At 43.1% G+C, this 72,089-nt stretch overlaps 4 non-coding genes across 4 annotated transcripts; 2 read left to right on the top strand and 2 right to left on the bottom strand.

Annotated features, from left to right (window-relative positions):
- Positions 1–4,659: 4,659 nt before the first annotated feature.
- Positions 4,660–4,749, top strand: trnap-ugg (transfer RNA proline (anticodon UGG)). The gene is given in 2 exon segments: positions 4,660–4,695; positions 4,714–4,749. It is a non-coding gene; the product is annotated as a tRNA-Pro (tRNA).
- A 19,749-nt stretch (positions 4,750–24,498) lies between these two features.
- On the bottom strand, positions 24,499–24,588 carry trnap-ugg (transfer RNA proline (anticodon UGG)). Its single transcript is given in 2 exon segments — positions 24,499–24,534; positions 24,553–24,588. It is a non-coding gene; the product is annotated as a tRNA-Pro (tRNA).
- Positions 24,589–33,062: 8,474 nt separating this feature from the next.
- On the bottom strand, positions 33,063–33,134 carry trnac-gca (transfer RNA cysteine (anticodon GCA)). Its single transcript has one exon. It is a non-coding gene; the product is annotated as a tRNA-Cys (tRNA).
- Positions 33,135–38,996: 5,862 nt separating this feature from the next.
- Positions 38,997–39,069, top strand: trnat-ugu (transfer RNA threonine (anticodon UGU)). The gene has a single exon. It is a non-coding gene; the product is annotated as a tRNA-Thr (tRNA).
- The last annotated feature ends 33,020 nt before the right edge of the window (positions 39,070–72,089 follow it).

The following is a 72,089-nucleotide window of genomic DNA, read 5'->3' as shown; positions in this document are numbered from 1 at the left end:
ACAAAGCTTCATTACTGAGACGAGCTTTCACTTCCGTTTCAGTTCTAGACTGCGGTGGGATCGTGACCTCTGAGCCTGGGCCACAGGATTCATACTCCACTCATTTTACCACTACGTCACAATCTTCCCGGAAGAGTGTAAGTTTAAATCCTTCACATGGAATCAAACTACTTAATTTCACATTGAAAACAAACATTTAAAGCAGTGTACTGTTGAAATCAGTGTCGTACACTCAGGATACCGGGGAACTGACGAGATATCTATTGCTTTCATTCAAAGACAGAAAAATGTGGTGAATCCTCAGCGTGAGTGATGAAGGAGCTGCGCTCCGAAAGCTCGTGATTTCAAACAAACCTGTTGCACTTTAACCTGGTGTTGTGAGAATTCTTACCGGGTACTGAAGGGCATTTCATTTACAATTCGCAAAAAGATTATTTTTATAAAATTAACAGCTTTCAGCAAATCGCACTGCAATCACATTGCAGACGGTGCAGTGAGTTACTCTCCTGGCCTCATTGTATCAGCCCCAGAGGACGATTTCTCAAGAACACAAAACGCTCAGCGATAAAGAGATCGGAGGCTTCATTCATCAGGGATTACCCGAGAGCACGTGACCTTTCTCCCAAATCACACACGCACACACACGCCCACAATTGCTCAATAATGCTCAGGTCACCTCAATTTCCGTGTTGGTTTCGTCGATAGAATTCGCTGCTTTAACTGCCATGGTTTGGGTTCGATTCACGGTTAGGGAATGATGATTCATTGCTCTCGTGCAACACATGAATTAAGGAGAGTGGATATTGCTCCCTGGTCGAAAACGGGAGAGATACTTGTGGCAGGTTGAACAGGAAGAAGGAAAAATCTGCCCCATTCCACAATCCTGTCAATTACCCACAACAATTCATATTTACATTCGGAAGTCTTACAACACCAGGTCTATTTGGAGTCAGGAGCTTTCGGGGCGCTGATCAAACAAAGCAAATTGATTTTATTATCGGAGCAAATGAACCTGTTGGATTTTAACATGATGCTGTGAGACTTCTTATTGTGCCCACCCCAGTCCAACGCCGGTATCTCGACATCATATTTACATTGCAATTGCTGGTACCTACTGTCAGAATGAGTGAGTTACCTTCGACTGCATAAAATTTCACTGTAGCTCACCACATTCAAAGAGTAGTGTTTGTTATAAACCTTATTGTGGTAAATCTGTTGAAATCCTTCAGCTTATCACTGCTCTGCTTTCATCACACTGGAAGCTAATGTGAAAAGATGAATAATTTCAAAGCTGAACAACGTGCACAAGACAGGAAGGAGAATGCGACTGTGAATAATTGGCACTGTGGAATCCCTGTATTCAGTCGATGGGAGAACCAGGAGAATGAAATCCTCATGGTCCAGTGCTGAGGATTTGGCGCTTTCAGGGTCATTGATCGGCTTCAATATGCTAAGATTTAAAGTTTTTGATAATCCATTTAACAAACCTGAGTTGTTTCCTGATCGAAAACAGCTCTGTCAGAAGCAGTGGAGTTAGATCTATATTTGTGTCCGAATTGGAAATGTCACATGGGCAACAGTTCAAGAACAAACACAGATAGTGAAGGACAGTGATAGGCTGCAAAGCGCTGCCAATAGATCAGGAATTTGTCTGTCCCAACCTGAAATGTGTTCAATGAGGGAAATACACAGCAAGTCGGCAAAGATCAGTGGAGTGAGGACTGAGTTAAACTTTCACCAGAATGCTGTTTTTATAATTGCAAAGTCCTGAGATTGAGAGCAGAGAGTTGACATTTGAGGCGTTTCAGTTCTTTGAGAGATGAATGCCTGCCGTGTTTTACAAGGTAAGTTTCACAGGATCAGTAATGATGAGATTGGTGGGTTTCGGAAATTAAAATTTACACGTGAACAGCTTGTGGGACTATTTCATTTATCGTTGCCGTCTGGCAGTGTGTTTTATATTCTGATAAAACCTGTATTTATAATACAAGCATAAGATGGTGGAAATTCTCAGCAGGTTTGGCAGAATCTGTGGACACGCATCAAATTCGAAACACTTCCATTTGTCACCTGTCTTCCTGAAGTATACTGATTATTGTTTTCAAAAAAACTGATAATACCTTTTCAAAGCAGCTGTCCCATCTCTAAGTGTTATTAAATATTAAGGAATCACATTATCTCACAGTCATGTGGCATTTATAATTCCCCAATGCTTGAATAATATTCTGCAACTGCAGTCATGGAGAAAGGGATAAAATTCGGGACAAATGCTATTTTCTAAATCTTATGTTAGATCAATGACTCTGCCACATGGCTAAGGTTTACAACAGAATTATAATTCTCCAAAGCAAGGATTTAAATTGCAATCAGACTGCACTGTTTGATATTCTAGGCCGGTCACATTGGTCATGAGCAGAGCTTCTGGATTGTAGGAGTTAACATGTTCATTTCATATACGAAAGGCTCCCCGATTCAAAATAAGGTCGAAACACAATTGAAATTAACATTTTTTTAAATTTTCCCCGATTCTAGATCGTTGTTGCATATGAGCTGAATTGGAGCAAACAAAATGTTAGTTTGTACTTCATCATTGATTGCAAAAATGCCCTGAGGGGGTATAGCTCATTGATATTAAGGGAATATAGCTTAGGGGTCGGGCATTTGACTGCAAGTCAAGACGTTTCTGCATTCAAATCGGATGCCTCTTTCCGCGCTTAATAGATTTTGTTTTCAATCTAAACTGTCTTTCATTGGCTGGAAAGCAGGAAAATGGAAACTCAAGGTCAAACATGGGTTGAAGTTTCGAGTTCAGTTATTGAGTTTAATAACATTTGAAAGATATAAATTGTTACAAATAATATGTGAGAGATAAATGTTCAATAAACTAACGTCGGCTAACACACGATAAGTATTTTTAGTGTTGCCCAAGGACTCAGTGACACTCAAAAACCGAGAGACAATGAAAGTAGATGGAGAGAAAAAAAATTGGAAGCGCCATCCTTGGATGTTTTCGAACCACCAACTTTTCAATTAACAGCTGAACGCGCTGGTCAATTGCGCCACAGAGACTGACACATCTGTAGCCCACGTGGCATCTTAAATCATAGTGTTAAAGTGTTGGCTGCAAATTCGATGCCAATTTAATTTTCACCAAACCTGACACAGAAAGACCAAATGTTGGCATCGTTTACAAATCTAAACATGTATCTTTTACTATTTTACCCCACAGTGTTGTTGTGGTGTAATAGTCAATCCCTTCTCCAAACATGGGAAAAGGGCCGTTTGATAGTGCAGGGAGGGACAGATTGTTCCCACTGATTGGGCTCAGTAACAGAGGACTGGGATTGAAGGTCATGAAATGTTTGCATTGATATAGAACCTCTCCCGACCAGTGGACGTCACAAAGCGCTTTCCAGCCAATGAAGGGCAGTTTAGATTGAAAACAAAATCTATTAAGCGCGGAAGGAGGCATCCGATTTGAATGCAGAAGCGTCTTGACTTGCAGTCAAATGCCCGACCCCTAAGCTATATTCCCTTAATGTCTAACCTCCGTTTTGTCGCTCTTTAGTCCTCTGTCTCGCGTGGTCTATGGTTATGTTTGTTCCTCTGTGTCCGTCACTATGCTTACGTACCTCATGGGCGTGGACATTTTTTTTACCATCACAAACTCTATTCACTTACTTTATAAATCTTCATGGTAAATGTACGGAACATAGCAAGAAGTTTAAAGTTGTGAGGTGAAATTGATCCTTTCTGTTATTTGTGAGTGGAGGGTGCTTATTGACTGAGTTACCGTACGTTCCATTGTGCAAGGTGATTAAAATTTTTCTTTGATCAACATTTAAACAGACAGCGGATTCACTCGGTGTGATGGTGGGTTCCAGTTCTATATCTGCGATCACAGCATCAATTCATGCCACTTACTGTCAACCTAATATTTCTAATAGTTTGGATGACCCAATATTTCTAATACGTTGGATGTTTAATCTAATTTACTTCGTTTTATATTTCATTATTTTCATCTCAGATCTATCTCCACCAGAGGCAAGTCTCGCTTTCAAAATGTTCTGTTCAGGTGGAACATAAGATAGTCCTTCATCCAATGGCAACAAGGATTACTTTTCGCTGCAGCATGAAAGCGGCAATGAGATGAAATAGTCAGACAAGCTGCTCATGTGTTCCTCTCAATTTCCCAAATCCACCAACCTCATCACTGCAGCTCCTGTGAAATCGCTGGACAGTACACCCACCGGCTCCATATTATCCACAGGACACGCGACTTCTTCAAAGATTTTGTGCATGGTCTCATTCTGCGGTGCAAACATTCTATGATACTCTGCTTTCCTCACGCTCAGACCATGGACTGTCAACAAGTTGTTCATTTATCTCTCTTGAATTGTACCCGGTCAGGGCCCTTTCCTGTTGTTATGTTTCCTAGCTCCTGGATTTCACTTGTTTAAAACTTCCTACATTTCCAAACTTTCCCAGCTTAAAGGGTAAAATGAAAGGTGATGAAGGTGTGAGAAGAGAGTCCTTTCCCTGTGCGCACTTGCTGCCTGACTTGCTGAGTTTTTCCAGCGCTTCCAGCTTTCAGTACAGCTGTCTGATCAGATTTGTATGACAATATAATATCCGTATTTGAGCAGCTCCCACAGCGGCGGCTCGTTGGTCTAGGGGTATGATTCTCACTTTGGGTGTTATGATATGCAAGACTGCGAGAGGTCCCGGGTTCAAATCCCGGACGAGCCCCATTGTTGTTGTTTGCAATGACAAAGCCTTGTTCAATGGCAAAGTCTTGTTCATTTCTTTGTCGTGCACACGGCAGGATGTGTTTTCCCGTGGTTTGGTTTGGGAAACTGACAACACAAGGAATCTAACAACACAATGCACTCACAGGCAATTCAAGATGTTTTCAAAAGTTGTCTATTCTTTTGGACATTCTCTTTACCCCTAGTCAACAATTCAGAGGACCCAATGCTTGTGGGTTCCGGCCGCTGGCTTTGTGTACATTGTTATTCATTCAGACGATGTGGCTGACTCCCCCACGCACTGTCTATATCTGTCTCTCTTTGTTTCTGTTTAACGACCTCATTATTTTTCACTCTTTCAGTCTCTCACTGTTCTCTATCCACTTTCCATAGTGTGTTCTTCTTTCCCTCTATTCTCGCACTGTCTGTGTAACGAAGGTTCAATGGATTGATTGCTGTGATGAGACAGTTGCCCTTGGAGGAGAGATTCATTGTGGTTATCCCTTTCTCTCTAATAAAAAGTGATCCCATTGACAAGTCTGCAACGGCGAGACTGTTTGATAGTGTACATGCTGAGGGATTGTTTCCATCGCTCCCCCCAGTTCTCCTCCTCCCCACCCCCACCACCGCCCGCTGGGGTAAGCACAGTACGAAGTCTCACAACACCAGGTTAAAGTCCAACAGGTTTATTTGGTAGCACAAGCCACAAGCTTTCGGAGCACTGCCCCTTGATCAGGTGAGTGGGAGTTGTGTTCACAAACAAGGCATATATAGACACAAACTCAATTTACAAAACAATGGTTGGAATGCGAGTCTTTACAGGTAATCAGGTCTTAAAGGTACAGACAATGTGAGTGGAGAGAGGGTTAAGCACAGGTTAAAGAGATGTGTATTGTCTCCAGCCAGGACAGTTAGTGAGATTTTGCAAGCCCAGGCAAGTCGTTGACTATCTCCAATAAGTCATTCCGTCTCAAAATGCCTGTAGATCCTGTCTCTTAAAATACCTTCCAACAACTTACCCATCACAGATGTGAGGCTCACTAGCCTGTAGTTCCCAGGCTTTTCCCTGCAGCCCTTTTTAAACAAGCACAACATTTACCACCCTCCAATCTTCAGGCACCTCACCTGCGACTATCAACGATTCGAATATCTCTGCTAGGGGACCCTCAATTTCCTCCTCAGCCTCCCACAATGTCCTGGAATATACTTCATCAGGTCCCGGGATTTATCCGCCTCGATGCGAGTTAAGACTTCCAGCACCTCCTTATCTGTAATATGTACACTCCTCAAGACATCACAATTTATTTCCTGAAGTTCCCGAACATCCATGCTTTTCTCTACAGCAAATACTGATGAGAAATATTCATTTAGGATCCCACCCATCTCTTGTGGATCCGCACATAGATGATCTTGTTGATCCTTAAGAGGCCCTACTCTCTCCCTTCCTACCCTTTTGCCCTTTCTGTCTTTGTCGATGCTCTTTGGATTCTCCTTTGCCTTATCTGCCTCATTGATGTGGTTGGTGGGTTCTGAAGATTGAAAGTTACACTTAGGAACATAGGAATTAAGATCAGCAGAAGGCAAATTCAGCGCTTCGAGCCTGCTCCAGCATTCAATCAGTTCATGGCTGATCTTTCCCTGGTCTCAAATCCACTGCCCCTTATCTGTTAATTCATTTTGTGTTGGAAATATATCTGTCTCCTTCTTTCAACCTTTTTAATGATTCAGACTCCACCCTTCTATGGAGCAGCGAGTTCCACAAATCGACGACCATTAGCAATAAGTAGTTCCCCAACAGCTCCGTTTTAGATCTACCGCCTCTCAACCTATTCATGTGACAGTAGGTTGGTTCTATTCTTTCCCCACAGATGCTGTCAGATCAGTTGAGATTTCCAAGCATTTTCTGTTTTTTGCACAGATTCCAGCATTCATCGTATTTTGTTTTTTTGTGTAATTGTGACCTCTTGATCTCGACTGCCCAATAAGAAGAAACATTTTGTCTACGTTTACTCTATCAATCCCTCTTAAAATTTTATATAATTCGATCACTTCAGCATATTGTGGGACGATTTCGCCTCAGTGTCAATTTCATGCCCCAGCGAACTCCCAGCGACTGTATACCACTGTGCCGCCACCTAGCAGAGATGGCAGCGCAGTGGGATACAATCGGGAGTGAGTTGCCCTGGGAATTCTTAACATCGACTCTGTAGTCTCATGGCTTCAGGTTAAACATGTGGAAGGAAACCTCTTACTGGAGACCAGGTACCGTCCTCCTTCGGCTCATGAATCAGTGATCCTCCATGTTGAAATACACTTGAAGGAAGCACTGAGGGTGGCAAGGGCGCAGAATGTACTCTGGATGGGGGATTTCAATGTCCACCACCGAGAATGGCTCAGTAGCTGCAATACTGATCGAGCTGGTCGGGTCCTAAAATATGTCACTGTTAGACTTGATCTACAGCAGCTGGTGAAGGAACCAACAAGAGGAAATAACATACTTGACCTCATCCTTACCAATCTGCCGGCTGCAGATGCAACCGTCCACGACGGTATCAGCAAGAGTGATCACTGCATAATCCGTGTGGAGATGAAGTCCCGCCTTTGCATTGAGAATAGCCTCCATTCTGTTATGTGGCACTATCACCGTGTTTAATGGGACAGACTTCGAACCGATCTCGCAACTCAAGACTAGGCATGCATGGAGCGTTGTGGGCCACCAACAGCAGGGGAACTGTACTCCAGCACTATCTGCAATCTCATGGCCCAGAATATACCCCACTTAACCATTACCATCAAGTCAGGGAACCAACTCTGGTTCAATGGAGAGTGCAAGGGTGTTGGGGCGGGGGGGGGGGGGATGTGTGTGTGTGTGTGTGGGGGGGGGGGGGGGGGACGCGCAGGAGTAGCACCAGGCATACCAAAATGTGAGGTGTCAACCTGGAGAAACTACCAAACAGGACTCTGTACATGCCAAATGGCAAAAACAACAAGTGATAGACAGAGGTAAGCGATCCCACAACCAACAGATCAGATCTAACCTCTTCAGTCCTTCCACATCCAGTCGTGAATAGTGGTGGACAATTAAACAACTCACTGGAGGAAGAAAATCCACAAATATCCTCATCCTCACTGATGGTGCAGCCCAGCACCTCATTGCAAAAGATAAACCTGAAGAATTCGAAGCAATCTCCAGCCAGGAGTGTCGACTGGATGATCCATCTCGGCCTCCTCCAGTGGTCCCCAGCATCTCAAATGCTAGTCTCCAGCCAATTCGATTCACTCAATTTGATACCAAAAAACGGTTGGAGGCACTGGACACTGGAAAGGCAATGGGCCCTGATAACATTCCGGCAATAGTACTTGTGCTGTAGAACTTACCGCTCCCCCAGCCAAGTTCTTCTCGGACAATTACAACACTGGCATCTTCGCAACAATGTGGAAAATTGCCCAGGTATTTCCTGCACAAAAAAAGGCACGGGAAATCCAACTAGCCAATTATCGCCAAATTCGACGACTCTCCATCATCTGTCAAGCGATGGCAGGGTCATCAACAGACCTCCTCAGCAAAGCCCAGTTTGAGTTTGGCCAGGGTGACTCAGCTGCTGTCCTCATTTAACCTTTTGTTCAAACATGGACAATGGAGCTGAATTCCCGAGGTGAGCTGAGAGTGATAGGCCTTGACATCAAGGCCGCAGTTGACCAAGTGTTTAAACTACCACGTGTAACTTGCGGCTATAAACTAAAGTTGAACATAAGGCTCCAGCGAGGATTGAACTCGCAACCTCTGGTTTACGAGACCAGTGCTCTATGGAGCCAATCCTTTGCAATTAGCTTGCAATAAATGTATAATAATCAGTGGAACAGACTGCATTTTCAGATGGAAATAGATATGCTTGAGCGGGAGAGCAGGGAGTTAGAATATGTGGCGATAAATGGGCAGAATTTGACATGTGCCAGTTACTTCAAACGATCAATGTTTGCCGTGTGCCTGCCGATAAATTCTTCTTCTGAGCTTATACTTGTTGTTACACCTCTGACTTTTCCACGTCTGATACAATTCATCCAGTTTGAAGATTAACCCTTGTTTCTCCCTTCACAGACAATGTGAGGCCTAATTTGATTTAATGAAGAGTTAAACAAAAAAATGTTCACCCCGTGACTGGGAATCAATCCCGGGCACGGCGCCTAATCCTGACCACTAGAAAAGCTCATAAGAGAGATTTGCAATTAGACCATAAACATCTATTTTCCCATTGTCTCATTTCATGTCATTGTCTAAACTTTGCCAGATATTCACACAGTCAATTTATCATTTATAAGCAATTACAGCAAATACGTGGCCAATCCACCTAACATGCACACCTGGACACTGTGGGAGGAAACTGGAACACCGGCAGGAAACTCAGGCACACACGGGGAGAACGTGCAAACGCCTCACAATTACCAAAGGTTGGAATTGAAGCCGGGTCCCTGGCGCTGCGAAGCCACCGCGGCGCCCACTATGCGACAATCACTTCCACTGCAGCGTTGATTGCAAGACAAAGATGTTTGTGGATACATTGGAAACAACGAGAGCTCCCGGCACTGGCAATCTTCCAGCCATTTTACTAAAGCGTTGTGCTCCTGAACTTGCCGCGCTCCGAGTCAAGCAGTTTCAGTACAACTGCATCACTGTTATCTACCTGGCAAACTGCAAATCAAATCAAGACAATTACCACCAGTCTGCTCTCGGTCATCAGGAATGTGATAGAAGGGGTCAACAAACATGGTATCAAGAAGCACTGACTTCGCAGTAACCAGCTAACAGTTAATCAGAGAAGTCTGAACTAGGCAACAAAGAGGAACCTTCTCCAGTCAGCCTTTGTTCGCACATGGACAAAAGAGCTGTACTCCAGAGGTGTGACGAATGTGGCTGCCTGTGATATCAAGGCATTTAAAGTGCTCTTCTAAATGGTTCTTAAGTGTGCTTAGTGTTGGTGTTCTTGCCTCTAACAACCTTTCAGGCAGTGGGTTCCAGATTGCCATCACCCTCTGATCCTCTCTGAAGCTCTTTCTCCATACCTTAAATCTAAGCCGCCTGGTTGTTCACCCTTCTGCTATGGGGAAACGACTATTCCTATCTGCCAATCCATGTCCCCCAAAATTTTGCACACTCAATCATGCCGGCCCTCAGCATTCAATGCTCAGGCGAAATCAGCCCCAATGTATTTCGTCCCTCTTCACAGCTGAAAATCTCCAGCGTCGTGTCCAGAACTAAAACCACTTGTAGCAGCGTTTGAATTGGAATTCACGCCTCCCCAAAGACTGGAACCTCAACCCAACGTCTTCGACCACTCGGACCCGCTACCACCGAAGTGCAAACGATCACCAGGTATTTTAACGGTATTGCTAGTGAAATAGCTCAGAGGCAAAGCATTTGGTATGAACCATTGGGTACTTCGAGTCCGTTCCGTCAGTTAATCAGAGAAGTGATCCATGCAACAAAGAGAAATCTTCTCCAGTCAGAAACACAATGAGCTTTAGTGAAGGGCCTGTACGATTTAAACTGTCCTTAACCTCGTCTGGTTCCTAATTTCCCGCCAGAAATGACAATAAAACTTCCTGTTGAATTTGGTCAGGGTCTTCACGTCAATGAGGGCAGGACATGAGGCGAGACCAGGATTCCTGCATTCGACAGGGAAATAACTGAAATGTGTTTCATGGTTTGGACACGAGCAATAAATCTTCATATCCTGACCTGTAATCAAAACAGCAGTGAAAGTGTCAAACTCTATCCATCAGACCAGCAGGTTACAGCATGTTTTAAAATTTGCTTTATCCACGCTCCTTTTCTTATTTTTAAGCTCGCTGAAAGCACACTTGAACCAAAGGGATTCACCTGAAAAATGACACAATCTGCTTCAATACCAGTGATATGTTCAGCCATTGACAACATACAACAAACTCGCCACTTCAATTATTACATTCTTTCTGAGGGTTCGAAACCGGACAGCAATATTTCTGCATGCTTTTCAATACAGAGTCAGGGAAACGTTTCATAATTTGTGTTTTTGGTAAATGTCAACTGATATGCTGAGTATTTCCAGCATTTTCTGATTGCAAAGTCAGGTGTCACTCGGTAAAAACAACAAAAGTGAAGGTCTGTGGTAGAGAGCAAGGCAAGGTGGATTAATTGACACAAGGAATGATAGACAAGCCAACATTGAGCAGGTGATGCTGGAGAGCGGGTGGTCTCGTGGTTCAGATTCAAGGCTTTAACCGCCAAGGCCCAGGCTCAATGACAGGTGACAAATTGTGAAAATAGAATTTCGTATGAAACAACTTGTCTCTTTCTTATTCCTGATCAACTAATCACAACTGTTGTTTCAAAGCAATATGCCAAGACTAATAAGCTGTTCCTCGACTGTAACTTTCTATAATTGTTTCATTTTCATCCCCACTGCTGCTGCCTTCACAATATTTCTTTCATCCTACAACCCATTACTGCAAAATCCACCTTCTTCACTTGTGTTCAGCTCCTGTGACCTCATGGGACTGAGTAGATTCAATACGAAGATTATCATTTAGTCCGAGATTTGGAGCGAGATCTAGGCGATATTTGTGTCAGTGTAAAAGGTAAAGTCTGACCCATTACCACCCAAATATACTTTGCAACACCATCTCTATCGTCAGTGCGTTGCAGCCTATCGCTCTCCTTTGCTTAATAAAACAAATTATTGCTTATGCTGGAAACTGAAACAGAAACAGAAAATGCTGGATAATGTCAACAGTTTTAACAGTATCAGTGGATAGAGAACAGAGACGACGTTTCGAGTCCTGATGACCCGCCGTCAGAGCTCTGAACCTCTGACAAGTTGATTTCGAAACGTTGGCTCCAATCTCATAGAGTCAAAGAGTCTTAGAGTCACAGAGGTTTACAGCATGGAAAAAGGCCCTTCTGCCAGGCTTGTCCATGCCACCCTTTTTTAACTACCAAGCCAGTCCCAATTGCCCGCGTTTGGCCCATATCCCTCGATAGCAATCTTGCTCATGTAACTTTCTAAACGCTTGTTAAAAGACACAATTGTACCCGCCTCTACTACTATCTCTGGTAGATTGTTACAGACACTCACCACCCTCAGTGTGAAAAAAGAATGCTCCTCTGGATCCTTTTGTATCTCTCCCCTCTCATCTTAAACCTATGCCTTCCAGTTTTAGACTCCCCTACCACTGGGAAATGATATTGACTATCTAGCTGATCGATGTCTCTCAGTATTTCATAGACCTTTATAAGATCGTCCTGAGCCTCCGACATTCCAGAGAAAAAGTCCCAGTCTATCCAACCACTCCTTGTAACTCAAACCATCAAGTTCTCGGAGCATTCTAGTAAATCGTTTCTGCATTCTTTCTAGTTTAATAATATCCTTTCTATAATAGAATGACCAGAACAGTACACAGTATTCCAAGTGTGGCCTTACCAATGATTGCACAACTTCAACAAGATGTCCCAGTTTCTGTATTCACTGTTCTGACCAATGAAACCAAGCATACCGAATGCCGTATTCACCACTCTATCCACCTGTGACACCACTTTCAATGAGCTATGAACATGTACCCCTAGATCTCTTTGCTATATAACTCTCGCCACGCCCTACCATTAACTGAGCAAGTCCTGCCCTTGTTCGATCTACCAAAATGCATCACCTCGCATTTATCTAAATTAAACTCCATCTGCCATTCGTCAGCCCACTGGCTGAATTGATCAAGTTCCCGTTGAAATCTGAGATAACGTTCTTTCTTCACTGTCCACTATGCCATCATTCTTGGTGTCATGTGCAAACTTACTAACCATGCCTCCTAAATTCTCATCCATATCATTAATATAAATGACAAGTGACAGTAGACCCAACATCGATCCCTATGGCACACCGCTGCTCACAGCCTTCCAGTTTGAAAAACAAGCCTCTACACCACCCTCTGTGTTCTGTCATCAAGTTAATTTTATATCAATTTGTCTACCGAGCTGGATCCCGTGAGTTTTAATCTCATGCAACAACCTACCATGCGGTACCTTGTCAAAGGCCTTGCTAAAGTTCATATAGACAACATCGACGGCACTGCCCTCATCTACCTTCTTGGTTACCCCTTAAAAAAAAACTCAATCAAATTTGTGAGACATGATTTTCCACTCGCAAAGCGATGCTGACTGTCCCTAATCAGTCTTTGACTCTTCAAATGCCTGTCGATCCGATCTCTAAGAATTCCTTCGATAAACTTAGTTGGGCGGGGCGGCGGGGGTGGGGGGGTGGGGTGAGGGGGAGGGGGGCGATAGCCTCGTGGTATTAACGCTAGACTATTAATCCAGAAACTCAACTAAGTTCTGCGGACCGGGGTTCGAACTCGGTCATGACAGCCGGTGGAATTTGAATTCAATAAAAAAATTCTGGAATTAAGAATCTACTGATGACCATGAAACTATTGTTGATTGTTGGAAAGACTTATCTGGTTCACTAATGCTCTTTAGGGGAGGACATTACACGGTCTGGCCTATATGTGACTCCAGAGCCATAGCAATATGATTGCCTCTCAACTGCTTTCGGGCAACTGGGGATGGGCAATAAATGCTGGCCAGCCAGCGACGCCCATGTCCCATGAACACGTAAAAAAACTACAGCTGTGAGGCTCAACGGCCTGTAGTTCCCTGGCTTTTCGCGTTTAAACAAAGACACAACATTTGCCACCCTCCAATCTTCGGGCACCTCACCTATTCCTATCGATGTTTAAAATATCTCTGCTAGTGGATACACAATTTCCTCCCTAGCCTCCTACAACGTCCCTAGGATAAACTTCATCAGGTGCTGAGGATTTATCTATCGGGATGCGCTTTAAGACTCCAGCCTATCCTTCTCTGTAAAACCTAAACTCCTCAAGATATTGCTATTTATTTTCCCAAGTTCCATCACACCCATGTCTTTCTGATGGTCTCTCTGCAAAAATGCCTTCAGACCTGATGAGATATTCTAGTCCACTTCTGGCCTCCCCCTCCATTAGGAACATTCTCTCTGAATCTACCCTGTCTAACTCTGTTAGAATTTTGTCGGTTGCTATGACTCCTCCCTGAATCTTCTAAACTAGAATGAATGTAATGCTAACCGACTTAGTCCCTCCTCATATGACAGGCCTGTCATCCCAGATATAAGCCTGGTAAACGTTCGCTGTACTCCCTGTAGGGCAATGAAATCCTACCCCAGATAAGGACACCAAAACTGCACACAATACTCACGGTGTGGTCTCACTAACACCGTATACAATCGCATTCATGACTGAAGAGGCTCGAAAGGCTGAGCGGCCTGCCCTTGTCCCTATTCCTTATGGCATTGTTGATCCTCATGTTTTGGAACTCTCTTTCTCAATAATCGGTGGCAACAGAGCTTTCATTATTTTTAAGGTAGATGTGGATACGTTTTTGCTGAGTCATACGTGATTGGTGATCAGGTGTAGGTGGACTGCAAATTTGATGTTAGAATTAAGTTATGAAATGGAGGAGCGGGCTTGAGGGGCTTAATGTCCTACGTATCTTTCTATTTTGATTGTTCATACGACGATCTGAGAGAGAACACATTCCACATCATTGTCTTTAATGAGCGACCCCTTATTTGAAACTTTCTCACCCGGTTTTGGATTCTCTCCGAAATGGCAACATTCTGTGCACATCCACAATGTCAACATCCCTCAAGATCTTAAACTCTGCCATTAAGTCGCCTCTTACTATTCGAACTTTCAGTGTGTATATGTCTACTCTCTCCAACCATCTCCATGAGACAACCCGCTCATTACTGGAAATCGTTTAGTAAACCTTCTCAGGAGTGTCTCAAAGACATTTTCATTTCCCTTTATATATCGATAGCCAAAGGTATACACGTTATTTCTAATATGGGCTCACTATCAGAAGGGCTTGAACCTGCAAGGCTACGGAGCAGATGATAGAATGTGGGATTAGACGGAGCCACTAGTTCCATTTGTCTCTGTTGTATCCAGAGTATGCATGATGGGCTGAATGGCCCGTTTCGGCATCATTACTTTTCTATTCTTCTAGTTATCACCAGAGTTTTGTGCAACTGAATGGGTATGTATAAATAATATTGGGTGTAATTCATGTAAGATAATGTCCTTTTTTGTCAGGTTTATAAATAGCTGGACTGACATTTGTTTTAAATTCGAGCAAAAATAATAGAAGGAATTAAATATTACTAAGTAGAGTGAATTGAAGGTGAAAGATATTTCGAGAAGATAAAACGTGCAGATCGATGGAATTGCATCCACACAGTCTGAAAGCAGCATGGCATGCAAAGGAAGATGTAAGGTTGGGTGAAGGGCACAGGACACATCCTCACTTATCATCAAAAGTACAGGAAATTTTACATGTGCTTCGGAACGCAGGTTGGACACCTGATTTACCTCTTGCACGGGTTAATCTCCATAAAATAATGTCTGTGAACAATACAAGGGTAGATGGTTATTTTATCGGATTAAGACCTGTTTCTTGCTGAATACCAGCAGTGTAATATTTCTAATCATCCTGCTTTTGACACCTCTCTTTTATTAGCAGAAGCATCAACATTATTCCCCGAACCTGCACCAATTTCACTATTACAGTTTCATTGAAATTCTGAAATTGTAGATTGACATTATGAGATAGAAATATTCGTTACTGTCTTAATTCACGTCAGTTCAGTAACATAGTCTTAATCAATAATCCTATTTTTCACCAAACTGCTTGGGCCAATTTGTTTGTCTTCAGTCAGATCATTTTCTTTGATTGCAAAGGACTTTCAATAAACATGTATTTTGCAAGAAAAGCTGAATTCATCTTGTTTGTTCGGCGATTGTGAATAATCGTGTAGGCACAAAGTTTAATTGTTTCACCGGTGACTTTACTCACTCCATAAATAGGCAATGCTTTCATTGTGCCCACCGATGTTAAAAATAAGAGTGGTCTCCAGTACAACCAGAGATCATTGAATCTCAGAGTCGATGAACCATGTTCTGGATTATTCCACTTGAGCTTCGTATTATTTGGGTACGTCACGATGTCTGAAGGATTTACTACCCACTCCGTTGGTGTGACTGGTGAGTGTAATTTCACTATATTTATTACCCTTGTCCATGAGATCCAGTTAATAATATTATTATATGCAAACGTCATGTTCCTTATGTGCTAATGCAGTGGGAAAAATTCTCTCTCTTCTCAGCAGCCATTCTCCCTACTGTCGCCTGGTGGTTGCTCTTTATTTCCCTCTCCCTCCCCTCCCCACTACCACGCCCCACCCCCCCCCCCACCCCCATCTCCTCGCTCCACCCACTCCGTCCCCACCTCCACCGGCCACTTTCACTGTTCCTGCCTTAGTATCTAAAGGGTCCTGACCTCAGTAAAAATATATATATAATTTCCAGTGCTGTGATTCACAGCCAATTCCAAATCAACTGATGCAATATCTACAAATGCAGAGTCTACAGCAGAGTCACAGCAGAGTGACCCGGACCAGGGACATTTGGTCCAAACCCATTGGCATCATTGTGTTTCCCAAATACAAATATGGAGAAGGCTTGAAAGTGGAGATCTGATCTGTTGGTGAATCTGCTTTCTTGCTACATCAATGCGGTGCTTTCCTACTGTGAACTCGGTCTCAGCGGAACCAGTGAATCCATATTATTCTGAGGCTGGATTATGTGAAAACAAATACTTCAACTGCTCCCCAGAATCCTGACAGACCGCTGCTCCCGTTCTCAATCTGAAATATGAGTTAATTGTGTCTCTCTTCCTTACAGTGAACTTATCGACGATTCTTATCCTGTCTCGCGGAAGGTGTGGACTTTCAAAATGTGTCACACGTTCCTAATTTCCATGTTAGCAGCGTGTGTACTGGTCGTCATCATCGACCTCATATTGAGGCAAATTCCTATCAGAGTTAATGATCAATTTATCTTCATGCATCATACTCAAGTGTGCAACATCCATACCGTCCTGCTGTACGCAGTCACCGATTGTTCTGTCTTGTTCACTGTCACTTTCACCTTTGATCGATTCGTGGCCATTACTTGTCAGAAACAGAAAATAAAATACTACACTGAGAAAACGGCAGTTGTGGTTATTGGAACAGTGAGTGTGCTGCTCAGTGCAAAGAACACGTTCTGGTACTATATGTCTGAGGATATAGTGTACTTTCCAATAATCTCTACTTCTGTTATGCAGATTCTGATGAATTGTTTTCACCAGCGTGAGTAGAAGTTGAAAGTCTGCATTATATTTTAGCCAAAAGACCAGAAGACCATAAGACATAGGAGCAGCATTAGACCACTTGGCCCATCGAGTCTGCTCCGCCATTCAATCATGGCTGATATTTTTTCTCATCCCCATTCTGCTGCCTTTTCCCCATAACCCCGATCCCCTTATCAATCAAGAACCTATATCTCTCTGTCTTAAAGACACTCAATGAACTGGCCTCCACAGCCTTCTTCTCCAAACCTCATCTGTTCCTTTATTGCTGAATCTGCTGTTCAATATTTCAACCGTTAAACACATTTTATTGTCGAGCAAGGTTCTCCGTAGACCTCAGACGCAAAAGAGTGGGGAAAGTTCAAATGGCCAAGAGATAGAGAAGTGAAGAAAATCTACCATCTTACCCTTTGCGATGTCGGGAAATTTTATCCTGTTATGGTCAGGGTTCCTATTGTTTTGCCTTAATCAGCGATTGTACAAGTTGAATTTATTTCTGTTATTTTGCCATTATTTGTTCAGGAACTGGGATTTATGCTTCAACTCTAGAGTTGCTGCACCAACACATGCATTCATGCCATGACCCAGACGCAATTCAGAGCGGATCTGAAGAATGTGGTGAAATTTCCATTTACTGGAATTGTGAAGCTTATTAAACAGTGATCAGATAGTTTACCATAACAGTGTGTTTATCTGGTGTACTGTACAAAACCCCATCTCAGTCAGACACGCACAGTGAGACCGTTTTTGTTTTGTTATTCTGATCAATTCATGAACAGCAAGCGCAGAAATAGAAAAATAATCGAATTTACTTCCAAAGGGCACTGGGTTTGGATCATTTCAATGCTGACATTCAGCATGGCCTGGGCAAAATGAGCTCCAGAGTAAAGTATCCCCATGGCAAAGCGGGAGGGAGATTGGTGACTGTGACATTTTGCGTCTACTCCAACACACCTCCAACAACAAACGGAGATGCCAGCCCCACCGTCCCTTAAACCTCACCGCACCATAAAACTTTATTATTTAATAAGTCTGGATGAGAAAAGTACACATCACTTTAAATCAATAAAAGAGGTCATAAAATAATTAGCTGTTAATGCGCATATTTATTCGTGGGAAGATGAATGCCAATGTCAGTATTAAATTCATTATCCTTCGGCCTGATTTCCCTGTGAATATTACTGACACAGATACTAATGTCGTTGCTTTACTTGTTGGTTCCTTTCTGGGGAAACAAGGAAATAAATTTAACCTAAAAATCTCCTCAAACCTGTTTTGCTATCTTGTCGTTAAAGTGATACAACACCACCATCTGCTGGCGCCGCACAGCAACTGCAGATTTGTGAGTCTCAAAGTTCAGTGTCTGGATGGCTGCATCCGCGAACCTTTTGCTGAAGTGTGACTATTGAACGATATTGTCCGAGATTTGAGTATACAGAAGGAGCTCGGCTGGCGCATTCGCCCTTTTATATAACCAGACACCGCACAGGAACTGTGTTCTTCATTATCCTTTGGAGACATGGTCTGGACATTGAAGTTGATGTTATTTCAGACTGCAATGCGTGCATTCGATGCAGTTATCAGAGGTTAAATCACATTCAAAATGGGAGTGGGCAAACTTTTCTTCCCTCTGTAATTCACTGTCAGACATTTTCAAGGTTTAATCTTATAGGGGCACGCGCACACAGACATTTACAGCAGCGCGCACATACACAAAGACATTTACAGGGGCCCACACGCGCAAACATACACACATAGAGATACAGGGGCGCGCACTCGTTCACAGAAATACAGAGTCACAAACACACACAGACACAGACATGCGCACACGCATACACTCACACAGACACACAGATCCTTATAAAGAATGTTCACAGTAACTTCATTGCAATGTTAATGTAAGCCTAATTGTGACACTAATAAACGTCAATGTTTCCAATATAATCCACTAAATTACACAATGATTCTTTGAAGATTGAAAACGAAATCATTTTAAGGCGCAGATTTTATTTCTTTGATTGCATTTGATTTATTTTTGTCACGTATATTACATACAGTGAACAGTACAGGGAAAAGACAAAGCATATCGTTCATAGAGAAGGAAACGAGACATTGAAGAATGTAATGTTACAGTCATAGCTTGGGTGGAGTGAAAGATCAGCGTTATGCAAAGTAAGTCCATTCAAAAGCCAGACGGCAGCAGGAAAGAAGCTGTTCTTGAGTCGGTTGGCGCGTGTCCTCAGACTTTGTATATTTTTCCCGCGGAAGAAGGTGGAAGATAGAATGTCCGGGGTGCGTGGGATCCTTAATTATGCTGGCTGCTTTGCCGTGGCAGCGGCAGTCAATGGATGGGAGACTGGTTTGCGTGATGGATTGGGCTCTATTCATGCCTTCTTGTTGTTTCTTGCGGCCTTAGGCAGAGCAGGAGCCATACCAAGCTGTGATACAACCAGAAAGAATGATTTCTATGGTGCATCTGTAAAAGCTGGTGAGAGTCGTTGCTGACATGCCAAATTTCCTTAGTCTTCTGAGAAAGTAGAAGCGTTGGTGGGCTTTCTTAACTTTCGTGTCGGCATGGGGGGACAAGGACAGGTTGTTGGTGATCTGGACACATAAAAACTGGAAGCTTTCGTCTTCGTTGATGTAGACCGGGACATGTTCTCCTTTTCGCTTCCTAAAATCGATGACAATCTCCTTTGTTTTATTGACATTGAAGCAGAGATTATTGTCGCCGGAACAGTTAACCATATTGTTCATCTCATTCCTGTACTCTGTCTCGTCATTGTTTGAGATCCAACCCACTACAGTGATGTCGTCGGCAAACTTGAAATTATTTTGTATCTTCACAGCCTTTATTCACACTGTATCCGTGCTCGATCGAAATAGAAATAGAAATAGAAACTCTACAGTACAGAAGGAGGCCATTCGGCCCATCGAGTCTGCACCGACCACAATCCCACCCAGGCCCTACCCCCATATCCCTACATATTTACCCACTAATCCCTCTAACCTACGCATCTCATAACACTAAGGGGCAATTTTAGCATGGCCAATCAACCTAACGCGCACATCTTTGGACTGTGGGAGGAAACCGGAGCACCCGGAGGAAACCCACGCAGACACAAGGAGAATGTGCAAACTCCATAATAAGCTTTTCCCATTTTGAAGCTCTTGGCCTACATTATAAAAGTTACTGTGATACAGAAAAAAAACCCATCTGTGTTGGAATGAAAATGTTCAACCTCCATTCTTGTTCCGATTTGCCCTGCCAGTTATATACCTCTACAAGTTTCGTACATATTCATCAGGGAAGGTTTCGGTGTTGGCTCTTGTGAAACTGGTGGGCCATTCCCTAACACACAATAAACACAGAGGCTAAATGTTGCTTCAATTGTTTCTGGAACTGATAGCATCCAAAATGGAGAGTTTGGTTAATGTCATTTTCTTTCAAATTTGAAGTATGCTTCTGTTTTACAATGTCTCAATGTCGCACTGACACTCACTCAACACAAACATGTACTTACACACGCACAGTTACGCATTCAGAAACACTCTCATAAACACATGCTGCCATATACACACTCTCTCACCCAAACAAACACACAGACTTATATATATAGACACAAACTTAAAAACCATACTCAAAAGCACACGCTCACACACAGGGGAACAGACAGAGAGAAACTGAAAACCTCACAGACACAGGGGCTCACACACACAGTTACAGGGACACACAGATACTGAGGCACACACAGTTGCAAGGGCACATTCAGATACATGTGCATATTTAGATACACGGACACACAGACACAGATACAGGGGCACAAACAGAGACATGGGGGCATACACACAGATACAGGGTCACACACACAGATAGAGGGAGGGACATACATACAAATAGAGGGACACAGAAAGACAGATACATGGACACACACACACACAAACAGATACACAGACACGCACACACGCGCGTGCACGCACATACACGCATACACACACGGAGAGACACAAAGATACCGTGGCAAACACGCATATACAGTGACACACATGAAGGTAGATACAGGGACGCACACTCACACAGATACCAGGGTTCACACAGATACAGGGAGACGCACAGATTGAGGGGCACTCAGAGATAGAGGGGCACACACACACACACACAAACAGAAATACAGGAGCACACAAACAGAGATACTGGGGCATACAGAGAGCCAGGAGCACACGCAGACTCTGCGGCACACACACACACAGAGTGGTGCACACACAGATACAGGGACAGACACAGAGAGGTAGTGGGGCGTACACAAATTCAGGGGCACACACAGACTCAGCGGCACACACAGAGATATTGGGCATACACAGACCCGGGGCACACACATAGAGATTGGGCATACACATATTTAGGGGCACACACAGAGAGAGAGCGGTGTATACACGATACAGGGGAATGCACAGAGTAAGGGGCACACAGACAGATATAGATGCACACACACAGCGATGCAGGGACTTAAACAGAGATACAGGAGCACAAACCTACTGAGAACTTAGAACTTCTGCTGTTTTTATTATCAATAAAGGTTTTATTATAAGTTAAAACACAGCAAGTTGGCAAAGGTCAGTAGAATGAGGTGCATCTCCTCGTAACAAGGGGATGTGACGCTCGACTGATTGATCGACAGTTCCGCCGCGCCTCAGCGAAAAACCGCACTGACCTCCTCAGAAGGCAAACAGAATACATGGCCGACAGTGTGCCCTTCGTCGTCCAGTATTTCCCCGGAGCGGAGAAATTACGGCATCTTCTTCGGAGCCTTCAACATGTCATCGATGAGGCCATCGCCACACCCCCACCACTTGCCTTCAAAAACCGCGCAAACTCCAACAGACTATTGGTAGCAGCAAACTACCCACCCTTCAGGAAAACAGCGACCACGGCACAAAACAACTCTGCCAAGGCAATCTCTGCAAGACGTGCCGGACCATCGACATGGATGCCATCATCACACATGAAAATTCTCTCCACCCGGTACACGGTACATACCCATGCAACTCGGCCAACGTTGTCTACCTCATACGTAGAAAACGATGTCCAGAGGCGTCGTACATCGGCGAATCCATGCAGATGCTACAACGGCTGAACTGACACTGCACAATAGTCACCAGGCAGGAGTGTTCCCTTCCTTGCGGGGAACGTTTAAGCAGTCAAGGGCATTCAGCCTCGGACGTCCGGCTAAGCACTCTCCAAGGTGGCCTTCAAGACATAGGACAACGCAGAATCGCCGAGCAGAAGCTGATAGCCAAGTTCCGCTTGCATCAGCACGGCCTCAACCGGGATCTTGGATTCATGTCGCACTACATGTAACCAATTGGCGTGGAAGTGCAAAATCCTACTAACTGTCCTGGTTTGAGACAATTCGCACCTCCTTAACTTGTGATTGTCCCTCTCGCCACTTGCATTATCTGTACCTGTAAAGACTTGATTGCCTGAAAAAACTCTCATTCCAACCATTATCTTACAATTGTGTCTTTGTGTATATATGCCGTGTTTGTGAAACCTGCCTCTACACTTACCTGATGAAGGAGCAGCTCTCCGAATGCTCATGATTCCAAATAAGCCTGTTGGACTTTAACCTGGTGTTGTGAGACTTCTTACTGTGGAACGAGGGAAAGGTAAACTTTCACCTGGATGGTATTTTTAGTACGGCAAAATTCTGCGATGGAAAGAATGGAGTTCAAACTAATTGCGTGTCAGTTCCTTATTACAAGGCTGCTATGTTTGCGTTGTTTGTTTCATTGGAGCCACAATGATGAGGTTGGTGGATTTTGGAAACTGAAAGATACACAAGAGCAACCTGTGGGACTATTTCACCTCACTGTCGATTTCATGTTCCAGGTTACAGCAAACAGTGATGTCACTGGCTGAAGGAGTTACGCATGTTCCATCTAAACATGGCATTTTGCCCATCGCAGGTCTAAAACAAAAACTGAAATGAAAATAAAGTCCAAATTTAATATAAATGGGTGAGGTTAAAGTGCAGGCAGACACCTTCCCTGCTGGTCTGGTGGTTAGTACTCGGAGGATTCGGAGTTTTCAGTACCGCGGCCTGGGTTTAATTCCAGGTCAGTGAATGCAACTCTATTGCTGTCGTGCAGCACATGAATGAAGAGGAGCTGAAATTACTTCCTACTCGAAAACAGGAGTGGTACTTGTGCCACTTTGATAAATAAGGATTAAATTTCCATCCCATTCCACAATCCTGCCAATTGTCCCGAACAACTTGTATTTACATCGTCTCTGCTGGCTCCTTTTGTCCAAGTGAATAAGATGTTTCCTGCTGCATTAAATCTGAGCCATGGCATGATCGAACAAAAGTATTTCATGAAATCTAAACTAAATCAATTGAAATATTAAAAAAAAGTGGGACTCGATCCCACGCCTCCACAAAACATCAGTTCAGTGCTGGGACCAAAGGTCAAATTTACCTGTAGAAAAGGAATGCTGTCACGGTTGCTGTTGCCATGGACAGAATCGATGGAGAAGGAGTGGGTCATATTTCCCTTCAACTCTCCTCCACCATGAAATAAGATCACGGTGAATCCCACGTTCAACACCAATTTGCCACCAAATCCCGAATCCCTTAACTCCCTTCGAGTTCAAAACAATTCTCCTTCTCAGTATTCAATATTCTCACTGGTTGAGGACCCGCAGACCGTTGGGCTACAGAATTCCAAGCATTCACAAGTCTCTGAGTGAAGAATTCTCTCCTCACCTCGGTCCTAAATGGTTGACGTACTATCCGGATATTGTGAGCCCAGTGTAAAACACTCCAGACTCGAGCAAGAGGCGGGGGAGGAGGAGGGGTGTAGGGGGCCGGGGGGGGGGGGGGGGGGGGGGGGGATGCGGTGGAGGGGTGTAGGGAGGCGAGTGGGTGAGGGGGGGGGGGTGGAAACAATCTCTCAGCATGTACACTGTCAAACAGTCTCGCCGTTGCAGACTTTTCAGTGGGATCACTTTTCATTATTCCAAACTCGAGAGAGAACAGGGTAGTCACAATAAATCTCTCCTCCAAGGGCAACTGTCTCATCACAGCAATCAATCCAGTGAATCTTGGTTACACAGACACTGCGAGAATAGAGGGAAATAAGAACACAATATGGAAAGTTGATAGAGGTACAGAGAGAGTCTGAGAGAGTGAAAAAGACAGATCGATACACAGAAACAAAGAGAGACAGATATAGACAGTACGTGGGGGAGTCAGCCACATCGTATGAATGAATAACGGTGCACACAAAGCCAGCGGCCGGAACCCACAAGCATTGGGTCCTCTGAATCGTTGACTAGGGATAATGGGAATGTCCAAAAGAAGGGTCAACTTTTTAAATACTTTTGAGTGCGTTGTGTTATTAGATCCCCTGTATTGTCAGTTTCTCAAACGAAACCGCAGGTAAACTCATCAAGTAATGAACAAGACTTTGCCATCGCAAACAACAACAATGGGGCTCGTCCGGGATTTGAACCCGGGACCTCTCGCAGTTTTGCGAATCATAACACCCAAAGCGAGAATCATACCCCTAGACCAACGAGCCGCTGTTGACAGAGCTGCTCAAATACGGATATTATATTGTCACACAAATCTGATCAGACAGCTGCAGTGAAAGTTGGAGGCGCTGGAAACACTCAGGAAGTCAGGCAGCAAGTGCACACAGAGAAAGGACTCTCTTCTTACACCTCCACAACCTTTCATTTAAGCTGGTAAAGTTTGGAAATGTAGGAAGTTTTAAACAAGTGATACCCAGGAGCTAGGAAACACACCAACAGGAAAGGGCCCTGATAGGGTACAATTCAAGAGAGATAAATGAGCAATTACTTTGTGGTCCATGGCCTGAGCGTCAGGAAAGCAGAGTATTACAGAATGTTTGCACCGCACAATGAAATCATGCACAAGACCTTTGAAGCAGTCACGTGTGCTGCGGATAATAGGTAACCGGTGAGTGGACTGCACAACGATTACAGAGAACTGCAGTGATGAAGTTGGTGGATTTTGGGAATTGAGAGGAACACATGAGCAGCTTGTGTGATTATTTCACGTCATTGCCGCTTTCATACTGCAGCGAAAAGTAATCGTTGTTGCCACTGAATGAAGGACTAACTTATGTTCTACCTAAACAGAACATCTTGAGAGAGAGACTTGCCTCTGGTGGAAATAGATCTGAGATGAAATAATGAAATATAAAATGAAGTAAATTAGATTAAACATCCAACGTATTAAAAATATTGGAGCATCCAACCTATTAGAAATATTGGTTCACAGCAAGTGACATGAATTGATGCTGTGATCAGAGATATAGAACTGGAACCCACCGTCACACCGAGTGAATCCGCTGTCTGTTTAAATGTTGATCAAAGAAAATGTTTGAACATCTTTCACAATGGAACATACGGGAACTCAGTCAATAAGCTGTCTCCACTCACAAATAACGGAAAGGGTCAATTTCATCTCGCAACTTTAAGCCTTTGCCATCTTATGTACATTCATCATGAAGATTTATGAAGTAAGTGAATAGAGTGTGTGATGGTAAAAAAAACGTGTTCACGCCCTTGGCGTACGTAAGCACAGTCACGCACACAGAGGAGCAAACATAAGCATACACCACGCGAGACAGAGCACTAAGGAGCGACAAAACGGAGGGCTTGTATTAAGGCAATGTAGCTTCGGGGCAGAGCATTTCACTACAGGTCAAGACGTTTCTGCATTCAAATCGAATGCCTCCATCCGCGCTTAATTAATTTTTTTTCAATTAAAACTGCCCGTATTTGACTGGAAAGCGCTTTGTTACGTGCGGTGGTCGGGAGAGGTTCTATATAAATGCAAACATTTCATGATCTTCAATCCCAGTCCTCTGTTACTGTCAGTGGAAACAGTCTGTCCCTCCCTGCTCTATTAAAACGGCCCTTTTCCCATGTTAGGAGAAGGGATTCACCATGACACACAGCAACACTGTGGGGTAAAATTTAAAAGAAATGCATGTTTAGATTTGTAAACGATGCCATCATTTGGTCTTACTGTGACAGGTTTGGTGAAAATTGAATTGGCGTCGAATTTGCAGCCAACACGCTGTCACCCTGATTTAGGATGCCATGTGGGCTGCAGCTGTCTCAGTCTCTGTGGCGCAATTGGTTAGCACGTTCGATTATTAACCGGAAAGTTAGTGGTTCGAGAGCATCCAGGGACTGCGCTTTCGCTTCTTTTTCTCTCCATCTGCTTTCATTGTCTCTCGGTTTCTGAGTGTCACTGAGTCCTTGGGCAACATTGAAAAAGACTTATCGTGTGTTTCTGCCTCTACTGTTAGCCGACGTTAGTTTATTGAACATTTATCTCTAACATATTATTTGTAACAATTTATGTATTTCAAATATTATTAAACTCAATAACTGAACTCGAAACTTTAACCCATGTTTGATCTTGGGTTGCCATTTTCCTGCACACGCCTCTTCTTTCCCGGAAAGATCAGGAATCTGTCTGTCCCAACCTGAAATGTGTTCAATGAGGGAAATAGACAGCAAGTCGGCAAAGATCAGTGGATTGAGGACAGAGTTAAACTTCCACCAGAATGCTGTTTTTATAATTGCAAAGTCCTGAGATTAAGAGCAGATAGTTCACATTTGAGGCGTTTCAGTTCTTTGAGAGATGAATGCCTGCCGTGTTTTACAAGGTAAGTTTCACAGGATCAGCAATGATGAGATTGGTGGGTTTTGGAAATAGAAAGTTACAGGCGAACAGCTTGTGGGACTATTTCATTTATCATTGCCGTCTTGCCGTTTTATGTTCTGATAAAACCTGTATTTATAATACAAGCATGAGATGGTGGAAATTCTCAGCAGGTTTGGCAGAATCTGTGGACACGCATCAAATTCTAAACACTTCCATTTGTCACCTGTGTTCCTGAAGTATACTGATTATTGTGTTCAAAAAAACTGACAAAACCTTTTCAAAGCAACTGTCCCAACTCTATTTGTTATTAAATATTAATGCATCACACTATCTCACCGCCATGTGGCATTTACAATTTCCCAAAGCTTGAATAATATTCTGCAACTGCAGTCATGGAGAAAGAGAGCAAATTCGTGACAAATGTTATTTTCTGAATCTTATGTGAGATCGATGACTCTGCCACATGGCTAAGGTTGTCAACAGAATTGTAATTCCAGAAAACAAGGATTTAAACTGCAATCAGACTGCACGGTTTGATATTCTGGACCGGGCACAATAGTAGTGAGCAGAGTTTCTGGATTGTAGGAGTTAACATGTTCATTTCATATACGATGAGCTCCCCGATTCAAAATCAGGTCGAAACATCATCGAAATTAATATTTTGTTTTAATTTTCCCGGATTCGAGATCGTTGTTGCATCTGAACTGGATTGGAGCAGACAAAATGTTACTTTGTTCTTCGCCATTTATTGAAAAAATGCCCTCAACAAAGTCGCCACTGGCATATTGTTGCTTTTCTGCGTCCACTGTCACACGCATGGTGCAGCTGTTGTAGGCTATATGGATTAGCCATGGCAAATGAGTGATGTTACAGTTATACGGTGGCAAAACGTGCCTCAGTAAGGTACTCTGGGCTCACATTTTCTGGATAGCGTTTCAGCCATTTATGACTGAGATATGGAGACATTTCTTCCCTCAAAGGCTTGTGAATCTTTGGAATTCTTTGACTTGTTATTGTCACATGTATTAGCATACAGTGGAAAGTATTGTTTCTTGCACGCTGTACAGACAAAGCATTCCGTTCATAGAGAAGCAGACGAGAGAGTGCATAATGTAGTGCTACAGTCATAGCTCGGGTGTAAGAAAATGAATTCAGCATTGTAGGAGAGTTTAAAAGAGTGACAATGAAGTTTTAGAAGCATAGAACAAGAGGAAAAGATAGAGTTAGAAGGTATGCTGCGAATAGCTTGCAAGTGGTCGCCTCGCTCGGGCGCCATCTTGCATCAATTCTGTCGCCGCACAGAGGTCTGTGGATCTTCAGTTGATGAAGACATTGAAGGTTGAGGTGGAGAGTTGTTGGAATCTAAGTAGATGAAGGGCTATCGGGATTAGGTGGGAAATTGCGATTGAGGCTGTGGGTCTGCCTTGATTAAGTCGTGAAGGAGGCTCAATGGGTCATGTGTGCCAATTGTACTCCATTGATGAGTTCAGGGCAGTAATGATGTGGAGTTGCCAGCGTTGGACTGGGATAAGCACAGTAAGTAGTCTCACAACACCAGGTTAAAGTCCAAGCACATCCCCTTCATCACGTGACTCACCTGATGAAGGGGCAGTGCTCCGAAAGCTCGTGCTACCAAATAAACCTGGTGCTGTGAGACTACGTACAGGGCAGTAATATTAGTTGAAGCGTGTGATCGAATCTTATCACCGCTATATGTCCAGTTAATTATCTTGACGAACTATCTTTGTTGTCACAGAATACCATGCAACTCAAATGTAAATTATTGTTGGCAATTGACAGGTTTTGGAACCAGTTTCCTTGAATCATTGCATCGCAATGTTTCTGTGGTGTTGTGATTGTCACATTCGCCTTACACGCGAAAGGTCCCCTGTTTAATCCCGGCAGAAATACTTTCATCATAAAGAGAAAAGGTTGGATATCTAAACAGACCTGACAGCATCAGTGGAGAGAAATAGAGCCAATGTTTCAAGCCTGGATGACCCTTCGTCATAGCTCCGGACTCGAAGCGTTGGCGCTATTCTCTCTCTACAGATGCTGTCGGACCTGCTGAAATTTTCCAGCATTTTTCTATTTTTGTTTCAGGTTCCAGCATCCGCAGTATTTTGCCTTCACAGAAAAAAAATCCAAATGTTTTTTATTTCAGAGGGATTCGATTACTGGAATTATTTGCGCGTTTGTCACTAAACATGAATTGGCCTGCTGAGTATTCCCAGTATTTTCTGATTGTAAAGTCAGGAATCACTCAGCAAAAGGAAGAAAAGGAATTTCTGTGATAGAGCACAAGGTCGGATGGATTACATGACACCAGGAATGGTGGACAAGGCAACATTGAGCCAGTGACAGTGGAGCCTGGGTGGTCTAGTGGTTCAGAGTCAATGTTTCCACCGCAAAAGCCCGGAATTGATGATAAACTGTTAACTAAACGGCACGTTGCTCTGCACGTACTTAGTTTCTGGAGCCGAAAGTCTTTGAACATGAAGGATGAAGACATAATTTGTTTCAGTTGGTTATAAGATGTTAGAATGACTGTGTGACAATGTCAGTAGCGAAAGTGACCTGAAATGAAGCAGTGGAGACAGAGATGGTTATCAACGAATTTCAGATCTCTGATATTAGCTTTCCTGGCGTCCCGTGGTCAGGTTTCGGCGCCACGTTCCGCGTTGGAGTCCCAGGCAAGTACTAGAAAACTTCTTATTCAACTCTTCATTAAACGAAAACACGCCTCACAGTGTATGTTAAGGAAGAAACAAGTTTAATCGTCAGCTGAATGAATTGTATCAGAGCTGGAAAAATCAGAGATGTAACAACAACAGTAAACTCTGAAGAAGAATGACACGGCAGACATTTATCACAAAAGCAACTGACACACATGTCAAATTCTTCCTCTTTCAAATCGCATTGATTAACTCCTTGTTCTCCACCTCGGATATTTCCACATCCATCAAATATCGCCCACCTGAAAATTCAACCTCTTCTTTGCTCCACTGATGATGATACACTAACTCCGAGCTGGGCGCAGGAATTGGCTCCATAACTCAGTGGTTGGAGCACATCGGGTATAAAGTTGGACAATTTAAAGTTTTTTAATTAAGCTTACAGTAATACTGCAATGAAGTTTCTGTGACAATTCCTTCGTCCGCAGAACCGGCACCTTCTCGGGTAAATTGACAGCGAATTTAGCATGGCCAATGCACCGAGCAGCACATCTTTCACACTGTGGGAGTAAGAAGGAGCACCGCAGGAAACCCACGCAACACGAGAAAGACATGCCGACTCTGCACAGACAGTAACCAATGCCGGGAATTGAAACTGGGTCCCTGACGCTGTGAGGCAGCAGTGCCACCATGTTGCCCAGAAAGATATTCTCTTGTTCATAAACGGAGAAAGAGCAGACAATGTTTGAAAAGGTGACCTATTATTTTTTAATTCATTAGAAATGGGTGTCGCTGGCTGGCCAGCATTTATTGCCCATCCTGGTTGCCCTAGGATAGTTGAGAGTCAACCACGTTGCTACAGCTCTGGAGTCAATGTCGGCCAGGTCGGATAAGGGACGGCAGATTTCCTTCCCTCAAGCACATTACCGAACTCCATGTTTCTTTTTCCGACAATCACCAATGGTTTCATGGTCATCAGTGGATTCTTAATTCCAGATAGTTTTTATTGAATACAAATTCCACAACATGCCGTGGCAGGATTCAAAACCGGGGCCACATAAAATTGGGTGCGTTTCTAGATTAATAGTCTCGCGATAATATCACCAGGCCATCGTCTATCCTAGTTATAAGCGTTTATGTTGAAAGAGATTTGGGTGTGTTTGGACAAGGAACGCAGGAAGATAGCATGGTGGCGCAGCAAACAAACAACAAACAACAAAGAACAAAGAACAATACAGCACAGGAACAGGCCCTTCGGCCCTCCAAGCCCGCGCCGCTCCCCGGTCCAGGATTGAATCCTGAATCCAGGATCCCCGCCCAATTTTCCAGCCTATCTACATACCAATATCCTATCCACCGAGCTGTCCCTCACAGCTACGATGCTTTGTCCATTACAACCTATTAACTCACCCCCACCCCCCCATTCCAGACCATGTGATCTCCAGGGAGAGGCGAAAACCCAGAGTGAAAAACCCCAGGGCCAATATGGGGAAAATAAAATCTGGGAAATTCCTCTCCGACCCCCTGAGGCGATCGAAACGAGTCCAGGAGATCACAATGGCCCTGATCGGAAAATGCTTCCCAACCCTAGTCATTTCCACTTCCACGAACACCATATGAATTCCCTGCCCCCGAGACAGGTTCCCAACTATCCGCAGTCTCGCTCTGTACTGGCACCAGCAAGATGATCATAGAATGAAGCCTTGAAACGAGAAACAAGGAACAACTAGCCCGCGCCGCTCCCTGGTCCAAACTAGACCACTCTTTTGTATCCCTCCATTCCCACTCCGTTCATATAGCTGTCTAGATAAGTCTTAAACGTTCCCAGTGTGTCCGCCTCCACCACTTTGCCCGGCAACACATTCCAGGCCCCCACGACCCTCTGTGTGAAATATGTCCTTCTGATATCTGTGTTAAACCTCCCTCCCTTCACCTTGAACCTATGACCCCTCGTGAACGTCACCACCGACCCGGGGAAAAGCTTCCCACCGTTCACCCTATCTATGCCTTTCATAATTTTATACACCTCTATTAAGTCTCCCCTCATCCTCCGTCTTTCCAAGGAGAACAACCCCAGTTTCCCCAATCTCTCCTCATAACCAAGCCCCTCCATACCAGGCAACATCCTGGTAAACCTCCTCTGTACTCTCTCCAAAGCCTCCACGTCCTTCTGGTAGTGTGGCGACCAGAACTGGACGCAGTATTCCAAATGCGGCCGAACCAACGTTCTATACATCTGCAACATCAGACCCCAACTTTTATACTCTATGCCCCGTCCTATAAAGGCAAGCATGCCATATGCCTTCTTCACCACCTTCTCCACCTGTGACGTCACCTTCAAAGATCTGTGGACTTGCACACCCAGGTCCCTCTGCGTCTCTACACCCTTTATGGTTCTTCCATTTATCGTGTAGCTCCTCCCTACATTATTCCCACCAAAATGCATCACTTCGCATTTATCAGGATTGAACTCCATCTGCCATTTCCTTGCCCAAATTTCCAGCCTATCTATATCCTTCTGTAGCCTCTGACAATGTTCCTCACTATCTGCAAGCCCTCCCAGTTTTGTGTCGTCCGCAAACTTACTGATCACCCCAGTTACTCCTTCTTCCAGATCATTTATATAAATCACAATAGGAAGGGAAATGGCATCTTGGTCTTTATTGCCAGCAGATTGCTGTATAAGAATAAAAACGCCAATTTACATTTATACAGGGTTTTGTTAGGAGCAACTGTGAAATATTCGGAGCGTTTTTGATATCCACGAGGCTTTTCTTTGGAAAAAAGGCTATCCTTCCATTGGAGACGGTCCACTTGGTTGGTTCCAGCGATGAGAGAGTTCTCCTGGGATGAGAGGCTGTGCAAATTGGGCTGAAATTCCCTGGAGTTTAGAAGACTGAGAAGCAATCTTATTGAACCGACAGAATACTGAGAGATTGTTTCCCAGTCTCAGATGAGGACTCATCGGAGAACTGACACACAAACACATCCAGCAAAGACTCTAATTCTGAACTTTAATTGCATGTTTGAAATGAATATATATTATACCATGTGATATGTATGATACGAATAGTCATTAAATAAGTAATGTTGACAACACCTGACCACAGTAGAACGGCAACATTTGAGAAATATTTTTATTGTTGCCTAGGTTCACAAGCCGGAACTGCGCGACAATGAATGCTGGTCGGGAAAATAAAAGTACAACCTCCGCCTCTGGATGGTAGTGAGCCACCAAACATTTGCTTACGAGTTGAACGCAGGAAGAAATTCCGCCACTGAAACTAAGACACACCATATCAGGGTATCAGCGAGTGCTGGATGTATCCAACCCTAATTCTCTTTTCGTAAAATATAGTCGAGAACTACAACATGACCACATCGTTTGCAATACTATGCAAGCCCCTTGACTATTTCCCTCCCCACAGTATTGCTGCGATTTCGTGGTTACCCGCTTCTGCTAACAAGGGAAAGGGCCGCTTGATGAAGTAGATAGGGACAAACTGTTTCCACTGATGAGGGTCAGTAGCCAAAGGATTGGGATTAAAGATAATTCAAGAAAGATCGATTTGTATTCATGTCGCGCCTTTCCCGGTTGCTGGACGTCACCACGCGCTTTGCAGCCAATGAAAGACAGTTGTAATTGAAAAGAAAAGTATCAATTAAACAAGAAAGGGGGCACTCGGATTTGAACCGAGGGCCTCTTGATCTGCAGTCAAATGCTCTACCACTGAGCTATACCCCCTCAGCTGTCAGTTGGTCCTCGGGATTCAATGTAGTTTTATTGAGGGGGATCGAGCGGTCAGATTGCATGCCGCTTTGTCTCATCGGAACTGGTTTCTGAGTGAAGTCGGAGAGCTTAGCGTTTAAGTTAGCGAGATGTTTTCTTGTGATTTGGCTGAGATTTGGATCCAGGTCTAGGAGATGTTTGTGTCAATCTAATCGATAAAATGTACCCCATTGTCATACAGATTTGACCTTGTATCCCCATCTCTATTGGCAGCGCTTTGCAGCCTATCACTGTCCTTCACTATCTGTGTTTGTTCTTGAACAGTTGCCCATGTGACATTTCCAATTCGGACAGAAATATAGATCTAACTCCACTGCTTCTGATAGAGCTGTTTTCGATCAGGAAACAATTCAAGTTTGTTCAATGGATTATCAAGAACTTTAAATCTTAGCATATCGAAGCCGATCTATGACCCTGAAAGCGCCGAATCCTAAACAGTGGACCACCAGGATTTCATCTTCCTGATTCTCCCAGATACTGAGTACAGGAATATGCAGTGTCAATTATTCACAGTCGCATTTCCTTCCAGTCTCGTGCATGTTGTTCAGCTTTGAAATTGTTCATCTTTTCACATTAGCTTCCAATGAGATGAAAGCGGAGCTGTGATAAGCTGAAGTTTTTCAACAGATTTACCACAATAAGGTTTATAACAAACATTGCTTTTTGAATGTGGTGAGCGACAGTGAAACTTAATGCAGTAGAAGGTAACTCACTCATTCTGACAGGATTTACCAGCAATTGCAATGTAAGTATGAGGTCGAGATACCGGCGTTGGACTGGGGTGGGCATAATAAGAAGTCTCACAGCATCATGTTTTACCAGCGCCCCGAAAGCTCCTGACTCCAAGTCGACCTGGCATTGTGAGACTTCTTAATGTAAATGGATTGTTGTGGGTAGTTGACAGGATTGTGGAATCGTGCAGATTTTTCCTCTTTGCTATTCAATCTGCCACAAGTATCGCTCCCGTTTTCGATCAGGAAGCAATGCCCCCTCTCCTTAATTCATGTGTTGCACGAGAGCAATAAATCATCATTCCCTGACCGGGAATCGCACCCAGACCGCAACAGTGAAAGCTGTGAATTCTAACGACAGGACCAACATGGAAATTGAGATGGCTAGAGCATTCTTGAGCAAGTGTGTGCGTGCGTGCGTCTGTCTGTGCGTGCATGCGTGCGTGCGTGTCTGTGTGTGCGTGTGTGTCCGTGTGCGTTTGCGTGCGTGTCTGTGTGTGTGTCGTACCCTCGGGTAATCACTGATCAATGAAGCCGTCGACCTCTTTATCGCTCAACTGTTTGTGTTCTTGAGCAATCATCCTCTGGAGCTTGTGCAATGAGGCCAGGAGAGTAACACACTGCATCATCCCCAATGTGATTGCGGTGCGATTTGCTGAAAGTTGTTAATTTTATCAAAATCATCCATTGCGAATTGTAAATGAAATGACCTTCAGTACCCGTTATGAATTCTCACAACATCAGGGTAAAGTGCAACAGGTTTATTTGGAATCACGAGCTTTCGGAGCGCAGCTCCTTCATCACTCACGCTGAGGATTCACCACATTTTTCTGTCTTTGAATGAAAGTAATAGATATCTCATCAATTCCCCGGTATCCTGAGTATCTGACATTGATTTCCACACTACATTGCTTTAAATCTTTGTTTTCAATGTGAAATTAAGCGTTTTGATTCCATGTGAAGGATTTACACTTATACCCTTCTGGGAAGATGGTGGCATAGTGGTAACATCAGTGGAGTATGAATCCCATGGCTCAGGCTCACAGGTCACGATCCCACCACAGTCTAGAACTGAAACGGAAGTGAAAGCTAGTCTCAGTAATGAAGCTTTATTTTCTGATTGTCATGAAAACTCATGTGGATCTTTTGCAGAAGGAAATCTGCCATCCTTCCCCTTTCTGGTATCCATTGGACTGCAAACGCAAGGCAATGTGATTGACTCTTAACTGCCCTCTGAAATGGCCGAACAAAATGCTCAGTTCAGTGGGAAATAGGGATGGACAACAAATGCTGGCATTGACAATGAAATATACATTGCATTAGCAGCATTTTATGAAATGATTAATTCTCATTTTGTTTAATTTCATGTCAAACAGGGTGACATATTCTGGTGTCTTATTATTTAAAACCTCAGCCCTTTAACTATTTAAACAGGTAAGGTTCAGTCAGAGAAAAGTGATCCACTGTGATCCAAAACTAGGAATTGTAATTGCTGCAAATCCCACCTCAAAACAGAAAATGTTGGAAGCACTCATCAGCTTCAGCAGCTTCTGTGGAGAGGGAAAGAGAGTGAATGATTCAGGTTGCTGACCTTTGACCCTAACTGGAACAAATTAGTGATTTAATGGTTTACAAACGAGTACAGAGTCATGGAAAATAGAGAGGGAGAGGAGGAAAGAACAAACGGTCTTTTGATAGGATGGAAGGCTGGAGTGATTGAATTACAATGGAGATGATTATTGTTCCCACTGACACAATCTCGCAGATCTGTGTTTAAATCTCATAATAAATGAGAACAAAACCTCTCGCTCAGTTCAGTGCTGAATACACCGCCTTCCAGTGAACCGGAGGCAGTTTTCAGTCAGAAAGCCGCAACTGTGAGATAAACAAAGTAGAAACGAGAAAGACTCAGTTTGAGCGGTGACACTTCTGGAGAAACAGAATTCACCCAGGAATGGGACAAATTTTAAAACAGCAACGCCCAACGTGGGGCTCGAACCCACGATTAAGAGTCGCATGCTCTACCGACTGAGCTGGCCGGGCACATGGGCGAACTTGCTTTCCATAACCTAAAATGCATAGAGCCAAATATGGCTTTTTCATCTGGTGTCTCAGCTTGTTCTGATTTCAAAGTTTACAATGAATCGACCTACATAATTCCCAAGGTTCCTATCCATCCTTCTCAATCATCAATTGCATCATTCCCATCTTCCAATTCCAAGCTTCACCTCTCCCAAACATTCCAAACTCCTCTTACATCATCCACCCTGTGTTTCTGTTCTTAATAATTTCGCCAGGGTTGGGGGGAACAGCCTCTCAACATTTACACTGTCAAACTGTTTCCCAGTTTCATGCTTTTAAATAAGATCACCTCTGATTAATCTAAACTCCAGAGCAAACATACTCATCCCACTGAATCTCTCCTCCCAGGAGAAACGCAGAAATGAATCCAGTGAACCTTGGTTACACACAGACAGCGAAAGAATGGAGAGAGCAAGGAGCAAAAGAGGTCAACGTCATAAAATCAGTCAGAGAGACTGACAGCGTCTGCGGGAGATATATAGAGACAATGAAAGCAGAAATAGCGAGTGGGGTACACATCCACAATCCACGTATGAATAACAATATACACACAGCCAGCTGTCTGAACCAACTAACATGGGGTCCTCTAAACTGGTGAACAGAAATAAAGTGAATGACCATAAGCATATTAACCTTTTAATGTCATGATTTTCTTGTGTGAGTGTTGTGTTGATAGATTGCCTGCACTGTGTGTTCAGGTTCTCAAACCAAATCCCACGTAAACCAATCCCACCGTTTGCACTAAAAATACATATATAAAACCTATGACTTGTCCAATACGAAACAACAGCAGAATGAGGGCTCTAGCCCGGCATGTGAACCCGAGATCGCTTGCAAGTTTGTGGATGTTGACACCCTGGGCCCGAATCATACCCCTCGTCCAACGAGCCGCTGCTGGTGAAGTTATTCACCATTCAAAGCTGCTCAGACTTCTGCAGTGAAAGGTGAAAATGCTGGAAAAACTCAGAAAGTCAGGAAAACAAATCTCATATTTTAGCTCCATAACCTTTCGTTGGGAATAACTGGGAATTGTTAGAAATGTAGGAGGTTTTAAACAAGTGTTATCCAGCAGCATAACAAGAGGGGAGGCCTCTGGCCGGGTGGAAATCAGAAGAGATTAAATGAGGGAAACAAAGAATTTTAAAGTAATGGGGCCATTCCTAAGTCCCTTACAGGACTCCGTTGTGTTGTGGATGAAGGGGAACCTGTGGATGCAATGTACGTAGATACCATTGGAGCCACAGTGATGAGTTGATGGGTTTTGAAAATTGAAAGTTACACTTAGGAACATAGAATTAGGAGCAGAAGTGGGCAAATTCACCCCTTCGAGCCTGAACCGTCATGCAATCAGTTCATGACTGATCTCTCCCTGTTCTCAAATCCACCTCCCTCTCTGTTCCAATATCCCCTCATCCCTTTTATTATCAGGAATATATCGGTCTCTTTCTTGAAATCATTTAATGATTCAGACTCAACCGCGCTATGGGGCAATGCATTCCACAAATTCACGACCACCTGTAAGAAGCAGTTGCTCCTCATCTCAGTTTGAAATATACCATCTCTCAATCTATACATTTGACATGCTGTTCTCGATTGCGAGTAAGAAGAAAAAATCTCTACGTTTACTCTTTTCAATCCTATTTAGAATTTTGTAAACCGCAATCACTTCAGCATCTTGTGGGACTATTCCTCCTCACTGTCATTTTCAATTCCCAGCAAGCACAATCGGTGTTGTCATTAGCGGAAGTAGTCACGAATGTTCCATCCAAACTGGACATATTAAGGGATATATGTCAAGTGATTTTGAAAAACACAGTTCACTCGTGACCCTGGGTGTCCAATGGGTTATGTTCAGTATTCTCCAGTGTTGTTTGGTCTCAATTCCCGCTCAGGAAACGATTATTTATCGCTCTCAGCAAACTATTAACAAATAACCTGATTCACTATCTGATCGAAAGTAAATCCACTAATATCAGCCGAGTGAGTTTTGCATGTCGACACCACAGCTAGAAATGTCACATGTGCAACAGGGTCAAGAACAAATACAGAAGCAGAAAGGCAGTGATCGGCCGCAAAGCGCTGACAATAGAGATGGTGATGTAAGGTTGTGCCGTGTCGTTTTTGGCATGAACAAAGAGGAGCGACATACCAATGTAAACAGTTGTTGAGGTAAAGGAACGTGTGCGGAAGGAATGGAGAAAATTATTGTGGACTTCGGAATCGGAAACAAAAGACACAATGCTGGAAAATCTCACCAGGTCTGGCAGCATCTGTAAGGAGCGAAGAGAGCTGACATTTCGAGTCCAGATGACTCTCTGTCAAAGCTGGGAGGAGTGGAGTTGCTCCGATAGAGAATACAAACGGTAGCACAGGCCGAATGACGATCTTCCGATTTAAACAACAGGATTGCCAACATTGAGACTGCAGTCCCGGCCCAGGGAAGATATTGGGATTTTCCAGGTGAGGTTCAAATCCTGTCATGAGCGCTTCCCGTCATTCCTCATTGTGACATTTGTTTATTGAAAGTTATTGGAAATGAAGCAATGGGTGCAGAGATGATCAACCCATTGCAAATCTCTCACATCAGCGTCACTGATGGTCCAGTGATCAGCGTCGGCGGCGTGACGCGGTTTCGAATCCCAGTCACGGAGTGAATAAATTTTCGTTCATTTCTTCATTTAATAAAAACACGCCTCATAGCTTCTGTGAAGGGAGCAACAAGCTTAATCTTCCAGTTGGGTGAACTTGTATCAGAGCTGGAAAAGTCAGAGATGTAACATTAACAATAAACTCTGAAGAAGAGACACATGACACACACAACATACATGTCAAGTACATACACAATACACATATCAGATCATTTCACTTTCAAGTTGTGTCTTTTAACTTCCTGCTCTCCACCTCAGACATTTCCACATTCATCAAAAATCTCCGACCTCAAACCCCATCCTGGTCCTCAATCCACTGATAATACTGCGCTTACTAGAAGCTCGTCGCAGTATTTGGCTCCATAGCTCAGTGGTTATAGCACTGGTTTTGTAAACCAGGGGTCGCGAGTTCAATTCTCGCTAGAGCCTATAAGTAAAATTTAGCTGATAGAAATAAGCTGTGGGAAAGGGGCTGGGAAATGAATTAGAGACATTTGATGAGCGTCGGTCCAGATCGGGTGTAACTTTGGAAAACAAATAGGTATTTCCTTCTTCGTAAAAAAATAATAAGAACAAGACATATTTGCAGAGCTGAAAAAGGTAGGTGTCGATATTGAGAATAGAATAGATGCGTTTGTACAAGGAATGCATAAAGCTAGCATGTCGTTGCAGGTAATGATTGGAAGGAAAATTGTATTTTGGTCTTTATTGACGGCAGACTGGAGTCCAAGAATAACGAGGTGTTGCTGCAGTTGCACAGGGTTTTGTTGAGACCATATGTTGAATATTCTGCACAGATATGATATTCACATTTAATAAAGGATATGTTTCCATTGGAAACGGTGCAGATAAGGTTCAGCAGATGATCCCTGGGATGAGGGATTTGTCGGGTGATGGGAGGCTGAGTAAATTGGGCCGAAAGTCTCTGGAGTTTGGAAGAATGAGATGTGATTTCATTAAACCTACACAAGTCTGATTGGGTTTGATAGGGTGGAGGCTAAGAAATTTCTTCTGCTCGTCGGGAAATCTAACCCACGGCAGTACAGTCTCAGGAAAGTGGGCTGATCATTTAGGCCTAAGATAAGGAGAAATTACTTTATTGAAATGGTTGTGAATCTTTGGAATTCTCTGTGCCAGACAGTTATGGAAGCTCCATCATCAAATACATTCAAGTTTGGGATACACAGGTTTCTGGTCTCTCGGGGAATTCAGGGACATGGGGAGCTGGTGGAAAACTGAATTGCACTCCAAGATCAGCCATAACGGTATTGAATGTCGGAACAGGCTCGATGGACCGAGTGGTTTACTCCTGCTCCTATTTATTGTGTTCATCTGTATGATCAAGCTAGTAATTCATGCTAAAATAAAAACAGAAAGTGCTGGAATTTGTCAGCAGGTCTTGCAGCAAATGTGAAGCAGAGAGTTAAGGTTCCGAGTCTCATTATGAATTTTCTTAAAGCAGTAACTGAGTGTGAGTTACAACAATTAGCACAATATCGAGACAGGGAATTTAATTTAAATCCAGGCAGCGAAAGCCCTGAATTTAAACTCCTGTGTTATTTCTGTAGTAAACTTGTTCAGGAAACTTACCTGCCAATTGAAAGTGTGGATGTTTGAGAGCCCCCCGAGCCAAATGGACTCCCGCTATTCCTGTTTCTGCTTGTGTTCCAGACAAAAATTTACTTTGTGCCCTTCTGTAACAGTGAAATATTGTCCAAACTTTGCCAGTCTTGCTGTTATTCAGTAAATTACCAGACTGTCATGACACAGAGGTTAATCCCCTTTATCTCACATCGTAATCTGGAAAAACTGTTTGTGACGCTGCTAACTCCTTTTACTTAACGTTCCGAGTCTTATTAATAAGACAAATGTCTGTCAATCACTTTGAGTGAATAATTAACAAGCTATTTTATTGAAATAACCAAGAACTTTAAGTAAACAATTAACATGTTAATTAAGGTACGGTTCGACTGAAATGCTGTTCAAATAATACGAGGAACATTCATTACCAAAACAGCGATAACGGAATTTTCGTCACTCTCAAATAAATTATACAACCAGGCTTGATGGGATTCTCAGATTTAGGAGTTCTTCAGTAGTTGTGCGCTGTCTGTAAGGTCTTTCTAACCCCGTATCCTTCTGTTAGATAGTTTTCTTAAGCGATTTTTAAACTGGCAGGGATGGAGAACTGCTCCATAGACAAATGGTTTTTTTTTTTAACAGGCTGCTCTGGCCTCTAGATATGTTCACCCAAGATATTATCTGGAGATGGCTGCTCCTCTGGCCCTTTTTACCTGCCATGACCTCGCAATTTTCTTGCACCACGATTGGTTTGATGCTGACAACAACAACAAAATCAAAGCTGATAGGTTCCCTTCAGCTGAGTGTTTACTTTAAACTTATAGGCTGAGCTGAATGTCTTCTTTAACTCAAATCTTAACAAAATGCAAAAACTTGTGGGGCCTGTTACTAAGTCAAACCTGATGTTTGGTCCCTTTCAAACAAATGTTGCAACCTGGAGTCTGTATGTACTCTACATTTTAGCACATAACTCTAAAACAGCAATTCAAGGACTGTTTTCTTTCCCTCTAGCATTTTTTAAAACAATTCTTTTATCTGTTTATAAACATTATTTTATATGTTTACAAACTCAACTTGAAACTGGCAGATACAAGCTGGCTCTCATCTCTCTCTTTGCAGGATGGAATTCGTCTGGTCTACATGCTCACTGAAGCACCAACACGACAAGGAGCCATTTGCTGGTTCAATCCATCCTAGTAGTTCTAAGGAACTGTACTGCCCAATGAGACATCGGTGTCCATACGTAAAGGAGAGAGTCCAACTGGAAAATAGTGTTGAAAAATACGTCAAGGAAAAAAATTAAGTGAGGTATGAAGTTTTATTTAATGTGAACTTGAACGGACAGTTTATGGAACATGTTTATTTTGTTTGACTATTTGGAATGTGCTGAAACCCAAATAACATTCTTATATTTGACTAAGCTTCGTGTTAAATTGGTTGTTCAGGAAGAATACTCAATTTCTTCACTCGTCACTTACCTCCTACGCAATTAGAACATACCAGGCATAGCCTGCGATGAGTGCATTAATTTCAACATCATGTTTCTATTGAATAGCGATGGTTTTGTCTCGGTATGTGGTATAAGTGATGATAAAGGAACACTGATTCCCCCCACCACCAACAGTTGGGGTGGCACATTGGCACCGTGCGCAGCACTGCTACCTCACAGCGCCAGGGATCCATGTTCGATTCACAACTTGGATCAATGTCTGTGTGGAGTTTGCACATTCTCCCTGTGTCTGCCTGCGTTTCCTCCGGGGCTCCGGTTTCCTCCCACGGTCCAAAGATGTGCAGGTTAGGTGAATTGGCCATGCGAAATTCTCCCTGTGTATACAAACAGGTGCTGGCGTGTGGCGACTAGGGCATTTTCACAATAACTTCATTGCAGTATTAATGTAAGACTACTTGTGGCTAATAAATATACCTTAGTTCCATTCGCCCCACAACATTCAAGTGGGTATCCGAACAGCCATAATCCGTAAGCAGTACTACAAGTCTTTTTTCGTGTTACTTTTGAAATCATGTGCAAGTCTCTCCAAGTATCAATGTTTTGATGCTTCACGGTCTTTAAAAATATTTGATTTTATATGAGTAAGGCGGAACAGAATAACCTGATACTTACGCTCATAGTACTCCAGGTGCCACCTCGTTTGTCACTCAGTTATCCTGCCTATGTTTCCTTGCAGACTCTCGGTCCTTTCTTACGGCTTACAGTTCACCTCGCCTGACAACATCAGAAGAATGCAAACATTTACTCTGCCTCTTTGTGTAAGTCATTAAAATAGCCGTTCATAGCCTTCCAACTTGAAGATGTAACATTACTTATTTGTGCTTGTTCTAAATAACTTGTCCTCTTCCCATGCTGATATATTGGTAATTAAGAAGCAGAATAAAACCCTTTGGAATGCCAGGTTGACTATTTTTTTTCTGATTGCAAAGTGCAATGTTGATACTTCCTCAGTAAGGCGCCCTGTCACTTTCACGATATTTTTGTCAAGTTAACTGCCCTCTCGTTGCCTGATTTCAGAGTTGCATTACTGTTCATTAAGATTGCATCCATAATTGGAAGAATAACTCCTCAACCAAGTCAATTTTCTGTGTGATGTCTTCATAGAATTGATGTGCACCCACAGGTCTCTAAAGGGTTGGTCCATTCAGCAACTCCAGCAATATTACTCCTGCCACTGGAAATCCACATCAAGCACGTGTCCCACAGAGTTAGCTGCAGCACCCAGAATGAGAGCGGACAGAACACATAGACAACAAAAATGTATTGAGATAGAGGCAGTTTAAGAATCACTGCAAGAGTGAGAGACCAAGGCCGATGCACAGTAAAAAATATCAGCGGGGATTGAACTTGGAAGAAACAGATTAACTTCACAAGACCATACGATTTGTAATTTATGTTGGCAGGCAAAACGAATATTTTTAAAAATACTCATCTTTGAACAGTCCCCGATCCAGACACCAGGACACAACTGAACGTTTTAAACAGAATGCAGTATCTCTGAACAGTAATCGTTGTTGTCATCTTAGGAATTTTTAAAAAAATGATCTGGTTCAAAAAATACAAAACAACGATCTGAGGAATTACTTCTTGATGCGCATAACCTCTTTATCCATCTGTAAGAGAATCATGTTTTGATGCAGCGTAAGCAAATACAACCATGAAACTGACTGAAAATATCATCGCAAATCCCTGTCTAAACAGCGGCAATGTATCTGACTTCTAAGAAGTCGACCGTCAATCTTCTCTTTTGCAGAAAGTCAAAAGAATGTCCAGTTTCTCCTGAGCCTGGTAATAAATAATCTGTCGTTTTCTGTAACAGTTTACAGTGAATTTTGATCTTCACCATTGGAACTCAGAACAGTGTAAACAGTTCAAAACGTCCGAGGTATTTTAGTTCGGTTTATTAGTTTTACAGATACATTCCCTAGATGAGTTAATTGCCTTAACCACTGGTCCTCCTTTATCTATTCTACTATTTATATCCTCAAAAAACGACCGTAGATTTAGTAAAACATGATATGCCTTTCGTAGGTCCATGCTTGCATTGTCAAATCCCATTGACGCTTAATAAATAGTTAGTTATCACGTTTTTCCTTATAATAGACTCGAACACCTTCCCGGCGACGAATGTCAGGCTAACTGGTCTATAATTCCCATTTTTTTCCATCCGTCCCTTTTTAAATAGTGAGTTTACATTTTCCATCCTCCAATCTGTATGAACTATTCCTGAGTCGATAGAACTTTGGAAGAGGATCATCAATGCATCCATCATTTCCAGGGCCACTTCCTTTATTACTGTGGGATGTAGATTATGAGGCCCTAGTGATTCGTCAACCTTTAACTCCATTCATTCCCCCAGCACGATTTTCTTATTCATACTGATTTCCTTCAGTTCCGCAGTCCCATTAGACCTGAAGACGGGAATGGGTTAATGAATTCTAATACTCAAAGTGACAAAGTGAATTCTGTGCTATTTCGGAATTGTGTGAGAAACACTGTAGAACTCATGTTTACGTTAGGGTGTTTTCATGCTCATGTATCAGGAGTATAGAAGCACAGAGGGACCTAGGTGTGCAAGTCCACAAATCCTTGAAGGTGGCAACACAGGTGGAGAAGGTGGTGAAGAAGGCATATGGTATGCTTGCCTTTAAAGGACGGGGTATAGAGTATAAAAGCTGGAGTCTGATGATGCAGCTGTATAGAACGCTGGTTAGGCCACATTTAGAGTACTGCGTCCAGTTCTGGTCGCCGCACTACCAGAAGGACGTGGAGGCGTTAGAGAGAGTGCAGAGAAGGTTTACCAGGATGTTGCCTGGTATGGAGGGTCTTAGCTATGAGGAGAGATTGGGTAGACTGGGGTTGTTCTCCTTGGAAAGACGGAGAATGAGGGGAGATCTAATAGAGGTGTACAAGATTATGAAGGGTATAGATAGGGTGAACGGTGGGAAGCTTTTTCCCAGGTCGGAGGTGACGATCACGAGAGGTCACGGGCTCAAGGTGAGAGGGGCGAAGTATGACTCAGATATCAGAGGGACGTTTTTTACACAGAGGGTGGTGGGGGCCTGGAATGCGCTGCCAAGTAGGGTGGTGGAGGCAGGCACGCTGACATCGTTTAAGACTTACCTGGATAGTCACATGAGCAGCCTGGGAATGGAGGGATACAAACCATTGGTCTAGTTGGACCAAGGAGCGGCACAGGCTTGGAGGGCCGAAGGGCCTGTTTCCTGTGCTGTACTGTTCTTTGTTCTTTGTTCTTTGTTGTTCTTTGTATCCATGAGCAGATAAAGGTAGCAGCTGTGGTATACAGGAATATGTTGTGACGGCTAATCTGTTCCGGAATGCGGCTAACCCCGCCATTTTGTATTCTTTAGTTATGTATTGCTGTGTAACAGTAGGGCCTTCTGTGATCGTATAATGATGCATTCATATATACTCATCGTAAACTGTATCGATATAGATATTATACAAGCACCTACGAATATATATAAATTGCTATAAGCCAGTTAACTTGTTTGTACGAGACTGTAACCTTGTACGTTTGTATGGTACCCCACCTGTGTTCAGAGAACAACAGTCATGGCCTTGACACGAAACCACCAAGGCAGCAAGATTCACACGATGGAAGACAAGCCACAGCCGGGGAACCAGTGAGGCCTGGGAAACTGAACGTGACGGGGGGGGGGGGGGGGGTATAAATATATCTTAACCTGTATTTGCTGAGAAGGAATGAGGCCGTGTTAGACATCGGACGAATCTCCCACAATTGTGAAAATAAACCAATGTATTTTGACCTACGAATAGACTGAAAGGTATCTTTACCTACGACAGACCCTTCGTGTTTTATCACTTCTGGGAGGTTATTATTGTCCTCATTTGTGAACACTGAACCAAAGTCTGGGTGTTCTATTCTTCCGCCACTTCTTTGTAATTATAATTACCCTTGCTTCTGCCAGGTACCAACATTAGTCTTTACTGATCATTTCCTCCTCAGATATGTAGTCAGTTTCTATGTTTCCTACAATTTTACTCTCATACTCTATTTCCCCCCTCAATTATGTTGTGTCATCTTTTGTTGAATTCTAAAAGGCTCCCAATCCTCAGGCTTGCTACTTTTTTGGCAATTTTATATATTTTCTCTGGAAGATGGAAGGTTCCCGCTCCTGAAGGACATTAGTGAACAAGGTGAGCTTTGATGAAATGTTGGTACCTTTATCATTCATATTAATTGCAGAATGATTTTTGTTTCAGCTTTTTCAATGAATTGAACTGAAATTCCCGAGCTACCCGGTTGGATTTGAACTCCTGTCTCCAGAGCATTGTTTCAAGCTTCTGGATTACGAGCTTAGTAATGATATACTATACTATATGCTATACTACCTCTGGGAATATCATCACATCTAAAATGGAACCACTCTCCTTGAGCACAGGACCAAAGGTTGAATCATGAATTGAGGCATCTGTTATGGGAGTTGAACACATTACCATTTGGCTTAGAAGTGATATTGCTTCCACTAAAAAGAAGACTTTTAGCTGATCACAGTTTGTATTTTGACACTCTGACATTTAACTCAGTGTGTCTGGAGTTTAGGACCTGTGTGCAGTATTACACGGATGCATTTGATTGTCAGAAGCTGGTCTTCTCTCTATACTAAAATACCTCAGAATTTTGTAATCTTTCACCATTTAAATATTAAGTGTATTTTATATTCATCCTGCCAAAATGGACGTTTTCACATTTGACCACATTATACTCAATTTGGCGGGGCTTTGCCAATTAATTTAACCTATTTATGTCCCTTTATCGTCTCCTTACATGCACTTCACCATTTATTTTCCTACCTAGCTTTGTGTTGTCTGCAAATTTAGCATCCATATCTGTTCTGTCAATATTAGTGTATTCTAACAATTAATCCAGTTCTGCTTGATTACTGTTCTGTAACATATCAGTCTGCAATCTAACAATTAATCCAGTTCTCCTGGATTACTGCTCTTTGACACATCATGTGTAATCCAACAAGCAATCCAGTTCTCCTAGATTTCTGCTCTGTAACATATCATTGTGTATTCCAACAATTAAAGCAGTTCTTCTACATTATTGCTCTCTGTCACTTAACTGTGCAATTCAATAATTCATCCTGTTCTCTTGGATTATGGCTCCCTAATATATCGATTTGTTCTGGAACCCTCTCCTGAAGCAGTGACCACAAAAACACTTTGAGGGATCGTCCTCTGGTGGTGATGTGAGGTAAATGGCCTCTTCTGGGAGATCAGTGAATTCTCAGGTTACTGAAGGATCTTGTTGCAGGATTTTGCTGCTGTATTTTTTCTTGTTCTCATGATTCTAATTACAATATACTTAAATTCAGGTGGAGCCATGCACGGAACTAATACGAACTTCAGTCTGAATCCTCATCAATGAATTGCTTTAGCTGTTTTGAATATTCCAGGCCCTTCTGTTGAACTATATTCTTGTTACAAAATTTGAAACCACAGCAATACTGATAAGATTCGAACTCTCAATAAAGTTCTTTCCACACATCGAAAGGATGTAAATTTGAGTCCTACCTCACATTTATCAGGCAGACTGTTGGATTTCAGTGCACCTGCTTCAATTTTAAACTTTCCTCAGAGTTTTCGTTATGATATTTCAGCTAACATACCAGCTGTCCCCTAATGGGGCTTGGGGAATTTTTTTGAAATGGGAGACTGGGAGAAATTGCATGTTCTACATTCTGCCCTTTCCTGGAAAACGATTGAGGGAAAGAGGGTCTCTGAGACACACAGAGAGGGGACGCCCAGTAGTGCTCAAAATATTGAGAATGCGGAATGGACACCGAGGCAAACAGAGAACCGGAAGCTCAGAGAAAGACAGGCAGGAGCAGACAGAGAAACAGTCAGATAAAGTTATTGGGCTACAACCAATGTTGTTCGGTGGCCAATTTTTGACAACACTGAGCAACAAGCCACTCCTGTCATTGGGTAACGCCTCTTAGTCTCCCAATAAATGAGGACTGCCCATGATATAAAATTACTTCTTCACATCAGAGTAGAAGAGTTGACATAATTTAACAATTCTGATGACATTGTGGAATTCTTGAGCAGGAAGCATGTTCTCCCAATTTTCTTTACTAATACTGTTGGTTTTCCTGCCCGGTGAGTCTGTGTTTAAATAGTCACTGTCTGTTCCCAGCGTTCTCCCCCAGATATTTGAGAGATTCTGTAATTTGTTGCAGGAACCAATGGCAAAGATGAAGTGTCCCAAGATCCCGCTGAATTAACGGTTCAGGAAGGACAAACCAGAACACTGGACTGCAGTTACTCGATAGCTGGTGTTCCGACTCTGTTCTGGTACATCCAGTCTCACGGGGAAGCTCCGATTTATTTATTGACGATATATAGCACAGGAGCCATAGTTGAAGATTCTCCAGAGAGATGTTCTGCTGCTTTGCACAATAGAAGCAAAACGGTCCTATTAAGTTTCGCCGGAACACTTCTCTCTGACAGTACCGTATATTTCTAGTGCAGAGATATAGCGAACCCCGGACAAAAACCCCAGACTGGGAGTTCCAGTTAGTGGTCAGCAGAGGGCGCGCTCGCACTGATGAACAGAAGCAATTTTTTAGCCTGTGAGATTTCAAGGACGTTTCTAAAACAACACAACATTCAACATGAACAGGTGAGCAGCAACAGAGGAATTGTATTAGGCACGTTGTAACTTGCATTTGTACTGCAAAATAATTTCGCAAATCAATTTATTATGCCCTCACTCACGTTTTGCATTTTCATGATCTTTTCCTGTCTATCTGAATTAATGAGCAACACATTCTCAATCTCTACTCTCTGTGTCCCATTTATCACAGCCGGTGCATAGTGTCTCTGATTAGAACGTGTTGTTGATATGGACGCAGTTTTGTAGAAAATGAATACGTTTCACAATGTACCGATTGCACTCTTTAGTTACATCAATGTTTATTTTCCTTTCGATTGAATGGTTTCTGACAGAATTGACAGCCCAGTGTCTTCGGCTTAAAGGAACCAGGCTTTAACCTTAAGACCAAATGACAAAGGGCCAGGGTAAGGCTCGGCCTCTGGAGTCTGTTCTGTCATTCAATGGAATCATGGCTGTTCCAACATTCCTCACGTACCCTTTACGGCCCGTTCCCCGTAACACTTGATTCGCTTACTGAACAAAAATCTATCTATCTCAGCCTTAAATATACACAATGACTCCAGCCCCGCAGTTATCTGTAGCAATGAGTTCCAAAGACCCACAACCCTCTGTAAAAAGAAATTGAAATTGCTCCTCATCTTAGTTTTCAATTAGCGCTCGTTTATTCTCAGACGATGTTTTCTGACCTCAGATTCTCCCACGAGGGGAACATCCTCTCAGCATTTACACTGTCAAACCCCTCAATAATCCTATATGTTTGAACGAGGTCGCATCTCGTTTTTCTAACTTCCAGTGAGTAGAGTACAATCCTGTTTAACCTTTCTTCGTAAGACAATCCCTCCATACTGGGGATTATCCTCGTAAACCTTCGCTGAACTACTTCCAATGAAATAATGAAATAAGAAGCCCAAAACTGGTTCCAGTATTCCAGCTGTGGTCTCGTCAATATCTTGAAGGGGTTGTCGTATGAAGAGCGGTGTAGTAGCTTGGATTTATACACGCTGGTGTACAGACGAATGAGTGGGGATTTGATTGAGGTGTATAAAATACTCAACGTGATTGGTAAATTAATTGTTAACCAGATGTTTCCCCTTCTAGAACAGTCCAGGACAAGAGATCATAGTCATGGAGTAATTATGGTGGGGGGTGGGGTGGGGGGTGTGGGGTCAAGACAGAGATAAGGAGAAGCTACTTCTCAAAGAGGTTACTAAATCTATGGAACTCACTGTCACACTGTAGCGGATACAAAATACATCAACGGATTCAGGAAAGAGATAGATACATATTTGATCAAAAGCAGGATAAAGGGCTATGGGGAAAAGGCAGGGAAGTGGAGTTAGGATTAGATGGAGCTCTGTTATGAACATATAGAATGGTGGAGCGGGCTCGAAGGGCTGAATCGATTTGATTTGATTTATTATTATAATATGTATAGGTATACAGTGAAAAGTATTGTTCCCTGCGCATTACACAGACAAAGCATACCGTTCATAGGGAAGGAAATTAGAGAGTGCGTAATGTAGTGTTACTTTCATAGTTACGGTGTACGGAAAGATCAACTTAATGCAAAGCAGGTCCATTCAAAAGTCTGATGGCAGCAGGGAAAATGCTGTTTCTTGAGTCGGTTGGTACATACCTCAGACTGTTGTATCTTTTTTTCCGATTGAAGGAGGTGGAAGAGAGAATGTCTGGGATGCGTGGGGTCCTTAATTTTGCTGGCTGCTTTGCCGAGGCAGCGAGAAGTGTAGACAAAGTCAATGGATGGGCGGCTGGTTTGCATCATGTATTGGGCTACATTCAGGACCTTTTGTAGTTTCTTGCGGTCTTGGGCAGAGCAGGGACCATGCCAATCTCTGATACAGCCAGAAATAATGCTCCCTATGGTACATCTGTAAAAGTCGTAGCTGACATGCCAAATTTACTCAATCTTCTGAGAAAATAATTGTGAGCTTGCTTGACTATAGTGCCAGCATGGCGGGACCAGGACAGCTTGCTGGTGATTTGGACGCCTAAAACCTTGAAGCTCTCGACCATTTCTACTTCATCTCCATTGATGTAGACAGGGGCATGTTCTCCACTATGCTTCCTGAAGTCGAATACAATCTCCTTCATTTTGCTGACATTGAGGGAGAGATTATTGTTGCCGCACCAGTTACCAGATTCTCGATCTCATTTCTGTATCCTGTCTCTTCATTATTTGAGATCCGACCCACTATGGTGGTGTCGTCAGCAAACTTGAAAATCGAGTTGGAGGGGAATTTGGCCACACAGTCGTAGGTTGTAAGGAGTACAGTGGAGGGCTGAGAACAGAGCATTGTGGGACATCAGTATAAAGAATGAACGTAGAGGAGGTCTGGTCCCATTCTTACTGATTGTGGTCTGTGGGTTAGGAAGTTCAGGATCCAGTCGCAGAAGGAGGAGCCCAGGCCCAGGCCACGGAGTTTGGACATGCGTTTCGCAGGAATAATGGTGTTAAATACTGAGCTGTAGTCAATGAATAGGAGTCTGCCATAGGTGTCTTTGTTATTTAGGTGTTCCAGGGTTGAGTGCAGGGCCACAGAGATCGCGCCTGCAGTGGACCTGTTGCGGTGTTCGGCAAACTGTAGTTTATCCAGGCAATCTGGGAGGCTGGAATTGATCCGTGCCTTGACTAACCTTTCAAAGCACTTCACAATGCTGGATGTCAGAGCCACCGGATGATAGTCATTAAGGCACGCTGCTGAGCTGTTCTTTGGTTCTGGGATGATGGTCGTCTTCTTGAAGCAGATATAGACCTCAGCATTGTCTAATCTCGCTCCTAATTCGTATGTTCCTAAAATGGGATGCAATATCTTATCTTGTCAGCTTGGGTATGTTTGTCACTCGTGTGCGAACTGTGAATTGGATTTTGAATTCGGTTTACTGAGCAAGCAAGAAATGGATGACCTCCCCCAAATAACACCATGCTGACTGTTCTTGATTAATCTCTGCCTCTCCAACTGCAGATGAATTCCGTTTCTCAGAATTACTTCCAATTGTTTTCCACCACTGATGCCAGACTGTCATGCCTGTGGTTTCCTGATTTATCCTTTCCTTTCTTCAGGAAGAATGATACCACATTGAATGTCCTCCAGTCCTCCAGCTGTGGCCATTATAAACAGACAGGTCATTATAAAATTCGTGATTAAATGTATCATACAGTGCTCTGTGTTATCTCCAGTACATCATAACCGTGACAGTCAAACATTCCAGGCATCGAGAAAAGCGCTCTATAATATTTCTGTGTTCATTAAACAACTAGCCAATTCTCATCGATATGTTTTGTTGTGACGTATGTAGTACAACTGAAAGTATGTAATTGAATTAAACGTATCAGATATCATACATAGAAACATTCTATCATACATAGCAACATAGAAGATAGGAGCAGGAGGAGGCCATCTGGCCCCTCAAGCCTGCTCCACCATTCATTAGGATCATGCCTGATCATCCAACTCAATAGCCTAATCCTGCTTTTTCCCCATAACTTTGGGTCCCATTCGCCCCAAGTGCTATTTCCAGCCACCTCTTAAATGCATTCAATGTTTTGGCATCAGCTTTTTTCCTGTGGTCATGAATTCCACAGGCTCTTTGGGTGAGGAAATGTCTCCTCACCTCCGTCCTAAATGGTCTACCCTGAATTCTCAAACTATGACCCCTGGTACCGGACTCCTCCACCTTCGGGAACATCCTCCCTGCATCTACTCTGTCCAGTCCTGTTCGAAATTTTATAAGTCTCTATGCGATCTCCCCTCATTCGTCTGAACTCCAGCGAAAACAGTCCTAACCTAGTCAATCTCCTCATACATCAGTCCCGCTATCCCTGGAATCAGCCTGATAAACTTTCTCTGCATTCCTTCGAGAAAAAAACATCCTTCCACAGAAAAGGAGACCAAAACTGCACACAATACTTTAGGTGTGGCATCACCAAGGCCCTGTATAATTGCAGCAACTAATCCCTGCTCCTGTACGCGAAACCTCTCGCAAATGAAGGCCATCATGCTATCTGCCTTCTTTACTGCCTGTTATACCTGCATGCTTACCTTCAGTTTCAGTAACTGGTGCACATGGACACCCAGGTCCTGCTGCACACTCCCCCTCTCCCAATTTACAGCAATTCAGGTTGTAATCTGCCTCCCTGTTTTTGTTTCCAAAGTGAATAACCTCAACATTTATCCAAATTATACGGCATCTGCCATTGATTAGCCCACTCACCCACCCTGTCCAAGTCATTCTGAAGGATCCCTGCATCCTCGTCGCAGTTCACTCTCCCACCCAACTTGGTATCATCTGAAAACTTTTTGTTTCCTCATCCAAATCATTAATATATATTGTGAATAGCTGGGGTCCTAGTGCCGGTAACTGTGGCACTCAACTAGTTACTGCCTGCCAATTTGAAAAGCAATGATCCCTGATCACAATATTTGCCGAACGCAGTGTTATGTTGGGTGAGGCTCTGAGAGTTTTTGTACAGGTTCAGCCCAGCTCTGTGCCTCTGTGGGACTCAATGCGCAGTAATACACACCGGCGTCTGCCAGCTCTGTTTTAGACATTTTCAGCTGAATGGTGCGGGTTGTATCATTGAGCTCCGCTGATAAACGGTCCCCTGGGAATCTCTCTGTGTTCCCAGTATATTTGCTTCTCATCAGTAGATACTCCATGGATCCGCTGGGACACTGACGGTACCAGAATAGGTAATAATTGTCAATGCTTGCAGTTGTATAATTACAGAATAACTGAACATCATCTCCTTTACTCTCTGTGACTGCAGCCGGCATCTGTGAAATTGAATCTCCTCCACATTGTCCTGTAAGAGACAAGAGTAATGCTAAATTAAACGACGTGAGTTCACTTCGTCTAATGGCCGGATTCGGCCCGTCACCCTGGCCAATAATCTGAAAAATGAATCAAAGGATCTAAACAGAAACATATTTCCCGCAACACGCAGGTTGTAACGGGATCGTGTTTGCAGCGGTTAAATGACACTCCGTTAAATGAACACCTTCGAAGGAGATCAGATCCTCGCCTTCGCTTTACGTTATTTGAAGGGGAAACTAAACTGTCCGTGGGTTTATAGATCTCGGGTTTGTCAAAGCTTTTATCCAGTTTATCGAGTTTGTCAAAGTCCCTCACCGGCTACAGTGGGGCCTGCAATCCCACTTTAACTCTTCGCTCTCATTCAGCTGAAGTATTTTGCCTCCTCCCTTGGTGAGACAAAGTGGATTCTAATTGATATTAGAATTAATATATATTTTACCAGTGTGTTAATCGAACTGCGCAATTGAATGCAGTGAATGGTAAATACGTAAAACACAGAGTTTGTAACTTGTGAACCTGCCGGTTAATAGAGCTGCAGCGGTGAAGAATAAGCTCAGAGTCACAGGAGACATGTTTGCAGAGGGGCCGAGGCGGATGTGAGCAGAGATTGTTGAAGTTAACATTTTAATTGTCAAGAGCTGGTATGAAGTTGAGTTACATCCGGGCCATTGCTGATTGGTTTATTGCTGACAACGTCATTCATTGACATCCAGCCTTAGAATTCCATTGTCTTCAAATGACCCAATCAGCGCACGGCCCCTTTGGGTCTCAGCGCCGGGAGAAAGAAACTAAGTGAGTTTGTTCACCTTCCGGGGACCTGGACAGGGATGAGACCCAAACTTGTCCAGTTAATCTCTTCAACCTGGAAGGCGGAGTGAGAACAGGAAATCGGTTAATTTTTAACTGTTCTCTTCCTTTTATTCCTTTATTGTCTTTCTTATCCGCCTCCTACTCTTTCCCCTTTCCATTTCTTTTCTCCTCCTTTGCTTCGCTTTCCCCCCGTTTTCTCAATTTTACCTCTTTTCCATCCATCTCCCCCCTCCCTCCTTATCTTCATCTGTCACAGCTTACCCTCTGATTTCAGTTTCTCTGTCGTTTGGCCATTCACACCTACTAGTCTCTCTTTGGACTGCTAGCGGCGTTTCCCTTTGTTTTTGTGGCTATGACTCATATTTCATTCCTTTACCAAAAAGTATAAACACCTCCCACTTCTCATGCCTTTTAGCTTTGACAGCGGGTCATCCGGACTCGAAACGTCAGCTCTTTTCTCTCCTTATAGGTGCTGCCAAAGCAGCAGAGATATTCCAGCATTTTTCTTTTGGTTTCAGATTCCAGCATCCTCAGTAATTTGCTTTAATTTGAAATTAGTTAATGTTGTTCCGGAATCATAGCCGGAGCCCAAATTAAAAGAGCTGATCTCTAACTGTGAAAACTCACCGTAGCTGATGCAAGAGGCCACTGAGTCCTGAGAGAATTGAATAGAACAATGTGGTAAATAGCCAAACACCATCTTTTAAATGGGACGAATGGAGGGCTAGAACTGGCTATTTAATAGATTTACGCAGAATGAGAGTGGATGGACATCGCATGTAGACCCTGACCTTAGGATCTCGATCACTTGCAATATTCGCAGCATACTTATACAAAAAATCGTGTTTACGGTAAAGGGTTGGTTCGTCCAAACTATGTTTCTGCATTTGTTCCTTCAATCAAATGTTCTTCAATAAAGACACGCGCTCCGATAATGAACTTAATACAATGTCCTTCTGCCCTCTTCTGGTGGAAAAACAAAGCACTACAATATACAACTTTAAAACAACCTGTTCCATTTCTGGAATCAAGATTGATTCCAACAACTGCTGATCATACATTCTCCTCAGTGTGAAGTATATTTTTAATTTCTCTTCTTTTTAATTGCGCCTGGTGGTATTCACATCTGAGAAAGTACCTGCACCGGTGTTCAACTGTTTTCGAACACTGAGATTTGGACGCAGGTCTAAACGGCAGCTTTGCTTAGTTGCAGCCGAGAGTTGGTTAACATGATTTTTTTTGAAATGTCGGGTTGCGCAGAAATCGGTGTTGGCAAACTGCTTGATCATCACCATCAATCGGGTATTTTGTCAGAATTAACACTGGCTATGTTTCATGATGTTAGATCCAGTTACCATTATTCCCCCAACCCGCATCTTGTATTAGAAATAGATTTTATGTCATCCATTCTACTTCTACCTGAACTCCTGAAGATAGAGGTGGAGTGACACAATATCCATGATCCGCTCTAAAAGGATTGTTGGAACATCGGATGATCAATGAGTTGCAACAATGAAAATCAGATTCAATACCACCAGGCGCAATCAAAAAGAAGAGAAATTAAAAATATACTTCATACTGAGGAGAATGTATGATCAGCAGTTGTTGGAATCAATCTTGATTCCCGAAATGAAACAGGTTATTTTAAAGTTGCATATTGTAGTGCTTTTTTCCACCAGGAGAGGGCAGAAGGACACTGCATTAAGTTCATTATCGGAGCGCGTGTTTTTATTGAAGAAAATTTGATTGAAGGAACAAATGCAGAAACATAGTTTTATCACTGATAACAAACTTATTATTTTTTGAAATATTCTTATGAGTTGTCAAGGTTTCTACTCCTGTAGTTATGTAACAAATATTCGATGGATAGACCAGTTCCCATTGCACAAGTTCCCAAATTATCGAACGATATTTTAGGACTAACACACCGGGACTGGTCACAATGTGGAATGAGACTTCAGAAAGAACGAGAGAGCAAAATGCACTGCAATCGTTGGATCGTAGAACAGAAGGAACGTTGTAAGCTCTCCCGCAATAAAAGAGCTATAACAAGAAGGAGGAAACAGCTGTTCTCATTCATAACTATCTTGTGAACTGCAACTTGTCGAAGATCCAAGTGAAGAATTGCACCCTGCAATTACCAGTATTCACCAGTAGAGAGCAGTGTGTCGCGTGAGAAATATTTAATCTGGGCGTGTCAGGTGTGTACTCAGAGGCTGTGTAGGCCTGTGTCAGTGTGAAACGCTCAGTATGAGTGGCTAAAGTAGAACCCACCTAATGTTGTAACTTCAACATAAACACGGCACTGAACTGAACCCGAAGAAAATACTTGGCTCCGGGTTAATGTTCATCGCCTGGTTCAAAGCTGATCTCGGTGTTGTGTGTGAACTGAGAATGGTCAGGATTTGCATCGACGTTTTGTTGTTTTTCACTCTGATCTGCACGGGGGTGACCGGAGAAGCTGAGTTGCTGCAGCTCCCTCCACGGATGGTTATCAGTGGAGCGAGGAATATATCCATGAACTGCACTATTTCCATTCCGTTTGACATCGTGCGTTGGTATAAACAGCTCCCGAATCAGTCGCCCCAGTGATGGCCACAAGAGGAACCGATCAACACGGGAGGATCACTACTTCGATCGGAGAAGGCAACAAACTCAGCATCCTGACTGTGAGAGACGTACAGGTTTCAGACACTGCCACCTATTTCTGCACCATGAGGCACAGTGTAATAAACACAGGGAGGTCCCGTACCAAAACTTGCACCGTTTTCAAAAACCGCTCCGCGGGAATAACAGCGTTTCAAGAAGCGCGATATTAAATTCCAATGGTAAGGCGAAAGAGAGAAAAACATTTCTTGAATCAGAAAATTTAAAAAAGATTAAAATGAAGGGTTGGAAATGTATCCGAAGAAAATAGAAGAGATTACATTCAAATCAGAATGAGTGAAGGACAAGGCAAAAAAGTGCAGTAACAATACGTACAGAGCACAGAAAATTGGGAAACAATGCGAAGAGAAGAGGAAGAAAGTCAAAATTGCGAATGTGATGTGATGCATTTTGACAAGAAGAAACACAAAGAAACTTATGAAGTAAATGGTGCGTGAATGACAAATGCTCGCATATAGGTAGAGTAAGTGATGAGAATGTTGCCGTTCAGCTCAGTTGCTGGATATCTGGCTTGTGACGCAAAGCAGCACTGACAGCATAGGTTCAATACCTGTACACGGTGTGTTCATTCATGAAGTCGCCGCCACCTCAACCTTGACCGCTCTCCTGAGATGTGGTGTGATCCTCAGGTTAAATTGCCTCCAGCCTTTGCGGCTGTGGCGATTTTAACTTTATTGTTACTGTCTAACGGCGTGAGAGCGCCCTCTGCTGAGCACCAACTGAAATACTTACTGTGGGATTTTAGTATGGGACCCGCCATATCTATCGCAGTGTGGGGTCTAAGGCACATAAACATACCGCACTGTCAGTCATCACCGTGTTGCCGATCATTAGCTCAGTAATCTTGACAGTTTTATTTAATGCTGAAATGCTGAAAAGCGGTCGCTGATGTCGGTGTGTCTGTACAGTTTCCCTCCCACAATACGAAGCATGTAGTGTGGAGGCTGCCCGGGACTCTGACTATACCAGTACACATAAGGGTTAGAAGTGCTCGTCTTCATGTTGCAGGTAACTGTGACATTACTTTCCTCTTCAGCTATTATTTTGGCACCCGGCTGCTCCACTGTGTCTTGGCTACTCCATTCTAACATAAAATAAGGGTAAAAAGAAAAGTAATCAGTACGAGCCGAATATTCCTCAACAAAATGGTCATCAAAACGATCATTATTATTTGTTAGCAATAGCATTTGGTTTTCCAGAAAGGAAATACATAAACACATCGGAGATAGGATTAGGAGTAGTCCATTCGGCCCTTGGATCGTGCCCAGCCATTCAGTTTGATCAATGTTTGATCATTCAACTCAATAACCGGATCCCATTTCTCCCATATCCTTTGATCCCCTTTGCGCCAAAACCTACTTACTGAGCAGTGAGATAATGATGAAGATCGGAATGAGATAGTTCACCATTATCCTTCCTGAGTCTGTAACTGTGCAGTGAGATGAATCCTCTGTCAGAGACAGAAATACAGATGCCCGTCCCACTGCATTGCTCATCCAACCAATGAAAGGAATGCAGCAATCTTTCCAATCACACAATCGGGTCAAAGTGAGAACAACAAACGGAAGCTGTGGGCGGGGATACGGCAGACTCAATATTGAATGAAGTGTGTGGTGACTCTCAGCTGCACTGGGAGCTGGTGGAGCGGAATTAGCGACGGTTGAATCTACAAAAGTCTCTGGCCATCCTGCGCCTGCTCATTGTTCAGTTGTCCAACAATAAGTAGAGCGGCTGGGACACGATGCAATGAGAATCTTAGAATCTTGGAGCGCCGATTGAGGCCATTCGTCCTATCTATGCCTCTTTGGAAAAGTTCTCCAAATCATCTTTCATCCCCGCATTTTTCACACTGATCAGATTCTTTGTTCAAGATACATTCAGAAGAATGAGGGGATATCTTTGTTCAAGATACATTCAGAAGAATAAGGGGAGAGCTTATAGAAACATATAAGACTATGAAGGGAATAGGTAAGATAGAAGCAGGGAAGTTGTTTCCACTGGCGAGTGAAAGTAGAACAAGAGGACATAACCTTAAAATAAGGGGAAGCAGATTTAGGACTGAGTAGAGGAGGAACTTCTTCACACAAAGGGTTGTGAATCTGTGGAATTCCCTGCCCAGTGAAGCTGTTGAGGCTATTTCATTGAATGTTTTTAAGACAAGGATAGATAATTTTTTGAACAGTAAAGGAATTAAGGGTTATGGTAAGCGGGCGGGCAAGTGGAGCTGAGTCCACAAAAAGATCAGCCATTATCTTGTTGAATGGCGGAGCAGGCTCGAGGGACCTGATGGCTGACACCTGCTCCTAGTTCTTACCTTCTTATACATATAATTTCCTTCTAAACATTTGTGTTTAATATTCTGCCACCATTTTAGGCAATGTGTTTCCAACTTTGAACAACTGACAGGGCAGCAATGAATACGATCATTCTATGCTTTTCCTTCTCTTAAACTGGCACACTTGGATTATCGAATGATCGACCGTTTGAAACAGTTTTGCGTGATCTATTGCATCAAATTTTAAAATATTCTGAGCACTAAAATTAAGAAACTAATTTCATTATTTGATAAAAGAAGAGCAATTTCATTTTCACATAATCATCTGATCATTGAATGCCGTCCTCCGTGGAACTATTCCAGTTTACTTTCTCCAATATCTGGACAGTCTCACTGAACGATGATTCCATGGTTTCTAAATATGATTTATAAACGTTAAATATTGCCTGAACATCAGCGAGCAATATAATTCAGTCTGATCAATTTCAATGTAGACCTCCTTGAAGAAGGTACTTGATATTCGTGTTTTCGGATGTAAATTAACAAACCCGAAATCCTGTCAGTGACCCCCATTCTAAGCAGAGGGCTCCAAATCCAAGCATGCTAATTTGAAAGTCACCTGGGTCCAACGGCAAAGCCAATATGGATGGTTTCCTGAGTGAGGTCGCAATGGCCCTGCCCCCTGCTGTGAGTATGTGGAACAATGTGCTGAACAGAACCCGATTCCCCTCGCTCCTTCTCAATCCCTGACTCATTCCATTCCCATTCACTGACAGAGATTCGGTCAGACATGTTTCTGATCATACTGGTGATGCTCTGGGACAGTAAGTGATGAATTATGTTCGTTCAAACAGTTTAGCAGATTGATAAAATAGATTGTGCTATGATTTTTGGAGACTAAATCGGTCAGGGTTATATTCACTGGAGTTTAGAAGAGTGAAGGGGATCTCATAGAATCTCATAAAATTCTAACAGGGTTAGACAGGATAGATTCAGAAAGAATGCCCCCAATGATGGGGGAGTCCAAAACTAGCCGTCAAAATTTGAAGATAAGGGGTAAACCATTTTGAACAAAGGTGAGGAGAAATCTTTCCACACAGAGCGTGGAGAATGTGTGGAATTCACTACCACAGAATGTAGCTGAGGCCAAAATGTTGTCTGATTTCAAGAAGAAATTAGATATAGCTCTTGGAGCTAAAGGAATTAAGAGATATTGGGGAATGGGGAACCAGGATATTGAACTCAATAATCAGTAATGACCAAAATGAATGGCGGAGCAGGCTCGAAGGGCCGACTGGCCTACTCCTGCTTCTCGTTTCAACGTTTTTCTGTTTCGATTTAAAATGGATAAAGATCAGGTATATATTTAGAGGGGCAGGTTGGAAAATGGAAATTCGCGCACACTTATACAGATAGATCGATCCTCTTTCATCGCGATCTTATTTTTCATTTACTTTAACAGGCGGGCTATGTGCGGTAAATCAGTCCCCGTGTCGGTAACTCTGTCGGAAGGGGGTTCGGCGAAGCTGGATTGCAAATATACAGACCAGGCTATAGACACCATGCAGTGGTATCGACAGAAACCGGCAGAGCCTCCAAGATGGATAATTAGTAATGTAGTAGCACTGAAGAAAGATGCGATCTCAGGGCGATATCTGGCGGCTGCTGACGAGTCTACAAAGTCTAGTTATAAGCGGCCTCAGTGGAGAGGACCGAGCGGTCTATTGCTGTGCTGTGAGGCACAGCGTTAGATTACAGCTAAAACCCTGCACAAAAACCTCAGCGCTCTCTGTCCTGTGTCTTTGATGTCTTTAGCTGAGCTTGTTTCCAGGTTTACAAAGATAGGTTTTTATACCAATCACTTGCATTGCTGTTCAAACCCTTGTTGAAATCAACATAGAGCCAGTCTGGGAAATCTTCAGGCTTATCACCATACCCCGACGTATATCATGTCAGCAAATATCTCGGAAAATACCCAAATTCGTATCTGCCGACCGACGTAGCGAGAGCCAAGGGATATGCAGTAAGTTTAACAGATCATTGTGGGATGTTCTTCCAGACTCGAAGAGATCCAAGGACAGTGAGTCTGCCTCACTGGATTCTGTGACAAAGTCCAGAATGTGGAAAAATCTGGACTTAAATTTAACCCATGGAATGAACAATTAACGTTTAAAAAGCACCGAACAGCACAGCGATTATCACAAAGGACCTTGGACAGCACACGGCGTCTGGTGTGGATTTTGACAAGCAATAACGCACATCTCAAAGTGCTTCTTCCTTTTCGACTGATATTAGAAAGGAACACAGATTAGGAGTGTATTTCACTTACTGGGAGATTGGGAGAGGTTTTCCAGGGAGAGTTTTATAAAATGTCCAGCTTTCTGATGAAGCACAGGCTACAACCAGTAGGACTGCTCCTCTGCAGGTGTTTGTACGACTCGTATTGATCTTTACAACACTGTGCCTGCACTGCACAGATGTAGGTGGCAGCACCTGTCACTCGAGTATCGCTAACTTTCAGAGTGCTGCGTTTCTCTTAGAAAATGTACCGAGCCGTGATCCTGTCCGGATCCCTGGTAACGCTCACCAGGTGCTGCACGATTCTGTCCTCGTATTGTCTGTATCAGTATAGGATCTGTGGAACTGTTGTGGAACATGTGAATGTTGCAGTGGCTCCCTCGGTAACCACCACGAACTCCGGAGACTGCGATACCTCTTCACCGCCAGCAGCACCTGGGAAGTTAATGTGCATATGCAGCAATAAAATAGCGCATTATAATGTATCACAATAAAGTACCATTGTATACACAATGAAAACAATACAGTAAAGCAGAGTATAATTTAACACAATATATCTGGTGTGTGAAATATTCCTGTCAGAAACAGTGACCACACTTACACTGAGGGAAGAGTATGAAATCCAGGGAAATGATCACTAAATTGAAGCTCAACTTCATGTTGGATCACGTCGAATTGTGTAAAATAGATCTCAAGCCGAAAGAGTTCCTGGGAAAGCAACGGTATTGGATATGAAACGGAGCCCAGCACCAGTTCCACTGTGAAAGCCAAAGCCGGGTCTCTGGGACTTGTGATCACAAAGTAAAGCAGTGAGGGAGCTGCAGCATCGCTGGGATTTGAGGGATGAGGGTGCGCATGCGTTAGAGCATTCTGTGACGTCAGTACACCCGGCAGTGTGACATCAGTACATCCAGGCACTGTGAGACCAGAGTATCCGACATTGTGACGTCAGAGTATCTAGTATTATGACGTCGGAATGCGGATATGTGTGACGGATTGTGTGCAGTTTTGGTTTCCTTATCTGAGGACTGATGTCCTTGCTTATAGAGGGAGTGCAGCGAAGGTTTACCAGGCTGATTCCTGGGATAGTAGGTCTGTCATCTGTGGAGTGACACAGACGGTTAGGAATATATTCACTGGAGTTTAGAAGAGTGAGAAGGGATCTCATAGAAACTTATAAAATTCTAAAAGAGTTAGACAGGGCAGATACAGAAAGAATGTTTCCAATGGCGGGAGAGTCCAGAACTAGAAGTCATAGTTTGAGGATGAGGGGTAAATCTTTTAGAACTGAGGTGAGAAGATATTTCTTCACCAGATGGTGAACGCGTGGAATTCACTGCCACCGAATGTAGTTGAGGTCAAAACGTTGTCTGATTTCTAGAATAAATTAGACATAGCTGTTGCGGCTGAAGGTATCAAGGGATATGTGAGGGAGCGGGATCAGGGTATTCAATTCGATGATCGGCCATGATCAAAATGAATGGCGGAGCAGGCTCGAAGGACCGAATGGTCTCCTCCTGCTTCTAGCTTCTATGTTTCTATGTCACATTGCAGTCTGAGTGACGTCAGTGGATCTATTCTGAGGGTCAGAAATATCTCTCCCGGAGCTCATCTAAATATTCAGCCCTGACCTTGTGTGAATTAACACCTTATCAGAAACTGGAAGGCCCTCTACCTAACCTGTAGACTGATTTAATAATGGATCTGTCTGTCTGTTCGGATTCTGCAGTTTGTTTTCTGGGCCGTTACTGGAAACAGTTGGGTGACAGTTTGATCCAAGGTTAATGCGGTTTCCTCTCCAGGTGTCAGAGCGGCTGATAGTGGACCTGCTCATTGCTCATCCATTGACGATTCTCCACTAATCCCGACACGGAGGATGTCACACAGTCCAAATTACGGTTGCGGGTCTGCTTTCCTTCATAAACTCCGGCTATTAGTCTCTGTTCTCAACTCTTCAGAGTTTTCTTTCTCCGCTCAGAGTTAGAGAGAGTCCTAATATCTCATCGGTGCTGTTACTGCTTTTGCTCTCACCGATTATCTTCAGACCATAACAGTGAATGCTGAAACCAAAAGAGAAAACGCTGGAAAATCTTAGCATGTCTGGCAGCATCTGTAAGGAGAGAAAAGAGTTGACGTTTCGAATCCAGATAACCCTTTGCCAAAGCTGTGAATGCTGCTTGTTTGGCACAATTCGGTTCCAGAGTGAAACATTTTCACTCCATACAATATCGTGGTCGATGTTTATTGCAGCCACGTCTTCTGTATGAACATTTCAGGACAGTAGCTGAGTGAGAAAATCTCCATGATTCAGATCTCAAATATATGTTCAAACAAGAAACAATCATACTGTCGTGCGTTAAAATTTCAGATTAAAGTCATGATTTGAAATTGAGATGAAATGTGTTAATTTCACGACTACCTGTCGGAAATGCCCCCACTGAACACCCTTACAACTCACGTGCTCCAGTACCACATTATCGCTGTCCTTTCTGGAAAAGGGAGTTTGAGATTGAGGAAAGTGCTTCAATTTTTCATAATCAAGAATCGGCTGTCATGCCTGAGGACTCTCTCAAATCCCTTCCCTGTGACCCCAGTGGTGTTTTAGAATATGTAGGTGTGAATCCGCCCGTCAGTAATTGGAAACACCCAATCGTCAATATCCTTATAAGAAGAATAGTTCTATTGTTAGGGATGGGGTAGCAACGGACCCCAAAATCACGACTTCATGAACGGGGAAGAGTAATTGTGTTTGAGTAACTTTTTAGAGTTTTTTCGAGGAAGTCTCAAGCAGAGTGGATAGAGGGGAACCAGTAGATGTGTTCTATTTTGACTTCCAGAAGGGGTTCGAGAAGGCACCCAACAAAAGGCCAAGTCATAAGATAAGAGCCCATTGTGTTGGGAGTAGTATATTGGCATGGATAGACAATTGGGTAATGGGCAGGAAACAGCAATTTTGGATACGGTGTTTTCAGTTTGGCGACATGTACCGGTGGGGTTCCAGGGACCATAACTGGTTACAATATATATTAACGAATTGGAGTGAGGAAGCAAATGTACTGTCGCCAAATTTGCAGATAACACAAACATGGGTGGAAAGGTAAGTTGCGACATTGATAAGTTCAGTAAGTAGACAAAAAAAAATGAAAATACAGTTTAATGTGGGAAAATGTGGAAATGTTCATTTTGGAAAGGAGAACAAAAGAACAGAGTATTATGCAATTAGAGACATACGGGACTTGAGAGGTACTTGTGCACAAAATACAAAATCAAAAATCACACAAATGCAGCAGATAATCAGGAAGGCAAATGGGACATTGATCCTTATTTCAAGGGGGTTGAAGTATAACAGTACTGAAGTCTTGCTGCAACTGCACAAGATACTGATGAGATCACATCTGGGGTACCGTAAGCAGTTTTGGTCTCCTTATTTAAGGACATATATTATTTAATTGCGGTAGTGCAGAGAAGTTTTACGAGGATGATCCCCAATACAGAGGGATTTCTGATCAGGGAAGGTTCAACAGGATGGGACTCTACTCATTCGAATTTAGAAGAATGAGAGGTGATCTCATTGAAATATGCAGGATTATTGAGAGGCTTGGGGGGCTAAATGCTGTGAGGGTGTTTCCCCTCATGGGAGAGTCTCAGACCAGACGGCGCAGTCTCAGAAAAAAAAAGGAACATTGAGATGAGGTGCAATTTCTTCTTTCAGAGGGTTGTGAGTCGTTGAAACTCTTTACCACAGAGAGCTGTGGGGGCAGAGTCATTGCGTATATTTAAGGCTGAGATAGATAGATTTTTGTTCAGTAGGTGAATCGAGGCTTGCGGGGAAAGGGCAGTAAACTGAATGTGAGGAATGTTGGGTCAGCCACGATCCCATTGAATGACTCGAGAGGCCGCACGGAATTCTGCTGATCCTATTTCATATGGTCTTATGTTAAAGCCTGGTTATATTGAGGCGAAAACACTGGGTTGTCAATTTTGTCAGAAAATATTCAATCGAAAGGAAAATAAACTGCTGTAACTAAGAGAGTGTAATCGGTGCGCTGTGAAATGCATTATTTTCTACAAACTATGCCTAATCCAGCAACACATTCTGACCAATTAGACACTATGCACCGGCTATGGTAAATGCGACCAAGAAACAGACTGTAGAAAGAGGAAGTGTAGCTCATTAATTTAGACAGACACGAAAAGGTTATGCAAGTTAAAACAGACCTCATTCAATTTCTCAGTTGCTGTTCATCTGTTCTTGTTGAATGTTGTGCTGTGTCATTTTAGCAATGGTCCTGTAACTGTAGGCCAGTGGCGCAATGGATAATGCATTTGATTACGGATCAGATTATTCCAAGTTCGACTTCTGGCTGGCTCGATTCTGTTGGCAAGTTGGATTAGGTGGGCAGGTCAGCGCCTTTCATGTGTCGGCGCAGACTCAATGGGCCGAAGGGTGTCTTCTGCACTGTCGGATTCTGTGAACTGTTACAGGCTAATCGTTTCTGTTCAACGCTGAAAGCGCGTCCTCTGCTGATCGCCAAATGTAACTCCCTGTCTGGGGTTTTTCTACGGGATTCTCTGAACCTCTGCAGTAGTGTGGGCTCCATGGCACAGAAAGACACAGTGCTGTCAGAGAGAAGTGTTCCGGCGATATTTGAGGGAACCATTTTATGTTTTCTTGTGCAAAACAGCAGAAAATCTATCCGGAGAATCTTCACACTGCGCTATATATCGTCAATCAATATGTCGGATCTTCCCCGCGAGGCTGGTTGTACCAGAGCAGAGTTCGAACATCAGCCGTCGAGTAACTGCAGCCCAGTGTTATGGTCCGTCTTTCCTGTATCGTTAATTCGGGGGGACCTTGGAACATCTCATCTTTGTCATTCGTTCCTGCAACATATTACAGAATCTATTCAATTTCTGGTAATGAACGCTGGGAACAGACAATGACTATTCAACACAGACTCAGCGGGCAACAAAGCCAACAATATTAGTAAACAGCGTTTGGAGAAAATGTTTGCCGTTTTAGAATTGTACAGAAAAAGCAAAATTTTAAAATTATGCCAACTCTTGTACTCTGGCATGAAGAAGTAGTTTTCTATTACGGGCAGGCTTTCTATGTTAGGAAACTAAGGGGCGTTGCCAATAACAGGATTGGCTGGTTTCACAGTGTTCTCAGGAAATGGCCACCCAACAATGTTAGTTGTAGCCCAATTACAGCATCTGAGTGTTTCTCTGTCTCCTCCTGTCTGTTTTTCTGAGTCTCCAGCTCTCTGTTCGTCTCGGTGTCTGTTTGACAATCTCTAATCTTTTGCCCTCCAGTGTCTGCCTCCTCCTCTCTGTGTCTCAGAGCCCCGCTCTCCCTCAACCACGTTCCAGGAAAGTGCAGAAAGTAGAACATGCAATTTCTTCCAGTCACCCATTTTGACAAGTTCCCCGAACCCCATTAGGGACACCTCATACGTTGGACAAAAAGTAATAACGGCAACCGTGAGAAAAGTTTAAAATTGAAGCAGTTACACTGAAATCCGACATTCTACCAGATAATTGAGAGTCAGGAGTCAAATTTACACCCTTTCGGTGTGTGTACAGGCCTTTATAAAGAGTCCGGATCTTATCAGTATTGCTGCAGTCGGGAATGGGTTAATGACCCTTGTCACACTTAAGCATTAAGACCCGAACTCTGTGATTTTGTTTAGAACACTGCAGAGTCCATGTTTTTGTCAGAGTTCGGTGTTTTTCATGTCTGTGCCAGATAAAAGAAACAGCTATTCCTCTGTCTCCATTTGTTATCAGGAAATGCGATTAACCCAGCTCGAGTTAAGCTAAACAACCTCCATTTTTATGTACCTTTGTTTAACACGATGGAGTTGACATGTATGCCTTTTGTCTTTGAATCACCATAGATTCATATATATATTCATCATACGTTATTCATCTTATCCTGATATAAAGTATTATACAAACTTGTATGTATATTAGTTAACTTGTTTGTGCAAAACCTGTGATGTTGTTTCAAGGATATAAATGACGAACAATCGTGGCCTTGGAGATCGGACAAACTGCGCAGAGGAAGATACTGCTAAAACAACAAGACTCTCACCATGAACAATGACAGACATCTTAGAGAATTGCAATGTAATGGGGGCGGGGCCCGGGACATATATAAACTCTGTTCTTACTTGTGTTCGATGAGAAGGCCTGGGTCCACTGTTAGGAACCTCACTTCTCCCACAATTGTGAAAATAAACCTGCATTTTGATCTCCTAATAGTGTCAGAGGTTTTTTACCTACAACAATTGCTATGGCTTCAAATTGTGAAACGTGATTATGTTTTAACAGATAAGCCTGGGACATTCAAAATAGGAGAAAAAATAATAAGGATTCAAACTGAAGTTCCATGAATAGGTCCGTCTGAATTAAGCATAATATTATTATAATAAGAATAATCGGAACAAGAAAAGACACAGCAGCATTATCCTGCAACAAGATACTCAGTAATCTGAGAATTCAGAGATGTCCCAGGCAGAACATTTACCTCACATGGCCACAAGAGGGAGAACCACCACCGTGTTCCTCTGTACGCCAGGAGCGGTTTCAATTACACAGTGATGTGTTGCAGAGCAGTTATCCACGAGAACTGGATTATTAATCCACCTTAATGATTTGGATTCCGATCACATCAGGAGGAAACTTGAATCCAGTTAACCAAATAATCATGTGGAATTAAAGGTGCAATAAGTGGTGATCCTGACACTAGATAATTGGTATAAATTCCCAATTAGCTTAATGATGATATGGAGTGAAGGAAACCTGCCGTCCGTATACGCCCTCACTCCAGACACACAGCAACGTGATTAACTCCTAACCTTTTTTGAATTATGTCACTAAGACCGATAAACCACACGAACTGCGGGGTTCATCTTGGTCGATTCTTTCAGGAAACCCGACAATTCCGCAGTTTATCGAGTTCTTTGTATCCATATTGTGCGATCTCCCCTCTATTTCTTCATTCTGTCTGCGCGGTAGACAATTTGATTGGATTTGATTTGATTTGATTTGATTGTCACATGTATTAACATACACTGAAAAGTATTGTCCCTGGCGCGCTATGCAGACAAAGCATACCGTTCATAGAGAAGGAAACGAGAGATTTTAGAATGTGGTGTTACAGTCATAGCTCGGGTGTAGAGAAAGATCAACTTAATGCAAGGTAAGTCCATTCACATCTCTTACAGCAACAGGGAAGACGCTGTTCTTGAGTCGGTTGGTACGTGACCTCAGACTTCTGTACCTTTTTCTCTACGGAAGAAGGTGGAAGACAGAATGTCCGGGGTGCGTGGGGCCCTTAGTTACGCTGGCTACTTTGCTAAGCCAGCGGGAAGTGTAGACAGAGTCAATGGACGGGAGGCTGGTTTGCGTGATAGATTGGGCTACATTCACGACCTTTTGTAGTTCCTTGAGGGCTTGGGCTTAGCAGGAGCCATACCAAGTTCTGATTCAACCAGAAAGAATGCTTTCTATGGTGCATCTGTAAAAGTTGGTGAGAGTCATGCCAAATATTCTTCGTCTTCTGAGAAAATAGTGGCGTTGATGGGCTTTCTTATCTATAGTGTCGGCATGGGGGAACCAGGACAGGTTGTTGGTGATCTGGACACCTAAAAACGTGGAGCTCTCAGCCTTTTCTACTTCGTCCCCTTTGATGCAGACAGGGACATGTTCTCCTTTACGCTTCCTGAAGTCGCTAACAATCTTCTTCGTTTTGTTGGCATTGAGGGAAAGATTATTGTTGCCGTACCAGTTCACCAGATCCTCTATCTCATTCCTGTACTCTGTCTCGTCATTGTTTGAGATCCGATCCACTACGGTAGTGTCGTCAGCAAACTTGAAAATCGAATTGGAGGGGAATTTGGCCATACAGTCATAGGTGTATGAGGAGTATAGTAGACTTTAACCGACCTTCACCCAAATGTAAACCTTTACTATTTTGAATTCATGCCCATTTGTTCTATTGCTGCATTTTGAATAAATGTTTCTCAGTTTCTCACATAAAGAACAAAGAACAGTACAGCACAGGAAACAGGCCCTTCGGCCCTCCAGGCCTGTGCCGCTACTTGGTCCAACAAGACCAATCGTTTGTATCCCTCCATTCCCAGGCTGCTCATGTGACTATCCAGGTAAGTCTTAATCGATGTCAGCGTGCCTGCCTCCACCACCCTACTTGGCAGCGCATTCCAGGCCCCCACCACCCTCTGTGTAAAAACATCCCTCTAATATCTGAGTCATACTTCGCCCCTCTCACCTTGAGCCCGTGACCCCTCGTGATCGTCACTTCTGATCTGGGAAAAAGCTTCCCACCATTCACCCTATCTGTCCCCTTCATAATTTTATACACCTCTATTAGATCTCCCCTCATTCTCCGTCTTTCCAGGGAGAACAACCCCAGTTTACCCAATCTCTCCTCATAGCTAAGACCCTCCATGCCAGGCAACATTCTGGTAAACCTTCTTTGCACTCTCTCTAACGCCTCCTCGTCTTTCTGGTAGTGCGGCGACCAGAACTGGACGCAGTACTCCAAATGTGGCCTAACCAGCGTTCTATACAGCTGCATCATCAGACTCCAACTTTTATACTCTATACCCCGTCCTATAAAGGCAAGCGTACCATATGCCTTCTTCACCACCTTCTCCACCTGTGTTGCCACCTTCAAGGATTTGTGGACTTGCACACCACGTCCCTCTGTGTTTCTATACTCTTGATGACTCTGCCATTTATTGTATAACCCCTCCCTACATTATTTCTCCCAAAATGCATCACTTCGCATTCATGTTCCAAAATGCATCACTTCGCATCACACGCTCTGACATTTTTAAATATGTATTTCCTTCCCTGGAATTCCCGCTTCTATTTGAGTAGGTATTTTACTCTCTGTACCCCACTGTTACTCTCATTATCAAGGAAATTTAATAATTTGCAGCCAACAAAACAACACAAATCATGTGGACCCGGGCCCACACGCAACATCAGCTTCAAGCACATCCCCAGTAATAGCAAGGCATCCGTTTTCAGAACCAAATGCGGTGTTTCGTAATTTCTCGGTTCCAATTAACTCAGTGGAAATAGAAACACGAAGCTTGCTGATGTGCAAAGAACCATCGGAAACAACAGACGTTTGTTCTCACTCCGCACATTGGGTTCCAACTCAACTCGACGAATCTGCAACGCGAGAATTCAAAGGCTCTGACTTGTTCTTGTAGCCACTGAATGAATTGATAAAATGTGCGCTGAGTCCAAATAGGTGTATGTATGTTCCTGCTCAGCGTGTAGAGAATTTTCAGCTCTTCTATTTTTTCCTGAATTTATTCTGAGGAATCTGTAAGAGCCAATGTCATATGCTTGTAAGATACTCTATTTAGCTAATATTCGTTCGTTGATTAACTGGGGGGAGTGTTTTCTGGCCGCATAGTGTTACTGTCACAGACTTATAATGCCGAGAAAAAGGATGCAGGTACAGAGACTAGAGTTTGAATTCCAACAGCAACTCAATTCAAGGGCCATGAGAGACGACTTTAAATTAATTTTAAAAATCACAATGATGCAACTTTTTGCATGGGTAAACGAATACGTTTTGACAAAACTTTTGCCAGATGTCAGAGCGTCAAACCAGTAGGTAAACACTGTCGCAATTGCGATCTATGTGGGCCAGTGGCGCAACGGGATCTTGATCAATTGCAACGGGACCTTGATCAATTGGGCCAGTGGGCTGACGAATGGCAGATGGAGTTTAATTTAGACAAATGCGAAGTGATGCATTTTGGTAGATTGAACCAGGGCAGGACTTTCTCAGTTAATGGTAGGGCGTTGGGAGAGTTACAGAACAAAGAGATCGAGGGGTACATGTTCATAGCTCCTTGAAGGTGGAGTCACAGGTGGGCAGAGTGGTGAAGAAGGCATTCGGCATGCTTGGTTTCATCGGTCAGAACATTGAATACAGGAGTTGGAATGTCTTGTTGAAGTTGTACAAGACATTGGTAAGGCCACACTTGGAATACTGTCTGCAATTCTGGTCACCCTATTATAGAAAGGACATTATTAAATTAGAAAGAGTGCAGAAAAGATTGACTAGGATGCTACCGGGACGTGATGGACTGAGTTATAAGGAGAGGCTGGATAGACTGGGTCTTTTTTCTCTGGAGCGTAGGAGGCTGAGGGGAGATCTTATGCAGGTCTATAAAATAATGAGCGCCATAGATCAGCTAGATAGTCAGTATCTTTTCCCAAAGGTAGGGGATTCTTAAACTAGAGGGCATAGGTTTAAGATGAGAGGGGAGAGATACAAAAGTGTCCAGAGGGACAATTTTGCACACAGAGGGTGGTGAGTGTCTGGAGCAAGCTGCCAGAGGCAGTCGTAGAGGCGGGTACAATTTTGTCTTTTAAAAAGCATTTAGATAGTTACACGGGTTCGATGGGTATAGAGGTACATGAGCCAAATAAGAAAGCGATCAAGAAAGGAAGGATAGACTATGAAGCTAGGCTAGCAATTAATATAAAAAATGATAGTAAAAGTTTTTATAAATATATAAAAAGGAATAGAGTGGCTAGAGTGAATGTTGGACCCTTGGAGGACGAGAGGGGGGAGTTAATAGTGGGAAATGAGGATATGGCTGAGTCTTTAAATAAGTTTTTTGTGTCGATCTTCACGGTGGAGGACACAAATAGTTTGCCAAATATTAACGATAGAGGGTTGGCAGCAGGAGAAATACTTAATACCATTAATGTTACCAGAGAGGCAGTGCTGGGTAGACTAA

This window comes from Mustelus asterias, chromosome 30 (assembly GCF_964213995.1).
Source record: "Mustelus asterias chromosome 30, sMusAst1.hap1.1, whole genome shotgun sequence".
NCBI classification, from domain to species: domain Eukaryota; kingdom Metazoa; phylum Chordata; class Chondrichthyes; order Carcharhiniformes; family Triakidae; genus Mustelus; species Mustelus asterias.
Note: the sequence above shows the minus strand (reverse complement) of the source record. Positions and strands in the feature narration are given on the sequence as shown.